At 38.4% G+C, this 72,089-nt stretch overlaps 1 protein-coding gene across 1 annotated transcript; it reads left to right on the top strand.

The window, feature by feature from the left end:
* Positions 1-20,122: 20,122 nt before the first annotated feature.
* Positions 20,123-61,863, top strand: TACR3 (tachykinin receptor 3). Its single transcript, XM_010561053.1, has 5 exons — positions 20,123-20,574; positions 37,492-37,680; positions 39,130-39,280; positions 58,593-58,789; positions 61,548-61,863. Exons 1-5 carry the CDS (start codon positions 20,123-20,125, stop codon positions 61,861-61,863), a joined length of 1,305 nt encoding a protein of 434 aa, XP_010559355.1.
* The last annotated feature ends 10,226 nt before the right edge of the window (positions 61,864-72,089 follow it).

Below are 72,089 nucleotides of genomic sequence, written 5' to 3'. Positions count from 1 at the left end.
TCTCTCAGTCTAGTTTCACAGATAGTGTGCTAACCAGCAAATGCTCTATATAGACCTTAGAATTAGAAGTTTGGGATCCGTGTGTTTTTCAAGACTTAACATCATAGGACTGAAGAAGGGATTCCCACTGGACCAATTGCTCAGTGAAGTCAATGGTAAATATAGACAAGCTTTAAAAAATACATGTATGTAGTGGCACCTTTCCATGGGATTTGGGGCTAGTGTTGCTAACGATTTATAATGATAAAATACATTCTAGACCTATCTAAGAGTATATGATTCCACCATAGACAAAAGATGCAGAGTACATACAGCAGAAAAGATTATTTCAGTTTTCTGTGATGGGAGTTAGCTGGGTTAGCTGATTAATTGCATTAGCAAAGTGTCTTGCAAAAATAAAGCCTGTGGGATGCAGAACATTCTGACAGGAAAGAGCTTGGCATAAAGGTGACAACATGCATTGATTAGCATATCAATATGAATTTGTCAGTCATATAAACCTGGAATGCCAGGTTGCACTTCACTTTAGAAAAGTACAATTTGCTCTTCTCAAATAAGAAGTGACAGCAGAGAAAAACACAGTTGATTGCTGCAGATTGATGGCAGTTGGGGTAAGGGAGGTACAACTGGATAGAGAAAAGCTTTAAGTGAAACATACTATTTTCTGTCCACAGTATCAAACCACTATTTTCTGATCTTAAGGCTTTGGGCTGCCTGTAAAGAGATGCCAGGAGCTGGATAGTATGCAAAAACCCCAGCCTCCAGTGTACAGCCACGAGAAATTTCAATATGTATTTTGGTCCTGAATCAAGACAAAAACATCAACATAGAGTTTGAGGTTTGGTTTTTTCCCCAAGTGGAAATTCTCAAAAGTTTATATTTAAAAAACAAACAAACAAACCCCCACACAAAAGAAATTATTTCCACAGTCTGCAAGTCAAATTTGACGATTGGACACATGAGAAGCATCTACACTGTGGGGTAGTGGAGACTGAATAAAACCCTGCCAATGAAAGACAGGGGTCTAAACGAAGCTGCTCTGTGTTGACAGATGAAACCAATGTTTTTAGGTCTCACTATGGATGCTTGACAAAACATATCATTATACAAGTGTTAATATAATCACAGACAAAGACAGTGTGTTTTTCAGACTTTCCTCCTCCCTCCCCCTCCGCCGAAACAATTTGGTTCAACTTCCAATTATCTTCAGTGCTCTCTTTCCAATCTCCTGTTTCCCTGCTATTTATTGATTTGGTTTTTACCCTTTTGTCCTTCCTTTGGATTTTTTCTCTCCAGTTTTCTGTCTTTTTGTTCTGAATGGAAGTTGGTTTTAATGGCTGTCATTGTCCACTGCCCCAGCTAGAGACTCCAGTTACCCTTTGCTTTGCCTTCTTGGGCATCCCACTCACTACCTCAGCAAGAAACAAGAACATGAGGCAAAAAAAATGCTTAGCAGCAGGGAGCATTTATTCATCATTCTGGGATAGCAGTGTTTCATTAGGGCAATGCACCCAAAGTACATATGCCAGCCCAGGATTTCCCTATCGCTATCATCCATAAAAGAAAATGTGTGCTCTATAGCAAGAATGATGAAGAGCCCTTTCTCTGACAGATTAACCTGGAAATAAATCCATTAGATAACACTCTGAACACATGAAGTCAGACACAAGAAATTAGTTTCTTCAGCCTACAAATGCTACCTCTACACATATTCCTACTACTACAAATCCTACTTGACAAAATTAAATTATCTGAACAATTTAGTGAGACAACAAATATTTTATCAACACCCACCATCTGTATTGGTTTTAAAAGAGCAAAAGATTTATAAAACATCTTCAATCCCAAGTGCTTGCTACATGTATGAGAACAAATTATTTTCAGACAAAAGCCTGAAGGGAATACAGGAGATTTAATCAAAAGATTTTTTTTTTCTTCTGCCTACCTCAGGAAAGCTAAGGAAGACTCACATTTTAATTTTAAAAATCCCAGATCTCTGGACTCTTTTTATAGTCCTTTTTGTAGCTACTCTCTTATAAGAGCCGTTGCACTGGGGAAAGGTAGTTGCCTCTGTTTTTTTTTTTTTTATAGTAAGGCTTAGTTTGTAAGTTCATAATACCATAGAACTCATTTTCATTTGTCACTTGTTGAAGTAATGATTCAACTACAAGGTACAAAAATTGACTTTAGGACATCCATGTTTGTATCTGTTTACATCTTTGAACTGGGCGGGGGGCTGGGGCGGGGGGGGCAGCAGTGAAAAAATTCAGGCTGTGAGCCCTTTCCTTTGTTGTTTACATAGACAGGAAAGGGTTTTCACCTTTATTTTTAAAAAGTCCAGTAAAGCTAGAAGGCATTTTTAGCACGAGATTGCTACCTGGTGCCAACCCTAAATGAATGGTATCCTTTAAAGAGAACAATGCTGTTGACAGACTAATATGGTCAGAGAAATTGCCAGATGACCAACTGTCATCATTGTGGATGCAATAACACATTATGGATGTAGATACAGTGTCCATCCACCTGCCTTTGTGGCCAGAAAAGGAGTAGCAGTGCTATCTACTAATTTCTTTATAATTTCTACGTAAAAGTTGTTTTCTTGTTCCAAAAACAGCAACAAAGATCAGAAGTGGCTTATCAGTTGCAAATTATGGAGCTGTCATAGCTCCTTTATCATTAAACTTGCCACAGTGTCTCAGTTTTGCTTCTGACTACACTCTGTCCTAGGAAAACCAAGCTATCCAACAAATAGTTTGGTCATAAGGCCAACTTAAGCCTACAAAAGTTGAAGTCAATTAGTTAAGGGAACTTAAATTATTGCAACCTGCAATTGGGGGAAAACATCTCTAGGCCTGTGGCAATGGAAAAAATGATCTTGCATCAATTTACTGATTAATAAACTTGTTAAACTCCCAATTAACTGTAAATTTCTGAAGATGTCTGGGATTTTAGGGCACATCTCTGTTTTCAACATCAGTCTCAGAGCAGAGATAGCCCTCATATGAAAAAAACCCTCTTGTCTGAAATCTACTTTTCTTGGCAGTCGAATATTAAACCATATTAAAATATGGTTTCTATGATTTTTCCATTTTCAAAAAATACAGCATCTTTCTTTACTACTCATTTGAACTGTACAGAATGGGAATATTTTAAGCATTTATTTGAAAACCTCCTTCCTGGATAAGTTTCTTTTCAAAAGACAACTGACATACTTGTTCTTTATAAAGAAATAAAAAAACCAAACCCTTTTCATAGCACTATTTGAAACATTAAAAAAAAAGATAGTGACGTTAATTTTCACAACCTGTTTTCTGGGGGAGTGGCATCACTTCTGATAGCAAGACACAAGAAGTCAGGTGTGTGTTGGAGAGGAAGGATTGACAGATACTCTACTTTTTTGCAACTCATGCTTTCTTGTGGTCAAGAAAGTAGCAGCAGGCGTCTTTTCTTGCCAAGAACAAGCTTTTTACAATTGCTATCCCCATTATCATCAGAGAATGAAAGGACATATAATTTTATCTTCACATATTTTATTTCAAAAGAAAGAGAACCCCCCTTCCCATCTTTCTTAAAATGTATCATCTAACTTTCTAGTCTTTTTAACACAGAGAGCTATTGACAGTGGTTAGAATATCTTCTTCATATAGCTACCAAGGTAACTACTCATACTACAATATCAGACAGAAAGCAGTAAAAGTAGTATTATTGGGTGTCCCAAGATGCTTTTTAGTGAAACCTAAACACCCTTACTGAAAACTGGATCTTTTTATTGAAAATTAAACTCCTCTGACTAAATACATTCAAAGTGCATAAAACTCAGATCACTGCTGAATTAGTTGTAATTTTTTTCAGATAAACAGGAATGAGGAGTTTGTCAAAGCAGCAAGAAAGAAAAACATCATATCATAATGGGGAATTCCTCCAAATTTGGATTTCCCACTTCATTGGCTGTCTAGAGCTTGCCTAATCCCCTGCTTGCTTAGTTTAAAGAATCAGTGACAAAACCAATCAATAATTGAATTACATTTAGGGAAAACATTTTGGGAATGCACAGAAATGCAACAATGAAAATTTTCAGGGTCTTGACCATCTGTCTTGGTATTCAAATTCTACCCAGTTGCTCAGATCATTTGCTACCCAGCTATTTGTAAGCCATTTTGAGGAGGAATAAGAGAAATAAAGTGAGAACTTTAGAGAAACATGCACCTTTATATCGTAGTATTAAATGGATGGTAACATCTCCAAAATTTTATTTTCATCTTGAAAACCAGAAGATATTCTGGAGACATTTCCAAACCTACCCAAGAGATTTACTCCCATTGGGTTTTGATTGCCTGACTCCCATGGTCAGTGTTTTGAAACTCCTGCTTTCTGTTTGTCACAGATGAGAGATTTGGATCATTTAAAGAATCACCGTCAAAGGTATTATTAGCAAAACCGATTTTACTGTGAATTTGTAAAAGTGTAACTTAATAAGGTTTGATGGTAAGGTTCACTATTACTTACTACATGGAAGAAACATACAAAGGAAAATCGACTTAGAATTGATTTAAAATTATTTACACAGAGACCAGAGACACAAAAGGGAAAGGGGGACCATCTCATTGAGTCACAAGGTTCAGAGCGGACCCCCTCGCTTTCTAAACTCCTAATGGAGCTTAGTTGCGGCTAGATCCAAACTTAGTCCCAGACTTGGTCAATGGTTTATGTCTAATGGAAGGGATACAAAGGGTAAGGAAAACCTACCGTTGAATTACTATGCCAATTTGTTGGGGAATGAATGATTATGGATCCTACATGACTTTGAGGTAGCAGCAATTTGAGATTTATTAACACTTACGGTAAATCACAAGATTAGTTTATATGATTTTTAACAATACTTAATCATCAGCCAATAATCAGAGTGATTTAATAAAGTTTGTTATCAGCACTACAAAGTTTCCTAAATTAAATCGCAGACACGCAAACACACACACACACACACACAAATACAGAGTTTAACCTATGATCAAGATTTTTTCTCTCTTTGCCAACTGTAATACATTATTGGTACCAAATGATCTTTGAAACTTCACAAAGTCTGATTGTAGTGAATTACTCACTATTCTCCTTCGTCAGCATTGGTCAGCAGATGATCTTTGGCCTCTTCTTCATCAGCATCTATCAGCGGACAATCTTGGAAATCCTCACAAAATCTACTATTTAATATCCTCACGAAATCCACTCTTTGAAATCCTCATGACATCTACCCTGAGAGGCGTCCCAAGTCAGGGGAGGTACTGGGTCACAGCCTGCTGCGATCTCGGAGAGCTCAAAGGGTGTCACTTAGGATCACTATTTATAGGATCACAAGATGATTGACTTTGGTCAGTATACTTCCATTCTGGCCACAATTCTTGTCAGGTAATTCTGGCACCTTCCAGGGCGGGCCATAATCCAGGCACCTGGAGTTTCAGGTGCAGTTAGGGAGTGCGTAATCATCTTAACTCACTGTACCGTGGCTGGGACAAGAAAGTATCAGATTGTCCCAACCCACTGCACTTGTAGCCAAAACAAGAACACAATCTTGACTGGTCCTGACATCACAATGTGGCTCAGGGGGTCTGCACCACCACACTGTTAGAATTATTGTTTATCTCTTGCAAACTTGTGTGTCCTTTCTTCATCTAAGGACATGGAAATGAAACATCTCAGTGAAAAAATTCCTCACCTGTGATTGAGTTAAGAGACTTCCAAAAGGACTGTGAAATTGTGTATCTATGAATGTAAGTAAGTCCTACCTTGGAAAAACGTATGCAAAAAAACCCTCGCATGGGAGGATATTAAAAAAATATAATTGTAAGATCCTGTAGATAGAGCTCTGTACTGGTTTTGGCTGAGGTAGAGTTAAATTTCTTCCTAGTAGCTTGTATGGGGCTACATTTTGGATTAGTGATGAAAACAGTCTTGATAACACAGGGATGTTTTAGTTATTGGTGAGCAGTGCTTACACAGCACCAAAGCCTTTTCTGCTTCTCAGACTGTCCTGCCATTGAGGAGGCTGGGGGTGTACAAGAAGTTGGGAGACCACACAGCTGGGACAGCTGACACCAACCCCAATATCCCAAAGGGATACTCCATACATACCATATGACTCAGCAATAAAAGCTGGCGGAAAAAAAGGAAGGGGGGGCATGCAGAGTTACAGAATTTGTTTTCCCAAGTAACCATTACCATGATGGAGCCCTGCTTTCCTGGAGATGGCTGAACATCTGCCTGCTGATGGGAAACAGTGAAGGAATTCCTTATTTTGCCTTGCTTGCTTGCACGGCTTTTGCTTTACCTATTAATCTGTCTTTATTTCAACCCATGAGTTTTCTCTCATTTTTTACTTCCAGTTCTGTCCCCCATCCCACTGGGTGGCAGTGAGTGGGCACCTGTGTGGTGCTTAGCTGCCTACAGGGCTTAAACCATGACAAGCTCATAACAGGATGCTTATAAGGATCAGGTAACCTAGAGGAAAGAATAAATGCCAAGTATCCTTATGAAAAATTGCAATACATCTTATCCAGGAATTCATGTAAAAAAAAATGAAAAGGCAAGCATGAAAATCTCTCTCAGCTGATGGACAACAAATAGCAGACAAATGAGAGAACTGAGGCATTGCTACTTGAGTAGTATGCAAGGAGTGGCAAGGCACAGGCAGCTCTACAGACTGGAATGTGATACCCTGCAAGAGCTGCCTTAGTAGCCGATCACCACCGTCCTTCCTCAGATGAACCCTTCCACCTAAACACATTATACAACTTTCCTACCAATAGTATATTCAATTAGTGTTCTATCTGTACGTGTATAACATTTATTACACACATACATGAACACACAAGAATTATGACAGAATGCTATTCTGTTATGCCCTAAAGTCAGGCACTACAGAAGTGAGAAACTAGGAGCAAGGTAGAGTTGACTACATATTTTTAATCCTTGTGGGGAATTGTAACTGAAACAGAAGAGCAAATATTTTAAGGCCACTTACCACCCTATGCTGTCCCAAGAGCAACAGAAAAGTTGATGTTCTGAGGGGATCCAGCTTAGTATCTGAGAGTCTTTCCTTGAATTCTTGCTAATAGTCTAAAGCGAGTGAAATCTTTAAGGTAAGAATCTCTAGGTCCTAGCCTGGTACATCAATAAATTGGTAGCAGCTTCTTAGGTGAGTTAATCCATCAGCTATGAGCATAACTGTTCAAGTTCCTTAAAGATTTAAGAAATCTGCTTTAACAGGAGGGTAGATCAGAGTCCACCTATGATATGTGTGAGCCCATTCACTGAAAAATACATATAAACAATTAAACATTTGTGCACTTCAACAGTGTAGCTGAATTAATAAGCAATAGAAACTCTGTTACTATAAAAGATCAGTCAAAATATTAGTCTGAGACAGTTTTTGACAGAAATAGACATTCTAAGTGAGCAAATTTCATGCTTTCGTGCAAAATTTATACTGAAAATTTCAACTTTTTTCTAAGAAAAATTTCAATTTTCAAGGTTTTTTTAGAAAATGAAGAGCAAAAAAAATAAAGGCAATTTGTATAAAGGCAGGTTTTCCACAGGAAAAAAAAATCTTCCTATTAAAAATTGTCTGATCAAATCATGCTCACACTCATGAAATTAACACAAGAAAGCATTTTCCATGCAGTTTCTACTTTGCATTCTAATTTATGGCTACAAGCCCAGCCACTGAACATCAGTCAGTAAGCTGGACAGGATAAATGGAGAAATCAACTGCTGATTAAGCAATATGGTAATAACACCTCTCATAAATGAAAGATGATTGTCCCTTTAGAAAGAGTATACAAGGAAAGTAATTTTGCCATCAGCTCTTGTCAATATTAACTATAGTATAGTACTGTACAGTACAGCATAGTTTAGTATAGTATAGTACAGCAGAGCATAGCACAGCTAAAGAGTATGCAAGATCTGTCTTCACATACAGTAAACTGAGATTGAGTCTAAATCAGAAAACAATATATGCCATATTGTTACTTGAGAATTAATTTAAAAAAAAAAAAGACACGATGATTAAAATCTAAGTACCTTCCACAAAGTTCCAGAATAATTAGTCACCAAGTGTGAACACTAATATTTGGAACTTGTCTAAATAAATAAGATGCATTCTTTACAAATTACATTTAGTTTCGACTGTTTGCTTTCATGCCTTTTCCTCCCTCTTTGCTACTGCTTGTTCAAAACTCATCCGGTGATATATGTTGTATCCACAAAAAATAAATTAGTCTAAATCATTTCACCTCAGAAAATTAATTGCCTTCCTCTCTGTTGTCTTCTCAATGCCTCTGGAACATGCTGAATTATTGAGATAGGTCAGCTCATTTGCAACAAGATTCTTTCTCTGCCAAATGAGCCTGTCTGACACTAGAAATAGGAGAAAGGTTTTGTGATTCAGTACATAAAAAAGCAATCTGATATTTCACAAGGAGTGGGCATACAAAGAAAAGCTTGTGACAAAATTACTGACATTTCGTTTCCAACCTTAACAGCAATGCTTTGTTGCCGTAACTGGTAATCTCAGAGCACTTTACAAAGCAGATTAGGCAGGTGGGAATTTTCAAGTTGAGAGAGGAACTGATTTCTCCAAACTGGGTTGTGCCACAGCCAAACTAGAATGCGGGTATCCACAAACCAACTTCAATGCTCTTAACACTCAGCAACCAATCATCTTTTGCCTGCCACTGCTCTAGGAAAAAGCATAAGATTAACTAAGAATATACTTTTCCTTACTTAATTTTTCAAGTAAATATAGCTCATTCCACATGTTCAAAACCAAAACTGCTGGTTTTAAGCAGTGTCAAGAATACTGAATTGGGCTGATGTAGCACAAAAACATGTAGCAGCCAGGTGACTGAATAGGTCAGCTCAATTAAAAGAAAAGGCAATAGGAACACTATCCCATGCTAAGACAAAACTAATGCAACTTAGCTCTCTTTTCTACGGTTTACAGAATGTATCATCTGAAGAATCTGTGGCACTGCAGATCAACCACAGAGTAAGCAGTACCAGGATCCTTAAAATACTGTGTGCTAAAAGAAGCCAAAAGTGATAAATGCCCTTACTCTTCACTCTCCTCCTCTCCACAGCACAACTAAGGCTTATACAAAGCTGAAAAAATTAAATATTTTCACCAAAAGCCCAAACCAAAAACCTCAGGAAATAGTTTTGAAAATAATTTCTAATTAGAAGTTACTTTTAGTCAACCTTCTACTTATTAGTTGCCATGTTAGAAGCACAGAAGCTAGTAAGAAAACTCTTTCTTGAACTCTGTTAATTCTCTAGTAATACTTCACAAATGAGAGAATAATATAGCCCAGAAATACTTTTCTCTAGCATAAAGGAAGAGAAATCACTGAGAATAAGTGTTCGATGGATCAGATTCCCATAAGGGAGCTAGCACATCTTATTACATAAGATGATCAAAGCAAGCAAATACATTCAGCACTACAAATTATTCCTAGAAATATGATGAACACAGAAATCCTGGCCTGATTTGTATCTAAATCATATCTGCTTTTCCTGGATTATCTCCACTATAACTCATTTTGGGGGGGAACTTTTAAGTATTTTAAATGATGGCTAAGAAAAAAAGAGAAACTAAAACCTTGCTTTTGGATGCAGAGTTAAAAGCTGACTTTGCTCTTTAGTTAGAAAGGCAGAAATTTAGAGCAATTCCCAGAAATCAGAGTAATTCTGGATCAACACCAGTGTAAGTGAGATCGGAAACTGTCAAGAATACCTAACCTAGCATCAGCATGTCCCATCATTCTTCCTTAGACTAACTTCTGTGAAGAATTTAGACTGTACCCCTTTTTTAAGTAAATATATTTTCTGTAATAATCCACTGTGCTATAGTACTTTTTAGTTTTATTTTTACTACTACTTGCAATGTTCAATTCTTCCTGATTCCTTAATCTGCTCTGGTTAATCTGTTTGTTTCACAGAGGTTATGGATATTAAATGTGATTATTTACTTTTTCTAAAGCCCTCAAAATGCAATTATTCTGCTTTTCCTTAAACTCTAAGCAATATGGAAAAATGAGTGTAGCAGGAATCTTCTTTGGCCTTGTGAATAAAGCTAGAATGTTTTAAAAACAGAATTTACTGAGCAGGCAGAGATGGAGTAGAAATTTACAGAACCATTTGCAGCAAAACTGTGGGAAAAAATATTTGTTGTCTGGAAGGTAGGAAATTACATAAAGTACATATTTCTAGAAAATCTTCCATTAGAAAAACTGACAAAATTACCCTCTTCATTGCTCATCCTCTTTTTTTGCTTTTACTATCATGGCTTTTTGGGGGTCATAATGACCTAAAAATCTTCAAGTCAATTTGTAGTCAATCATATTTTCTCACATTTTTTGGACTGTAATGCAGCTTGCCGAACATCAGCCAAATATGTGATCTTCAGCAGTCAATAAACAATTGGCCAGTCAACTTCAGAGTGTCATCCCTTGAGCTGGCCGCAGGAATGAGTCCTCTCATGCTGAAAAATTCCAATTCTGAATGATGAAAGGCAAATGCCAAGTACTCTTGTTCTTACATAAATAATCTTCTTTCAACATGAATATAGGAAATCAAATTAATAGGAACTCTTTTGTAAATATATATCATGGCAGAAATAAGATGGTCCAATGGTTACAGAAGAGGCACAAGAAATTGACTGACTTGAAGCCACAAATTGAATTTCACTGACATGGTCACAGTTGTTTTTCCTTTCATTCTAATTCCAAAGGAAGGAGAAAGATCACAAAGCAGAGAAACACAAACTGAGCATTAGGGAGAAGAGACAGGAAAAGAAAAAGATTGGTAACAGTGATTAACTTTCATTGAAAAATAATAGTTCTTAAGACATGATTATTTCAACAATATGTTCCATAAAACTCTACATAGGTAGATCATATTCTGGAATTTTGGAAAAAGAAATTCAATTATTATTTCTGCTGAAAACCAACTAACTAGCAGATCTTTTGGCTTAAGAAAGTCTATAGTTTAGAAATAGAATGTTTGTGAGAAAATGTCATAAGAATACAATGATCCTTACGCATCAGTTCTGACAGTTGTTTCTTTTCCACTGACAGACACATAAGCAAACGCGCAAAACATGACAAGACATTGTCAGCATGAAGGCCACGACAGTGGTTAAGGATGCAGAAAAGCCAAGTTCAGATCCCCTCTCCACCTGCACCTGAAGTATCTCAGATGAAAAACTCGATTCTGAAGCAGGCAGGGCACAAATCTTAGATTCCAAAATGCAGAACAGGAGAAAGCAAATGCTCTCCCACATTTGAGAGAGTAGCTAAGAATGTTTTCTTTTTATCCTTTATTTTCAATGTAAAAAGATACATTTCAAGACACAGAAATTTCTGTGTTGCCAAAAGGCTCCCTCCTATATTTGCCACACAATTTGCAGATACAGCTTTTCTACTAAGTTGTCATATGCTTCCCACATAAGCAATTACAAAATTCACTTGACTCTGATCCTGCTCTAGCACTTAGATTTTAAAATAATTTTTGGACAAAAGTCATAATATCATGTGTATATTTATAACCTTTTTTTTTTTCCCTTGTACAACAAAGACAAGAGTACAAACTTTTTCTATGCTGTCAGAATATGGTCTCATATGAACATTCCAATCAGACAGTCTTCTAAAATGGATGAGATTATACTATTTTTTTTAGAAATACTTTGTACACAGTATTCTAAATCTGTTAATTGCCTGCAATGCTTTATGAAGAACAATCCATAACAATTCTTTTTTAATGAAGGCAGCAAGTAACTTTTAATATTCTCTTGATATGACAGTGATAGTAAGGTAATAAGGAAACTGCTCGTCAGATCAAGTTTGAAATTTTCATTCATTCTTTAAAATGAACACCAGTAATACCTATTAAAGGCAAATTGATTCAGATGGCTCTCAAAAATCAGCATTATATAACTAAGTAGCTGTATCTAAGTCTTATGAAATTTCTACTTATCCTTTGTTTTTTTCAAAATATTATTTCATATTTTAATAGATTTATGCTTTACCAAAATTCAGGAATGAAAAGGCAACTTTAGAGACACCTATATACATACATCCCTGTTACAACTGTACCCAGAGCACCACAGCTAGACAATTGAAATAAAAATAACCCTTGATGCTAAATACTCTATGATTTAGCAGATTCATGTGATTTCATTCTTTACATATAGAAATGATCCTTACACTTTCTGATGCCATAGTGAAACTGTAGATTTTTCTGTTGGTGTCTATGGACCTATGATAATAGTCAGCAGCATCTCCTGTTATTAAAGAGCAAAGTCAAGAAGCCACCTTGTTTTACTTTTCAGGTAACAGTGAAACACAGATGTGTCACCGATGCTCTATGAATAATGTGGATAAATTTACCTGAAAATCTTATTTCCTGATTTTACTCAGCACTGAGTTACTATGTGTATTGGCTTTGCGTGGCAAGGTTTTGGTAGCGGGGGCGGGGTTACAGGGGTGGCTTCTGTAAGAAGCTGCTGGAAGCTTCCCCTGTGTCCAGCAGAGCCAATACCAGTCGGCTCTGAGACGGCCCCGCCACCGGCCAAGGCCAAGCCAATCAGCGATAGTGGTAACGCCTCTGTGATAACATTTTTAAGAAGGAAAAAAAAGTTGGGACAGACAGAAACGGCAGGCACAGAGAGGAGTGAGAACATGTAAGAGAAACAACCCTGCAGACACCAAGGTCAGTGAAGAAGGAGGGGGAGGAGATGCTCCAGGTGCCAGAGCGGAGATTCCTCTGCAGCCCGTGGTGAAGACCATGGTGAGGCAGGCTGTCCCCCTGCAGTCCATGGAGGTCCACGGTGGGGCAGATATCCACCTGCACCCTGTGGAGGACCCCACGCTGGAGCAGGTGGGTTCCCGAAGGAGGCTGTGACCCCATGGGAACCCCGCGCTGGAGCAGGCTCCTGGCAGGACCTGCAGATCTGTGGAGAGAGGAGCCCATGGAGCAGGTTTTCTGGCAGGACTTGTGACCCCATGGGGGACCCATGCTGGAGCAGTGTACTCCTGAAGGACTGCATGCCGTGGAAAAGACCCATGCTGGAGCAGTTCGTGAAGAACTGCAGCCCGTGGGAAGGACCCACGTTGGAGAAGTTCATGGAGGACTGTCTCCTGTGGGAGGGACCCCACGCTGGAGCAGGGGAAGAGTGTGATGAGTCCTGCCCCTGAGGAGGATGAAGCAGCAGAAAATAACGTGTGATGAAATGACCGTAAACCTCATTCCCCATCCCCCTGTGCCGCTGGGGGAGGGTTGGTAGAGAATCCAGGAGTGAAGTTGTGCCCGGGAAAAAGGGGCACAGGAGGGAAGTGGAGGGAAGGTGTTCTGAGGTTTGGTTCTATTTCTCATTACCCTACTCTGGTTGATTTGTAATAAATTGAGTTAGTTTTCCCCAAGCTGAGTCTGTTTTGCCCATGACAGTAATTGGTGAGTGATCTCTCCTGTCCTTATCTTGACCCACAAGTTGTTATATTTTCTCTCCCCTGTCCAGCCGAGGAGGGGGAGTGATAGAACGGCTTTGGTGGGCACCTGGCGTCCAGCCAGGGTCAACCCAACACACTATGATTCCATTCATGCCTCCTCAAGACCTTAAAATATGCATTTTATTATGTATGAATATGTATCTACATTTTATTATATATAACATATATTCAGTAACTCCAGGAGACAGAAAAGTCACCAATAAAATCCCCCTTAATTTGAATGTTTTGAAGGAAACAAATCACTGGAAAGACCCCGTAGGAGACAGAGGAAATTGTATTGCCAGTAGGTGTCTTTTCTATTGACTTTAGTGGGGTTACAAACAGGCCTGCAGGAATTTCAGGTGGCAACAGCAGCTACCCATTAGTTTCAATACTGTGGGTTCAGAACCTGCAGGGTCTAATAAAACACATTCTTTTCATCTCTGATTTATTTGACCTTGCAATTCTGTTGTTAAATGTAACTTAAAAAAAAAACAAACAAACACAAACCACACCCAACAAAAAGAATCATTAAAGCAATTTAAAAGAAAAGAAGAATATGGGGAAACATGTATGAGTGCACACATATATGTAAGTTGCTAGTTCACCTCACCTATGACATTAGAGAGGTACCTGAGCAGATGGAGGAAGATGAAAAGGCAGAGGTGCCTGGAATTACAATTGCAAATTATTTGTCTTCCACTGGAGAAAATAAAGAACGTACAGTGGTTAGAAGACTACCATCGTAATTCAGTGAGGATTTCACACTAATTTGTGTCAGGGACTGCAACAAAGAATATAAAGAGGAAAAGAATAATAGCAGGAAAGAAGACTAACCACAATAGCCCAAGAAAATGTTTATTACATCACGTCCCATTTCACTCTGCCTTTCCCTCCTCTCCAGATATACTGCTGTCAGGGAGAAGAACCACTTGAGTCAATCCACTTAATTTTTTCAAAAAAATTGCTAGTATCACACATTGTATAATGTATTCTTCTCTCAAAGCCCCAGCTGACCAGGAAAGCAAATGAATAAGAATTATTTCTCACAGAACAACTGTGCCCTACAAATTACGTTTTGACACAGGCACCTCACTGTACCAGCTATTCAGCCCTTTCAGTTATATCCTATGTGTGGCAGTTAAAAACCGGAGGACTAAGCTAAGCTGGTGACAATGGAAACCAAGTGTATTTAGCCTTTCAGGAGGATAGGAAGATCAAACTCTCAATGGCTGAAGAAATCCTGCTGGATCTTTCTTCATCAAAGAAGAATAAAAGTTTTCTCATATGAAATAATTTGTGAAAACTATCATCATTCAGAATAGTCTTCATTTCCAATTAGCATTAGTTAATTTCCAATAACTCATCCATAGACCTGCTGCGTTTTACTTTATTCTAGAAGTTGTTTCAGTGAAGTTGTACCGCAGCATCATATTCCAGAAGAAAACTTGTCTCTAACCATTTCTTTGGCTCTGACCGTCCCCACCCTTCCAGCCCCCTCTAGCTATGATGAAGAGCCACATGTAATACATCTGGTTTTGGCCTACCCCTTTGCTGCAACATCCTTACTCATGCGCTTGTGAAGTTGCCTGATGTCCTACCGAGTCATTTTCAGTCGGTGCCAGGAAGAAGACTTTTGCATTCATAAGCAATAATCAGAAACCAAGTTCAAACTGAGTTTTCCAGCTGTGTTTTAAGCTACACAAATAAAAGCAAACTGTTCAAAAGCCAGGTAGGCTGACATTGTCATGACAGCAGCACAATGCTAACAAGCAGCCATAATAAATAGGACAGTGTTGAGCATCCTTAAGTTGCAAAAATTCTCCTGCCATAGCTAAAGCTTTGCATGATGAACAGGACATATCAAAGCTGAAGAAAAAATTTGAACCACCAAAGCTGCTGCTGAAGGATCATCCCTTCCAGCTGGGGGCTGGAAGAAGGAGGCAGGGAACAAGATCATTAGGCTAAGCCTAATGAAGAAAGCAAATCCAAACACAAAAGCAAACTTAGCAATGCCCTTAGTGCTATATACAAGAGAAAGGAACCACAGAGGACAGGTCTTGTGAAAAAGAGCTACTGTGATTAACAATGATGCAGTTAGCACGCATGCTAAATAGATATGCTGTGCCAGCTGCTGTTCTGCTACAAATCCCTACTTGTGCACTACTGCTGATATTGTCTGGCTCTCTTTCCCACAGCACACAGATGAATTTAGTGGAAGAGTGACTTCAGATTAAAACTTCAAGTACACCAGAAGACCTGTAGAAGAATAAATCATGGTGTCATAAATAGCAAAGAATAGACTAATTTCTAAATCTACTTTGTAGTCGAGATGCTAAGTCAAGATCTTATCTTCCACTCTGGGCTCAGTAGGAAAGGTTTTGCTGGAACTGTGAAAAAATAGCTTTGAGATATATAACACAAAGGAAGAACTATAAACAATCACAGCTACTTTCCTGATCACACTAGCAAGACAGGTGCCAAACGGCAGGTCAACCTATTTCTTTGCTGTAGTCTTTTGGATGTCGGAGGACCTGGTTTTGCTTCAATGGATTGTACCAGTTTACTCCTGTAGGGTTTCAATAAGAACAAAAGCTGGAGCACAGATGAATTTATTCTGGCAAATTTTTAGTCATCCCCAAAAGGAATCGTAAATGTTCCCCATAGGAGGCTGATCCAGTTGCCCGACATCTGCCCTGTGCTGTTCAGTGTTCAATTTCTCAAAAACGAAACAGCTCCAGGTACTCAGCCACCTCTTCTGCCAGATTTCGATACCTGCTGCAACACAACAGGTAACATCCAGCTTACTGAGCAAGCAACTAATGAAAAATCTAGGTTGTCCATTATGGAACTGTGTTAATGGTACCACACAGGTTCTCTCCTCCTCATGCGTCAAGGAGAGGGGAGGGGGAAGGACACAGTATATAAGAAGGTCCCTACAGGAGTGGAATATTTCCTCAGTTTCCTCAGGGTACCCCTGAAAAGGAAGACGGGAATCAATGATACTTTCATTGCTGCACTGCAAAGCTGACACTTTTGTTCACATACTGTGTTGGTGGTCTGGCTGACATTTCACAAACACAGAATACAAAAAGCTTCCTGATTTTTGTTTAAAGTAAGTCTCAAGGACTCAATGTACTGATAGCTTTGCTTGCATAATGAGGTGTTGACTTGTACTAACTTTTCACACTGTGACTAGGAATGTATTGAAGAGAACAATTTCCCCTGGGGGCACTGTAGAGGATTAGTGAAACACATATGAGAACGGTCACTCCAGAACACACTGTATGCAATGGCAAGCAATTTTCCAAGACAGAGAGCTAGAACAAGCTTCATTCCTGTGAGAAAAGAGGAACAAGAAATTAGAGTCCTGCTCTCAAAGTCAAAATACAGCCCCTAGTTTGCAGCATCGGTGCAGAACTACTGCATATTGCACTTTTTTTAGGGGAATTCACCACTGAGACAGAATTTGCACACAAGACCAGAATGCGACTCCATGAACTAAGCAGAACAAATAGTTCAAATGCAAATTCTTTACGTTTCCATACAGGGGAAGTTTCTGCAAGTGCTATACTGTATGCTGTTCTTATAGGTTTGCACTCTGCTGAATCTCTAGCGGTACTGTGTGCAAGAAGTAAGGTCCCTGTGTCTCTGCTGAAAGTGAGGAAAAGGAGTAATAAGCTGAGGTTGCGAGAGCTGAGTGGCAGCAACAGAAGCACACGGGACACAGGGAGGGACTGGGGCAGCTGGTGTGGGAATGTGGAAAACACATCAGCTTAGTAAAAGTCTGCAATTCCTAGTTTGGGCATAAAGGTGGGAAGGTACAGGGCACAGGGCTGCGTTTGCGCTCTCTCGCTCATAGCTATATGAAAATCTTGAGTGAAGCTTCTAGAGTCAACAGTTGAGTGTCCAAGTCTCTGTTATAACTAGTCAGGCCAGTATTGCTCACTCATTGGAACTACTATTTGAATTCTTTCCACACTGAGACTCACAGAAATTTTCTTTACCACAATTAATTCAATTTCTTACTTGGATTTTGCCTGTGACTTAGATCATTTATTACAAGTCGGATTTCTTTGCCCAGGTATGGGATTCTCTCAGTCTATTCCACTGGCCTATTTTGGACAATATGATACAACAAGGAGCCCTACCTACTAACCCTCTGTCCAGCACCTCACTGATTCTACCAGGAGAGTGCACCTGAGTTACTCAACTGCTTGTTCTTCACTGCCTTCCCAAAGTCCCCTCTATACATGCCCAAAAGGCAGAGAAATGTATCCTACAGTTTGCTGTAGTTTAAGATAACTTAAAGAGTGCTTAACCCACTCAGCACTATTACAGTCTCTGCTGACTCTGTGCTTCTTGCTATAGGATCTCTTGAGAACACGGCACAAAGCCTATTGGGCAAACGGTGTGTGAACCACTATTCCCTTCTTCAGACTCACCTCCAGGGAGAGGATGAAAGACAACGCAGATGGAAGATGTGGGACTCAAAAAGGAACTGTGAGATTAACTCCAGTGGTTTTGCTGTGACACGGACCTGCAGTGTATGAGTAGGTTCTAGACATGCTCCCACTGCTCTGATACAGTTGAAATCTCTGCTGATGACAAGTAGTAGCTATAAACTGTTGAAGCATGGAGCAGATCAGCACTAAAACACATTTTCTCCCTAAAGACTGCAGCCTATTGAATAACAAAGGTTTGTTAGTTGAATTTCCTTGCAGTCAACCCTTGCACAAAGCATGCATTCTCAATGCCAGCTGTTGTTGACATATGTCATGGTTTAACCCCAGCTGGTAACTAAGCACCACGCAGCTGCTCACTCACTTCCCCCCCACCCAGTGGGAAGGGGGAGAGAATTGGGAAAAGAAGTAAAACTCCTGGGTTGAGATAAGAACAGTTTAATAGAACAGAAAGGAAGAAACTAATAATGATAATCTATAACAATAATAAAATGACAATAGTAATAATGAAAGGATTGGAATATACATATGATGTACAATGCAATTGCTCACCACTCACCGACAGATGCCCAGTTAGTTCCCGAGCAGGGATCCACCACCCTCCCGGCCAACTCCCCGCAGCTTATACACTGGGCATGACATTATGTGGTATGGAATACCCCTTTGGCCAGTTTGGGTCAGCTGCCCTGGCTGTGTCCCCTCCCAACTTCTTGTGCCCCTCCAGCCTTCTTGCTGGAAGAGACAGCATGGAAGAGGCCAGCTGGAAGAGGCTGGGCATGAGAAGCTGAAAAATCCTTGACCTAGTCTAAACACTACTTGGCAACAACTGAAAACATCAGTGTGTTATCAAGATTCTTCTCATACTAAATTCAAAACACAACACCATATCAGCTACTAGAAAGACAATTAACTCTATCCCAGCCAAAACCAGGACAACATACTAACAAAAAACCTGATTTCTTGTATGTTAAATTTTCTCATTTACCCTTTTCTACCAGTATAGAAATCACTGCATATAAAAATATTGTTTGCTCAAAATAATAATAGCACTAAGTGTGGAATAAATGCAAATAAGCAAAAAGAACTAAAAAAAATTTTTCTCAAAGCTACAAATAAAACAAACCCCTACTATTTTACCCATATTTAAGGACACCTATGTTTAGGGCTGCATGGTGTTCGCAAAAAAAAAATCAGTGTCTGCTGAACATGCAAATGGCTTTATCGGCAACAAAGTTAATGCTGTAAGAAAAAGATAGTCACATTTTAATTTTATAAATGTTTCTTGATGTCAGTAACATATTACAGATTGAAAAGTGAAATTAAAGAGCAGCAGGATGTATTTCTTTATTTAAAAGAGGTCACTATTCCAAATCTGTAGTTAACAGAATGGTTAAAAGTGAAGTGTGTACTAAATGAAAAAAACGGCAGCAAAAAAGCAGATCTGAATTCGTCTGGAATAAATTCATGAATTCACCTGGAAACAGCATTAATAAAAAGCAGTCTCAGTCCTGGGATGTTCAACTAAGCCAGCTAATTAGCCCTGCAAAGACAGGGCAAAAAGACTATTTAAAAAGGAAGCACAATAATGAAACGTAAAGAAAGGCAATATAAAACAAATCTCTGAACAAAAACAAGCCGAGAAATCATTTTCCCCATGGCTCTCTCCACAGCTCCTGGAAGTGCCTGCTGCTGGTAATGAATGAAATAAAAGGGGAGGAGGGAGAACAGAGAGAAAGAGGTGTTATCTTACCCGCTGACGGAGCTTATCGCTCCGCTCCCTTCATGACGCTGGGAACTCACAAGCCTATAAAATGTGCTTTGCCTCCCAGTCCCCTTCTCCTTCAGCAAAACCAAAAGCGAGAGGTGGCCGTACAGAGGAGGAATGGGATGCTGTTCCACCTGGAGGTAGCTCTCCTGACTCAGCTGGTACAGCATTTCTAACAGTTTGAACAGTGTAGCCAAAGCTTTTTCTGACAGATCTCTCCTTCCCAGTACCTGCTGTGCTGCCTTACTTCCCTTTTTCTTTCTTTTCTCTTCTTATCTGTTGGTGGGGAATTTAGAGGGTTAGGAGAGGCAGGTGAGAGAGGCGCATCATTCCTGGAAGAGAGGAGAGGAACATCCAAGATGACTTCTGTCCCCACAGCCAACTGGAACGTGAGCCTTGCTGCCACGGGCGATCCCTGGGGACAGGCGCTGGGAGCGCCAGCTGGAAACACTTCTCCCCCTGTAGCATCCTCAGCAGCCAACTTCTCCAATCAGTTTGTGCAGCCCTCTTGGCGCATTGCCCTGTGGTCGCTGGCTTATGGTGGTGTGGTGGCAGTGGCCGTTTTTGGAAATCTCATTGTCATCTGGATCATCCTGGCTCACAAGCGCATGAGGACGGTGACCAATTACTTCCTGGTGAACCTGGCCTTCTCCGATGCCTCCATGGCTGCTTTCAATACTCTCATCAACTTCATCTACGCGCTGCACAGTGAGTGGTACTTTGGAGAGGCTTACTGCCGCTTCCACAACTTCTTCCCAATCACAGCTGTCTTCGCCAGCATCTACTCCATGACAGCGATAGCCGTGGACAGGTGAGAAAAGAGAGGAGAAGTTTAGGGGCGAGAGATTGAGATCAGATTCTCTGTTGAAATAAAAATACAGAGATAACAATCATGAAGTGATGAGAGGCAGAGCCCTCAATAGTTCATCGATTGTGCTCCTCTGTACTTCTTTACGATCTCTCTCCCTAACACACTGTTTTTCTCCCTGTCTTTGGTCTTTCTCCTTCAGCCTTTCATTGGTTTTACTGTCTCGCTTTCTTTTACAACAAACACTTCCTCTCTCTGACTTCAGCTGGTCTCTATGCTCCACCCTTTTAATACTAATTCTGTAACAGCAGCGATTGCTCAGGGTTTTGCTTCCCCCCTTGTGAAAACAGTATCTGTCCCTCAAAGTCATCTAATTCATACTGTTAAGGAGTTGTAGAGATTGTGTGTGAAGGGAAAGGATTTCAAATTTCCCTCCTCTGTATTTCTGCAGCTGGCAGAGGCTGAGCCTCCTCCTCAGAAATCACTTCAGACTCTGTTTTTAATAGCTCTTCTCACAGACAGCTCTGAGCTGCTTGGTTCCTCCTGATTTTAACTAATGAGACTATTTACATTGCCATTTGTAGATATCCAGAGGTCTGGTAAGAACATGGTTTTAAAGTGCTTGATTTTTTTTCTGATTACTTGCAGCAAAACAAGCCTTTGTGACTGTGAAAGAAAACAGGATGGGGGAAAACTTTACCTTTGTGCTCTTGACAATAATGGAATAGGACAGCTGTAGTCTCCATAGAGTAAAGGGGAGATGTAGTTGTCAGATTTCTGACAGAGATGCTTTGATGGACCATCGTTCTCAGAAGGTGCTGTGAGTCTCCCCTAGGAAATATTCCTTTCTTTATGATCATTTTCACATTTGCTGTACTGGAGAGATAACTTACCCCATGCTTTGGAAATCCAATAAATTCCTGAATTTTCATTCAGAAAAACAGATCGCTTTGTGCTTCAGTTCTTTTATTCCTTTTAGCAATGCACTGAAATTACCCACAAAACTCCTTTCTACATATTCGAATCACGTTATGCATCTTGCCTGAATTGACTTGGAAGAACTACAGCACTTTCAGATGATGGTAGTTAGGATTTTATATTGTTCAATCCATCTTCTGAAATGTTATTTCTCATTTCCAGGTACAAAGATTGGGAAACATGTTGTTGTACCTTTTTTCTGTGCCGTGGACAAGTTCATAATAATGCTTTTCTGTTGGCCCTACTAATTGCAAATTTTAGGTGGCATTCTCAGCCAGACACATTTCTGTTCTGTAAAGCTAAAAATGAAAGAGAAAATGAGATTCTTAGCAACTCTTCTACCTCTCTGCTCTGGGGATGGGTGAAGACAGGAGGAAATCAGTACACTTTCCTCCCGCCAGTGATTTATTTTGTTCCCAACTGTTACTGCCCACTAATAACGGAGGAGGTAGTGTAAAGCCAGTGATACTATCTAAACAGGCAAAGATTTCTTCCATTGTCAATTTGGGTTTAGCTTAAGATTCTCATCTAGCTTGAGATTTTTCAGAAAGATAAAAGTTTTGTAGTTGATGCTGGGGATTTAATTGTTATTGCTGCAGATCATGTCATTAGCTGAGCAGTTACTAGGATGCTCTGAGTAAGGTTTTTTCATTTTTCTGACAAAAACATCTGCAGAGGTGTAGTACTTACTGCCTTGAAAGTTCCTAAATTTATGCTAGGAAACTGGAAATGAATGTGAATACAGTTCCTTGGGAATCCAAAGGCTGACCTTCTAGAGTGAGAGAAGAATACCTCTGCTCCACACTGACTGAAGTGCAATGGTCAGAATCAAATATATTGGAAATGTTTTCCTTGGTTTAGCAATGTGAGACACTGGTGCTAAGTTGACTCAGAAGTGAGTCAATTAGTACTGTTATTCACTGATCTATTTCTTGTCTGAAAATCCCCTGAATAAATCACAATTTCCACCCCACCACATCTTCCAAGTTCACCTGCCCCCCAAAACAAATCAAAATCTTCCCTTGGGGAGAGCACAGTGAAAGATACCACAGCTGTGTTTAGGTGAGCTCTCCGTAGCACCAAGGAGCATCATGTAAAACAAACAGAAGAGCAGTCTATCCCTCCTTCCCTATTCACACTGCTATTCATTTTCCTTTTATACCAAATCACACCTGATGCATTCAGTACCTTTAACCATTTCCCGGCTACCTCTGCAGAACACTTCTGCAGAGTCAAGAGGAAAACTGAGGGTCAAAATGAATCCCAAGGAATGTCCTTGGATGTACAGACTGCCCTATTCCAGGGCACAGATCTGCTGGGTGGACATTTTTTAAAACTTTGGGTCCCATTTGCCTTCTGTAAAAGTTCAGCCAGTGCTTCAGACAGGACACGCTGCTTTAGTTTTGACCCAGTAAACTCATTCTTAAATATTCATGTTAATTTAAAAATTAAAAAAAGAAAAGCTACAAATTAGGTTAAAGCTACTGAGGGAACTAAAACGATCAGATGAGTTTCTAGTAGAAATTGTTAGCATCCCAAAATACTGAAAGATGTTGGCTTGCAACTGACTAAAATGTATGTCGTGATATGCTCCATTGATCATTTTAGAACATCCAGATGTTCACAGAGTATGAATGAGTCATTGCAATTCTAGACATCACTGAGCACAGTGATGTACAGGCAGTACATGTTTCCTTTCACATGTGATTCTGTAGGCCATGTTGTCTCAGTTGTGTGCACTGTGAAATTACTGGAATGACACAGGTTTCTGTGGAGTAGGCAGCTCCTGCAGTGGGGTGTGCTGCATCCGGAGCTGACGATGGAAGTATCCAAGACTGCTGTATGACCACCTGGTCACTGAACACAGACTCAAATTTATGTGGGTTTATTCACATTTCTGACCACCCTTTCCTGGTGGTCTTTTTCCCCTGCTTCTTTTCCAACAGGCTGTTTGCAGTCTGCTGCAGAGATGCCACAGGTAGCTTGAACTAAGCCAGCTCAGGTATCAGAAGCAGCACAGATTTTACGCTGTACTGCTTCATAGGCATTCATTCATTCGTTCTTCTGTAGCTCATGCTGCACAGTACAGTAACATTGCTTCCAGTGCAATAGTTCCTTTGGCTGTCTTATGGGGATAAAATTTTAAAATAGCCTAAGATAAACTGAATAGGGGATAGTTCTGGAGCTGATGTGCCCTTGCCACTGGCCAGCGCATGATCCTAAAGGGTGACATGTCTTAACTCCATCTGTGACTACTGGCTGTGGTACAGTTCTTGGACATATTAAAGACAGCAACTTAGGCAGAATTTAAGCCATCTGGCCCTGGCCATCGAAGACCCACTGTCCCTTCCTACTAGTCCCTAGCATGCAAAAGAGGTGGTTCATGTAGGCTGGCAATTAATTTCCAGTCCCAAGATTGCCTCGTTATACAACCAGTTTTGTGTGTAGGCCTAGAAATTCTATACAGATATCTGATGGTTAAAGCGGAAGTTTGGAGATGTAGTAATATAGCATAAAATAACATGCCTTCAGTAGAGAACTTAGTATATTTTTATGCATTTTTTCCTGTTATTAGCACATCTACAGTATGACTTTCTCAGTTACTGTTCTCTCAGCAATTCTGTAATGATTTCCTCCTATCAACAAGTTTAACTCTTTGTAAAAGCAACTGCTTTGGAATTAAACAAGGTATTCTAACAGTGATGGTGAATAGTTGCTGATCCTATGCATATCTTACCACTTCTTTTCTTCCTAGCATGCAAGCAAACTTTTGGTCTTTGAAGAGCTATTACATATATATTAGATTTCCTTATATGCAAAAGTAATTGAAAAGAATGACATATATATGCCAGTATTTCATACAAATGCAAATAAATTTACATTTACGATACACCAATGTTCTGCATTACTGCAAAATGGCCTACAAGTCTTACTGCTGTTCAACATGGGTCAACATAATAGCATCCAAAAGACCTATGTAAGTTTTTTTAAACAAATTATTATGAAAGAGAAAAACAATGGGTTTGACCTAATCCTTTCTAAAGATCAGATTCTGCCAAACGTTACCCATCTATCCTAGCCCTATATTCCGCAAAAATCCCAGCCCACTTTTCAGTTCAGCTACTTGCAGAGTCAAAGGTATTGCAGTAGAAGAATGACAAAAGAAAGTCCAGTGTTAAAGAGAATTCCATTTTCATGCACTTTTTTTTAATCACAAAACTTTCTTCACATGTTGTGCTGATATAAACTCTGAAGCTGTTACAGTTTCCTGCCCCAGTGAGCCATTAATAATGAAAGTCCAATAATTAACTTCAAATCAGGAGATTGTCAAAGTAAATCACCACTTTTAAAAATTAAAACTTGATCATGTCCTAAAGTCCCATTATGATTTCAACAATAACTTCATCTTTTACCCCTTTTTTTGGTCCTTCTGATGGAATGAAATGCCCTTTTTTTGACCTACAGGCAGATACAGAAGTTTATATTTGTCCAGTCCAACAGAGCTCTTATGAAACTTCCGATTTGTATTTATTCCACAGAACTGTGTCTGTGACTCTATTTTTAGAAGGAATAAGGCTATTAAAATTAGAGCTCAAAGACAGGTATATTAGCACTCTTACTTCTGGTACCCCAGACAGCTCACTTAAGTATGACTACACAGCATCGTGTTGTTGACATGGATAACATGTTGACATAAGGATGGATGTTTTTAAAAATTTGATTGAAAAATCAAATAATCAAACAATTTGCAGCAGAATGAGAATCAGAATCCAAGAGGCATGGGCCCAGGTTTCTCCTTCCCAACACCCCTACATTCACTTTGCTGAACACCAGACTCAAAATCAAATTAACCTTCAGTAATGAAAGATTAGATAATTAGAGAATCTCCATGTTTCAGAATATGATCGATTCTTGTTATTAGCAGTCTCTGTTTCCTTTTGGTTGCCCTTCTCATTTCTTTTTAGTAAGCTTCCTCAAGTTTTTATAGTTCCCCCTTTTTTAAATGAAACACTATCATAGCAGCTTTGGGGGGCTTTTATTGTTTCTGCAGAGATGTTAAAACCAGCCATACTCTAGATGCTATTCAAAGAATAATAACATTTAAGCCTGACCATAGACACTGTTCAGGACCAACTCAAGAGCTTCTTGGTTACTTTGGGCTTCTCCTCATAGATGCTCCATAGAGCAGTCATTAATGTTGACCAAGAATATATTTTATGTCTGCACAGAAGTCACTGATATCTTCTATTATCATTGCATTACCTGCTATCACAGCCTTTCTAATTTCTTTTGGCATGTCACCTTTATTACTGTGAATTAGTTGAGTGTATAATTCTGAAGTTTATTTTTTCAGTCATGCTTGGAGTTTCAAACCATAAAATTCTATATTATTCATGAATACATTTGGTTTACTTGACTTGATTTTAAACTGTATTTAACATTCAGTTTTGTTTCTCCTCTTGCACAATCTCCTCTCTTTTTTATGAAACTTAGTATTACAGTGTTACATTCCTCCTACCTAGTTTTTCGTATGCCTATTACACCAACAAGGATCCTTATTCAAAACTTGTCATTCTAGTTTCCCACCTTATTTCTTAGACTTCTAATATGTCTACAGAAGCACACATATACTGGGTCAGTTTTCTATTTTTCTGTGACTTTGTTCAGTTACTGGTGGCTGTTAATAATCCCTCTATACACTCCAGCATAAGTAATATGATACGAGCTTGTAACAGAAGACAGTTATGAGGCATAAACATGATTCAATTTATCAAATGAAACCTAAATTCATCATGTGTACACACTCAGATCCTCAAAATATCACTTAGGCTCTTCATTCTCTTCAAGTGTATGCTATAAGAGCAGTTATTATTGTCACAAAGTAGTACCACAAGCCCTATAAATGAATCTGTTACTGAAATTCTGAAGTAGGCAGTAGGTGCCTTGAAAAATGTATTATCTTTCCCATAGAATACATTTTGGTATCTGTCTCTGCATGAGTTCCTATTCCTGGGACAAAATGCTCAAGGCCTTCGTGTGCCATAAACATTTTGAACTGATACTCCTGCCAAACTATACGTGACCATCTTTGATGTAGAATAACATTATCTGAATTGGGAGTTAAGTATTTGTTACCTGTCCTGTGTGCTCAGAAACACTGAAGTATAGGGAAATGAGTATGTGAAAAAATTATCTCAGATATGTCTAACAGGTTAGGATATGGAGTGCAGAGGGCATGACTCTATGTTGTGGTTGTATGGTAGTAGCATCAGCAAAAGATGCACACCAGGAAGACGTATACTGGTATTTGCATTCTTGTACATGTCCTTGGCACCAAGTGTTCTGTGCTTGGCTCACCAGTGAATAGAGGAGGTTGAAGCAGTGGCAGGCAGGAAACCTGCATTTCCCAGCCAGCTGCCATCCCCTGCACAGAGTTCAGCCCAAATAGAACTGCAGCCTTTGGCCCCTCTCTCACTCCCCTTCCCTCAAACTCTTGTCTCAAAGTAAATGGTTTCCATGCAAAAGAAGAGAGAATTTGCACTGAAGACCAGGGAGAGATGAACACAGGAACAAGAAAAACAAAGAGCTAGATTGATTCCTTTTCTGGTTTCTTGTGCTTTACAGGCTGTTTTCCCCAGAGAGATCTCCCCTTCATATCCGAGAATATTTTCATCTGAAGAAATGGGTGAAGGGAGTTTCTGTAAACTCACTGTTCTGTTTTTTCCACAAGGTGCCATTTTATTGTTAGTTAAATTTACCTGCCTCTGGTGTCACATAACTACACAAAACACTACCTCCCCTACTCCCAAACTAAAGTTCAATACAGCTTTTTTTCCAATCTAATGGATGACTTCATAATCATGACTTCATGAATCAGCCCTCGTCACTGCATATCATGAAGGGAAAAATGCAAGATATGCTTTTAAAATTATCACTATTATTACTTTGCCAGTCAAGCTATAGAATTCAAACAGGACATCCTTTCCCTGTTTCTCTGTATTTCTCAATTTGTATTTTAAGTTAGAGCACATCATATTTCTGCATTCCAGTATCCAGGCTGCCCTCTGAAAAGTATGAGTTCTCAGAACTGGAGAGAAAAAGTTGAACAGGAGAACATTAAGGGTTCAAAAATCAAGAGGTGAAACATAAAGGACTCTTTATGACTTGGGGGCCTGAAATGATTTTCTGGGTTTGACAAATTCTCTTTCTTTCTGAGAAAAGAGGTGAAATAGTTTCTACAAAACATCCTGGTGCAATGGCTACAAGATTCAGACTCTCAGAGACATAGGAAAAATAATCCATTCCTTGTTATGGTACAAACTCATAATGATCAGGCAAAAAGACAGCATCTTTTTGGTTTTGGGTCAAAAGTCATGTCAGAGTTATGTTATTTGATAACATACTGAGGAAGTTTGGGAATAAATACAGGCCTAAGCTATTTTTCTTTTTGTGTTGCATTGAGTAACTATTCTATTTAACAAGGTGCTTTCAAAAGATGCAATGAAAAAAATCAGGTGGATACAGCAATATCCTGAGGAGTATAAGCAACATTTACAACAGTGACTAACCCTAAGTCTTCTTGTTCCAGGCAAGAAACAACATCTGACAAGTTTGAACTATATGTTCAAATGAGAAGTTCATTTTAGACAGTCTTAGCCTTAAATACATTTTCTCAGTGCCCTTATTTATAGCTTAATGAAAATTATTAAAAGATGTATCTGTGCTTTACTGTGTAATGTAGCCTGCAGTACTTTTGAAAGATAGCCAAGGGCTGGTGTCACGTCCCAATTTCTCAGGACGATGACTCAGGTTTGCTGATTGCCAGGTCAGGATTAAGGTAAAATGAGACCAGGGATCCTTTAACTCACAAAACTCACCTTTTATTCGCTCACAACAAGAACTCGCATGCTGACCACCAAAACTGGGATGCTCACAACAAAAATTGGCATGAAACTATGCCAGTAAACTGTGTAACATGTGCTAACCATACATCACCAAATGTATACTACAGGCCTTGCCTATCTGGGAATCAGTTCAGGCAAGACAATAAGGAGATCCCTCCCATTGAGTCCCGAGGTTCAGAGCAGACCCCCTTGCTTTCTAGACTCCTTCTCAGAGAGGAGCCTAGGGGCAGCTGGACCCGCTCTTAGTCCCAGACTTGGTCAATGGTTTATGTCTAAAGGGATGAGGTGCAGGGATTATGGATGAGGAAAAGGAGAGGGAGAGGAGAAAGATGTCACCGGTCCTGGGTCCAGCATTGGTTCAGTCAGCCAAGGGGTCTGGTTCCGGTGGGCGTGCGCACCCGGGGCTTCAGTTTGTGTCCTTTTATCATCCCTGCCCCTCCTTCGGGCGAGCATTGGGCTAATTAGGTGGTCATGAGCGGTTTGTGAGCCTTTGGGCTTGGGGGTAATTTGGGGAGTAACTTCCCCTTCCCTGCATGGTGAGCTGCCCTGCTCAGCACATCAGAACAAGGTATCAGCACAGGGAGCTGTGCACCCTCCAGCTCGCCCTCCCCTCCTGTTGCTGATGGGCTTCTTTTCACCTCTGGTTCCTTGTTATACAGAATTAGTTGTTAAGTGGAACTTGCCCCACCACAGTGTTTGAGACATTAACTCTTTCAGTCTCTCACAGTTGGGTTGTGGTGGTGTTTTTTTCTTGAATATTATTGCCTATATGCATGTATTTCTGACTGATTTACCAATCAGGAGAGAAATTCACATGTTTACCTAAAATAAAATTATTTCATAATAACTGCAGAAACAAGAAGGACGCCATTCAGATGACAGTGTCAGAAATGTAAGCAGTAATAGAGTGGGTTGTGGTCTGTGCAGATGGAGCTGGTTTTGCCGACTTTGCATTGACATTTGTCCTTGATAGCCCAGGTAGATAGTATTCAAAGAATAGGAGAAACAGAAGCCCTTCTGTCAGGAGAAGTCAGTTAGTCCATCATTTTATGGGACAGGCCAAAGAAAATTGTTATCGCTTTTCTATCAATATGCATAGGTATAGAACACATTGCATAAAATCAATTACATACTTATAGAAATCTAGCCCGTTGTCAACTACCAAAATGGTTCTCAAGTAGAAAGCATTGCACTGTTTATGAGAACTCAGCTATACTGAAGAATTCCAATATTCCTGTTTTAATGTTTCTGTTAAGAAGGACACAAAAACAAGGCATTGGATGCCAGTCCTGATTTCAGCAAAACTGCAGTGTTACCCCCTGCTCAAAGCACGACAGCCATTCACCAAGAGCAGCGCATGTGCCTCTGAGTAAATCGAGGCCAAGTTATCCCTCTGGGATATTGCCCACTGATCTCTCAAATGTACAGTGTGTTTGTTTATCTACCATGCTGTCATACACTCTTTCTTTATGCTGTTAGCTTTAAGGTGATCACTGTGTAACAGTAACATCGTTCACTGCAGATCCTTCTGGCCACCAAACCCAGTCTTGTTCAACAGTCCTAGTCCCACAAAAATGCCCATAGCCACTCTCCTGCAGAGAAAGTCACTCTCCATGAATGAATACAGACCACTCCCACATGAAAAGATGGAGCCTTGCACTAGTAGGTAGAAGATAAAGATTAAAGAATGCAAAGGTTAAAGGTTTGGTTTTCATTATACAAAAAATACCTCTAAAATCTCACAGTTCATTCCATCCTCTTCAGTCTACTGTAGCTACCTGACAGAGACCTTTTTTCTAGGATTTTCCACAACAATGCTTTAAATCAGGGCAGGGAATCATGGCAATTTCCCTACCTAAGTTTCTTAATTACCAGTTGATTCCAAATACAAAGTTTCAAAACCAGCTCCTGTTTTGAGGGAGTAACAGCATCTGTGCATTCACGAAGGAATTGAATTCTGCTGTCTGCCATTGACAAGCCACTTATATGCGAGAATTATGATTTTCTTTCAGTCTCTTCCTTTGTCAAGTCCCAATTTCCTGTTACAATTTGGGGCTGAAATGATTACTTTTTCCCCCATTTGAGTTTATAAACATACTGTAAACAGGTAAAACAAATCACTTAGGATGATTAAGGGGTTCCAACTGTGTCTCCGGATGGGCATTTGTAGGATCCAATTTTGAACATCATTTTGGTTTAAAACATCTTATGTATTTTTGCTACAATTTTCCAAATAATGTGTTAAAGAGGGAAGATTTTCCTGCCTGTATTAGTCAGTGTATGCTGTTTTACTAAAAGAAAAATTAGGATTTTTTTTTTATCTTTTCCACAGTCAAGACCATAATACACAAACTTCAGAAGCTTTTATAGTACTTACCAGCTATTTGTATCTTATGTTATTTGCAGACTGTAAGAGAGCCACATAATTATGCTGTCATTATAACCCCTAGCTTACAGAGTTTATCAATGTTATTCAAATGAGGACTGTCTCTATTATCGTTTCAGAGAAAACAGATTTTCTTGATTTGATGAACCCAAGAAACAAGTACCAAACAGTAGATTGTAGACTCCAGCCAAACTGAGCAGTTCTGAAGGAAACTAGATCTATTCTGACCCCAGCAGATAAGAAAACAGTCTTGAAGAGTGCTGCAGCAAGCACACCATGATGCACCAGCCATTATATCTTGCAGCCTGACTGACTTCTCATTAAGTTCAATGGAAAGACTCTTGCTGACTTCGGTAGTAATTAGTTAGGGACAAAGACTAACACAAGCCAAAGCTGGAAGAAAATTGATGACAGTGGGATATAGCATGATCACAGCAAACAAAATCATGTGCTAATGATTCTAGTGATGAAACCGAAGTGCTACCTAAAAATGCTTCAGAGTAATACATAGAACATGGTGCAGGTGTTGAATAATCCACATTCTTGCAAGCGTTGGCTTGAGTTTCTACCTGCACATATTTACATCCCTAAATTTCTAAATATGCATATTCCATCTTGCAATTATCTTCCAAGTGTTAGTGTTTATGTTGGATGGAGTAATACTGGTTTCTGCTTGTCGTCATAAATGAGCATAGTGACTTAATTCTTTCCAGTTGATATGTACTTTAGATTCAGCATCCCCACTTTATTGTGTGGAACAAGCTATCTGTGGCATTATCAGCAGCTCCCACTGGAGTGAGAAAGCATTGGAAGTCCGATCCTGAAATCAAACAACCTCTGTGAGAGTTCAGAGCCCTTTCTTTGGCAAGGGGTCCCATTGCTCCAGCCTGGTGACTGACTAAACAGTAAATGTCCAAAGACTGCAAAGCAAATTGGCACAGCACCCCACTGAATAATGTTTGTGTGGCTACAGAACACTTTTCAGGGGTGTAACAAGTCTTTAGTTGCTTGTAGCCATTATAAATCCTCCTTCAGCTCAAATGCCTACCACCTTTTATTGTCCTTATAGACAGAGGTATGGGGAGGACCAATGCCTGTGTAGAAATATCACAGAACACGGTAGACCTATGAGGGCTTCAGCACTCGCCACTTTGACTTCAGAAGGACTGCATAAGTTCAGGCCACTTGAAAGAACCGTGGAGAAGCAGAACGGTCATTAAGACGGATGACACTGGAGCATCAGAGAAGTCCATCTGTTCCCCTTGCATGCAGTTTATGATTGGCTGATGACAGAGAGAACAGCTCTTTGGGATTTCTCTCCCATATACCTGCAGAGGCAAAAGGGCTTGCCACCACAGAGCCCTACTGTCAAAACATTGTGTTTTCTACTTACCTTGGAATCTCTGGTCCCGTAGCGCTGGGTTTTCTCCTATGTCTTTTGCCTTTACATTACCCAGTTTTCTTTCTTATTCTCTCCTCTCTCAACCCAATTTCTGTCTGCTATTATTCTATAATTCCCCTTTCTTTGCTTCTCCTCCTATTAGTTTCTCATTATTCTTGTTTTGCTTCTATTCCTATTTTTGCACTCAGCAAACTGTTCCTTCATCTCAGTTCTTTTGCTTTTGCTCCAGATCCTGTATCTCATCATTCTCCCTTTCATTCGTGGCCTACTCACACAATCCTCTTTTTTCTACACCGTGTTCAGCACCATTCAGTGCACAATTCACACAGCATGTCTGCTGCTCCCCCTTGTAACTGGCACTTTGCAATACAAAATATATGTAAGGATATCAAACAGCGTAAGGAAATGAGCCCTAATGACTGAGCTACACCATGAAAGATTACAGTTTTCAGCCATGGGTAATTGGGATATATAGGGGCAATATCCTGCATCATACATACACATTATCCCATACTTAGCCTCCTCACCTCACTAATTTTCTGAGCTACACCTAAGCGTGGAACCTCTAGCCTGTGCTAGCAGGAGCTTTCATTCCTGATGGAAACACCCTGGCCAAAATGGACAGAGATCAAAGGCAAGGTCCAACTGAAAAATTAGCAACTGCTCCTTCAGGTTGAAGCTAAAGAGATAGACAAACAAGTTACCACCCTTAGGTACCAGTAATGGCAAGATAACATTTCCAGCAAAGAAAATCATAAGCAGGAGTGGCTAAGCCTCCTTTGCAAATGACAGCTAACAGTGCAGGAAGGACTCAGTTCTCTTCTGGGCTTCTTTTGGCTACAGAGATTAACATCCAGAGACAGCTTGACTATGGAGGTGTTTTTTAACCTGCAACTGACAGTCATTCCACATTTTCCCCTATCCTTAATTATGGCTTCTCTAGGAAAATGCTACCAAACTTACATGACAAATTTGAGTGAGTGTAACAATTGCAGCTATAAAGCCATATCTCACTATGTTAATTAAGCAATTTTTTTTCTAAGAAAAGCCTCTTAGGGAACAAGTTAGATACTTCACTGTAATTGTTAGTGTACTGGCAAATTAGAATAAATTAGATTTGTTATCAAAGGCTCAGTAGTAGAGAGCTGTCAATACTCTCTGGTCAGCTAAGTAATTCCTGCACAAAGTCATTATTGAGGGAATGGTCAAGGCTCCTCCACCTCCTCCCCATCTTGTTTGTTATAATGACTGCCTGCTACCTTTTTGTAATCTATCTTGTGCAAAAGCTAGGCTGTTGGCTTACCACTCAAATTTCAACAAGACAAGTAGCCTGCTTTTCATCTGATCCTTGTCCTTTGACTTACCTCACTCAGCCAACCAACAGTTAAAATTTCCATCAGTACAGCTGAATGAGTCATTTCACACAAACAATCCACATCTTTAAAGGGCAGTCACCAGACAGGGAGATAAAACAACATAATTTTACCTTAGCCAAAGAGAATTACTGCTGATACCTACTGGGAATATGAATAATATAACTGGGAATAAGAATAATCTGAATGTAATAGAAATCTGACAATAGCATATAAAATAATGTCAATGTGCAATCTGAAGAAAACTAGCAATTGAAAGGAATGATTCCAGGCTATCAGGGGATGCCTTAAGAGTCCCACAAGCATGTGAAAATGGTGACTTGTTTATGGGTTATCACCTACTACAGGTAAAGATCATCAAGCATTTTGGACAGTATCTGGCAGCCCACGCTCAAGCTAGCTCAATTTGAAAGACAGGACTCATGAATAGAAACTTATGCTCATTACCAAGTTGTATTTACTCTTTGGAGGAGAAGGGAACTAGGGGATAGAGGGCAATAATCCAACTGATGTATATTTTCATGAGATCTGCTGCTCTGTCAGGACAAGACACTCAGCACTCAAATACAGCTATTGCATAGTTAGTATGTAATACCAAAAGCACCAGTTTAGCTGAAAAAAAAACCAAAAAGCAGGTAAAGGAGAGGAGAACTAATTATGCTGTGGGAAAAAATATGTAAGTGCAGTAAAAACAATGCAAAATGAATAGGCTTGAAATTTTAGATATGGAAATTGATGATTCAGAACTGAAATTTAGATCACACTCTGTTTCTGATAGCATTTAAATGTTTTAAGCCTGGGTACCACTATGATGGCAGATGTTGGATTTATCACATATTTGATGGTTAACTATCAATAGAGTTATTTTTGCTAAAACAAATATCTATTCTATAATCACCCATCTCTCAAGTATGAAATTTCCAAGAAGTAGGAATATCTTGAATGAAATTTGTTTGCCATAGCAGGTAAACAGCAATGCAGAAGATTTCTTGCACAAATTCTTAACAGGAGCATTACATTATGAATATTATTATTGTCTTGTAGCTAATGTTTGTACCTAAAAATCTTGGACAAGTCTGCCTAAAACCTAGGTGTGTACTGTAAAAATTAGGACATGTCGCACCTTCCTTCATTTTAAATGAGTGATACTCTTCTAATTGCAGAAGAACAGAATTTATGCATCCAAAAGAGGATTGATTCAAATCAATGGCAGCTTATCCATTGATTTCAATGGGTTTCAATTCAAATCCTGCCTGAATTTGGAAGCACAGACCCAGGCTGTCACCTAACCGTATAAGAAATGTTGTCACAATCTAAAGCCAAGGCAGAAGACGAGATGCAAAAAGTAAACATCATGAGTGGCTTTGGAATTTTTTTATCTATAAATGTCAAAAGGACAAACATACTCAAGAAAAATAACAATAATCGCATATTAGTGTCACTTTGGAATAGGACCTACTAATTTATGCTTTCTCCCCTACAAAATAATTCATCCTCTGTGAGTGTAAAGTAACTGATTTTATAAATTCTAAGCCCACAGCAACACCTAAAGTCTCAAGAATAGCACAAAATCTACAAATGCTGATGAGACAAAGTGATTTTTTTTCCAGTCCTGCCATGCAATGCCTATTATTGCCTATGTAATTTTCCATACAGAAAATAGTCTCTGAATCTATCCCAATCCATCTTTACATGAGGTAGAACTGTAGAGAAAGAGTAGATGAAAAGCCATAGTACATCTTTTACTTATTGCAATTCCTTTAGAAGGCATAAATGACGCAAGGAGGAAAGCAATACTGGAAAGTTCTGAAAATATTTTTTCTACACATGTAGGCTGGAATAGGTGTGGTTTGACTTTGTAGCTGTATTTAAAACCGGAAACAGACAAGGACAAGGGTAGTTACCAGGCATGAAGGCTGGAGACCTACCATGGAAACAAAGAGAACCTTTAGGAAATCACTGATATACTCCAATAATCTTGTCAAAGATGATCAGATAACTGGACATGTGTACTGTGAAAGAGAGTAAAAAGTATATGGGCCATAATTATTCTTTGGCAATGAGTTTGCTTCTTCCAGAATTAGTACTAATCCTTGATGACAAACTGTTGAAACTGATCCAGACATTCTCCTAGAAATTTGGAAAACTCTCATTGGTAAAATATTCAGGCTGGTTTTCATATTCATCCCAGTTTCCTATCTGCTTCAGGTGTTTTCACATAATATGAAAATAAAAAACCACAAGGAAACACAGAAAAGAATATTTTAATTTTGTTAGTTTCCTTTTGACTTGCCCTGGTTATTCCTGAGGAACTTGTAATCATTGCTATTCTAATTCTGATTTCAGAAAAGCAGTGGTTTGGGAAACACAGTGTAGAATGTCAATGCTACCAATGACGGCACAAGGGCAGATCTTTCGTTTCCTGAATAAGCACAGATACACTGAATACTTCCATGGAAATTTCTTGATTTAAATTGCTGATCCGTTAACTCCTACATTAACTCACAAACAGCATTGTGTTTCAATCATGAATAAAAGGATTTTTTAATATACTTTGAGAAACCTCTGGATCTGAAGAAAATATTAATGTAGAAAACATTTTCTTGTGTTGTTTTGGAAGACATTAGGATGTCAGATTAAAGGACATGTAATTAGTTATTCAGCATGCTATATTGGTAAGACAATAGAGACATACATATAACCAGTATCATCTCCCTGGTTTTACAGAAGTACAAAGATTTCTTTAAATGTGATTCTGCCTTATATGTATCAGCATTCCCCCTAATAGTGGAAGAAATTTTGAATAGTGTTCCTACTTAATTAATATGATTAATGATTTTGCAAGTCATTATTTGGTCAATGTTAAATGAGACAAAATAGTGTGATCAAGGAAGTTGGTGGAAAATACGTTAATTCAGGGTTTAGCCCAGAAATCAAAGCAGTAGTCATGCTAAGAAAAAGGTGGAAAACTCATGAAGTATGTGATATGGAGTATATAAAATACAAAATTTCTGTCTCCCTTGTTCCTTGCATCTATAACAGAGATCAAAAGACAGAAAACCAGACTTGTTTTTCTTTTACTGTCTGTCTTGATGCCTTCCTGTTGCTCTTTTCTCCTAAGCTTTTAAATTGTAATTACTTAGAGTAAACTTTTTAATGATTTTTTGCATGTTCTTCTAAAGTTATCAGCATACATGGATTGCCAATACAATTATAGGCCAGCAAGAAGAATGCTATCCTACCTGCAACACAGGAACTGAGAAAGCAAATGAGATATTTTCATGCTTTATGCATCCATTTCTCTCAGTGCTTTTAGTGCTTCTACATTGCCTGAGGAAATGGTCATTATGGCTCTTCTCTCAGTCTCTGTATGAACCAGCTGCAGTCTGGGGTTCTTTGGCAGACGATCTGAAGTCAATCTATGTCTACTGAAATAAATGGATGTGGACTTATTAGGTTCCTGTAGCTTTTGGACAGATGACTAATAATCCTGACAGCTTGGCTGTTAATTTTTTAATTAGCGATAAACCCTGTATTATGTAGCGGAGTAACAGAGGATCCAGCTGTATTGCTGCTTTTCAATCAGGTTGTGCAGTAACAGGATTAACTAACTCTTTGAGAAATACTTGCTCTACTGGTATACATATGGTTAGCCAGGTGTCCCACAGCTTTAAAATAATATTCAATGAACCTTCTCTTTTTTGCAGCACTGCCTTCATGGGGGCTGAACCACCCAAAGAGAAGAATGCCATCAGAACTCCAGGAAGACAAATATCTCTGCTTTTATCTTTCTCCCAGCCCTAAGCTTTGGTTGATTCTAGATAAATCCTAATCTCTGAAGGTTTCTTATGCACAGGTTTTTGCTTTCTTTTACAGATACATGGCCATTATTGATCCCTTGAAACCTAGGCTCTCTGCAACTGCTACCAAGGTGGTCATTGGGAGCATATGGATTTTGGCTTTCCTGTTGGCCTTTCCCCAGTGCCTATACTCCATAACCAAGGTGATGCCTGGAAGAACTCTTTGCTATGTAGCGTGGCCAGGTGGTCCAAAACAGCATTTTACGTAAGCTTTTGTTCTTCTAAACTTGTGCGTGGTGGTGTCTACACTTGCAATGGACTTGGCAAAAGCTGTTGAATATCATGCCGATACTCTACATGCAGAATAACTAACAAACAGCATTGATCACTGAGAAACGTAAAGCAGGTTTTCTAAGCTAGGAGGATAGAACATTTTAAGTGATAAGTGGAACACATTTATTCTTTTCCACTTCTATGAGTGTTCTCTATCCCATGCTGCATGTTTACCTTCCTTGCTTCACTTAAGGTGGCTACTTCTACACAGACAGAGATGGTCAAAAATGGAGACAGAACATGCAATTCAAAGAAAGCTTCCTTTTCATCCTAACCAGGAAAAGAAGTATTTCCAGCCTCTCCTTGTCCTAATCAGATTTTTTTCTCTGGATCTCTTCATGAGAGTGTTGGATTTTCCCACTTCATTCTATTACACTATCACAATTACTAATCTTGGATATCAGTCCAAATAAGAAAACTGTAAAACCTCTAACTGGTTCCAGTTTCTGAAAGTGTAGAATAACAGTCATCTGAATTGAATATATCCTATTTGTCCCTCTGGCAGAATTAGGAAGAAGTGGTTACCTAGCCATAGGAACATTATCTGTCCTTTCACGTCTTCATTGGCATTTAAGATGAACCCTGTGTTCAAGGCTGAAAACCCGAGTAACAACCCAGGATTAAATTTGGCATTTTGCGCTCTTTCAGGCAGCTGAAAGAGGCCCTGGTCATATATAATTTTTATCACTTTAGGAGACATGCACAGATATTTCTCTTTAGGGGAGTAAGGTCACTCTCAGAGATGGCTGGGAATTCTTCACTGATCATTCACTGGGTTTTTATCTGAAGACAGCATTTAACCAGGAACTAACAGGAGGCAGAAGAAGTTATCTTTTTTTTCCCAGTACTTACATCAGCAGCAGTGACTATGTTGCACACAGGCAACAGGTCTGCGTTGCCTATGTGCAACCAATCTGCCATATGAAGTACATTGGGTAACACAGGACACTCATCAGAGCCTTTGTATAAATATACCATTTAAATACTTATTTTCCTCTTTCATTTATGGTCCAGACTAGAGATCAAAATGCCTAGCTTGCCCTTAGGATACTTGGCTGTGCAATAATTAAATCAGTTCAGCTAGTTATGGACAAACATACCTTATTCTGCAGTGACTAATCGTAACTATAGAGTCATTCTTAATTTATGTTAGTGCAAGTTCAGAATCAGAACTAGAAACCCCATAAAGCACTTGCACTAAAATGTAAATAAATTTGTAGTGCAATTCAAGGCTTTCAAAAAGACAGTGAAAATACCAAGGACTAGCCAGTAAAGATAAAACACACTTTGTGCTAAAGTAGCACTCTTGACTTCTAGCAGCTCATTCCATTGGTATAGCTCCTCTGAAAGCACTTAATAGCTTAATGCTTTTTCACTGCAGGTATCATGTCATTGTGATTGTGCTGGTCTACTGCTTTCCGCTGCTTGTCATGGGCATCACTTATTCCATAGTGGGAATTAGTCTCTGGGGAGGAGAAATACCAGGCGACACGTCCGACAAATATCACGAGCAGCTCAAAGCTAAGAGAAAGGTACTGTTCCATTAAATCTCACTATGTGAATCCTGATAACATCATCTGCAATTATGTTGCAAAGTATCACAGTGTGTATCGCAGTTCAGAAACACCAAGTCACTTGAAATATCAGTAATGAGAGATCTACTTCAACAAAAAGTTTGAAAAGTTTGACAAGTTGTCTTCTATGTTCACTAGCTGTTCTTTTTGTAACTTTACTGTTCATCATTAAATAAAGATAACATTTGGATTTTAACTTCTTACTCTACATGTAGCAGCATATAGTGTGCCTGATACATGGAAACTAAGCCCAAATGTTTAGCCTTTACAGAGCTAAAATACTGAGTTTTGAACAATGGGCTAGCGAAATGTTAGCTCCTCTTAGGCTGGATCCTCATCCTACTGAAAGAAAAGTGAATCCTGCTGTAATTTCCAGGAGATTAAGGCCCATGCATCTTTGAGATGAGTGCTGATCAGCCTGTTCGTGTTGAACAATTTAGGTTTTAAATCAGTAACATTTGGTGAGAAGTACAAACTATTTTTTTCCCAGTTATTTTCTTTCAATCTTTTTCACTGTAAGTATTGCCTAATCTAACAAGACTGTGGACTGCTTATGAACTGATTATTTAACTAGTTATAGTTATTTCCAGTTCAGTTTTCATGATGTTGCAGTGCCATGAAGATTTCTTTCTTACAACATTCTTTTTTCTTAACCTAACTTGTCTTCCTTAATAAGGCAACCCTTCTGCTTTTTATTTCTTACATTTTTTTTCATACTAAAATGCTTTTAGCCTTTTGGATTTGAAAAAATGGTACCCAAACATGGACTTCTAACTCGCAATGATGAGCACATTTTCAATTGCTCAGTTTGCTTTTGATACTGTGAATATGTTTGAACAACGGTATATGCTACCATGCTGTAGCAATAGCAGAGTGCAGCATATTGGGTCCTGAGACAATTGAAGATCTTCTGCAAATACTGGAGAACACTGATGTTTCCACTTCATTCAGGACACTGCCAGGCATATGAAAGTGTTTTTTCCCCACATACTACACGGAAAAAGTTGTTATGGCAGAGGATATATGAAAGGAAAGATTAGGATCATTTTCTCATTCAGGCGCATGAGAGACAAGTGCAAATCTTTCTATGGCAAATTTCAGTTGTCAGAATGGTAGACATGCCTAGACAGCTTTCTGGTATGATGTGCAATGCCTCCTATGAAACCAAAGGTGTTATTTATTTTTGCTTTTACATAGCTTTTTTAAGAGGCCAAAATGCTAGCTTCTCTTAAGGAAGCAAAATGCAGTTTGACTAGTATTATCACTGCCTTGTAACAGTTCAAAGATTATTTGGAATGTGAACAGAGAGAAAATGATGAAGAATCATCATGGGAAACTAACGACTATGTTTTGCATATTTGCCCCAAAGTGAAATTATTGGACTAATTTCCAGAAATGCTGAAAGCATTTTAAAAGATCAGCATTTCCCTCTTTAACATTATCCATAGAAGTCCAACATTACCATTACAGTCTTTGCCATGCATGTTGTCATTTACCCAAATGTGTATTTTCAAAGTTATGAAATTACCTTTCCTACAGAGCATAAGCAGAAAAAGATTTCACTGGTCAATTAACTGTGCTATTACCAATACTGCCCTTTCAGCTAGTGAAAAAAAGGGCACTTCACTCAGTGAAGTGTGCCCGGGGTTTGATTGTAAAGACAAACCAAGGAATCACTTTCTGTAATAGACATGGTTTGCAAAAGCAAGTGTGGAAAGAAAATTTTTAAAAGCTAACTTGAAGAACCAGGAGATCCCAGAACTTCAGCACCTGTTATCATAATGACTAAGTAAAATAAACATCTTATGTCATAAAAACTAAAGGTCTCTGAAGATAAAATCTGACTTTTGCTATACGCTATCAAGGGTCCAATTAAATCCCTTGAATACTTTAAAAACAGCACCTCTTTAGAACTCTAAATATATGCAAGAGACAAGAAGTAGCATCCTTAATTAGAGGATTTTATATGTGAGAGTACTGGAATGCATGCCTTCAACACATGCAACAAGGGGATTAAATTATGTGCAGATATATTGTAGCTGCATCAGTGACTTTATTGGCAGAGTTCCATGACAGCTCTTCAGTTCCACTGCTGTGCTCTCCGGCAGGATTTATGAAATAACTGGTATTTGGAAAGATGAATCATAATTGATCATTCATGGAGATGAACTAATAGACTGGAATCCAAATAAAGCTATCACTCAGCCTGCCTCTGAGAACAGAGCTATTGCTTTTCCCTTATTCAAACAAAGAAATCATCTGTTTTTGTTGCTATTTAGCGTGCAGATATCTAGACATATGGGAAGTCTGTGCACTTGTAATGAGGGCGAAATATAAAATAGCTGACTGCGTGTTTCATATTATGCAATGATACAGTGCAAAGGATGTTTGATTAGGATTGTTTGAAAGAGTATGTAATGTTAAGAAGGTAGTGAACAGTTCATGTAAGGACTTTAAAAGAAACTATGTTTGCCAAGAAAAGATTTGAAGCTTGAGAAAGTTGTTAGTAGTTTGATAGATAGTCTCATCACTTCGTATGTGTGACTTTGCAATGCACCCTGAATTCTTCTGAAAGCAACATCAAAGAACAAAGGATTCAAAGAATTTCACAGTATGCACTACAGGTTGGGCAACACAAAGTCATACTTAGTATCTTTGAGGGTCAAAGACTTGAAATTTTTAGAAATTCAGGACTGCATGAGACTACTACCACTACTTTTTTTTTTTTTTTGTCAGATCAAATGTCTCAGGGGCTGACCCATTTAAATTTGCCTGACATCAGTCTTTTGAATTTCTGAACATTCACTACATGTGGGGACTTTACAGCCATTACCCCTTCTTCTTAAAGCTCCTGGCATGAGACTGACTGATGTTCAGCTGAACATAATTTATTCTCCTGCAGTTCCCATTTTCACAAGACAGAATTATAGCTTCAATACTGTCATACATAACTGAAGTTTATGTAGGTGGCTTATAATGTTACTACCAGTTTTACTAGGCCAAAGTGTTCTTTATATTCAATGCAAATACTTAGAGACTTGCTCTCAGATGTTGTCTCCACACCCTGTTTTTTCTATCTATCTAACCTGTTCCAATCCCTCTTCCAACTTTACTTAACCTGTAAGAGGGGATAATCATGTACTGTAAACAAAATCAGTTAGTGTTGTCTTTGTCAAGAGATGCAGTTCTGATACAACTGTCTGAAAAAAATAGTGTTTCTCTCATCAGAAGATGCCACTGCCTTGTCCCAATAGGAAGAATAGAGAAGAACAGAAAATATTCTCCTTAACTTTTATATCTTTTCTTTACAGTTGCCCTTACCTCTAACTACTAACTTTATGATAATATGTCCCTGTGCATCTTTTCCAGCAATTTTCATGATTCCTCAATACTTATGCCTCTGCCTGTATTCTTTGCTTCTCCTAACACAGCTTCAGGTGTCATCTCAACTTCTTACTGCAATGAAGAATGATTAAAAGCCACATTTGTCCAATATCAAAACTTGCAAATTTGCACGTAAAACCAGAAGAAAACTCCATATGTTTGCTAGTGACTCACAGTATTACAGGAATCAATAAAATGATGGTCAGGCTTACCAGCCTAACTACATAAGAAAATTTTCAAAGTTATATAGATACATATATTTTGACAGCGAAAGTAGGCATCCCATATTAATTTACAGTCAAATACATCTATTTAATTAGTTACTACACTATATGCAACACATTGGAGGAGACAATGAAAAAGTAGGAAACTTAAGGCTCGGGTCTGAAAAGAAAAGACTATTCAAACCAATGTGGGACTGTTGGAAGAATGATGTCATGAGAACCACTTCTGAATATGAATTTGAAATATTACATAGTGTGAGGAGCCAAATCAAGTAAGACAGCAGGACACATTTTTCCAAGTCAGAATCAGAACGGTTACATGTAAATTCAAAAATCACTCAAAATTACCGTATGAAAAGCTTTTACTAGATAAACAGATGATTATCCAGGTGAAGTCTTAAAAGACTACAAGTAAATATTACAAAAAAGCATGCCAACAACTTTAAATAATTTTCTTAAATACTTGCATGAAATATTTCCCTCTTTCATAGACTACGGAAGTAAGCAACAGGACAGGATCTGAACAAATGGTCTTTGTAAGATCTACTGCATGAACACTTCACACGTAGCCACTTGCACGTATTATGTATTTCTCTGTTTTGCTCTTTTTTTTTTTTTTTTTAATGGATTTAGAGGAAGTCCAAAGAAGGGCAACTAAAATGATCAAAGGTCTTATGAAGAGATTAAAATGGCCTGGACTTCTCAGTTGGGAAAGAAGGAGGCCAAGGGATGAGATGATCAAGGTTTACAGAATCACAAAGGTGGTAGATAAAGTGACTGAAGAACTGTTGTCACCAAATCCTGATATACAAGAACTAATAGGATAGCAGTTTAAAGCAGGTAGAAGAAAGAGAACTTTAAGAGAGGGTAATTTAGTGTTGGTAGAGCTTCTGAGAGTCTCTCCTGTCAGATGCTATGATCTCAGAAGGTTCAGAAAGGGATTAGGCAAATTAACAGGCAATAAATTCATAAATAGATACTGAAAGGATGAATCAGGAATGCACCCCTCTCTAATACAATTTTGGATGCTGGAGCAGTATTAGGAAAATAGAAGATGGAAAATGGCCAGGTTAGGGGGATCTCCCTAAACAGCACCTCCTACTGCCACTGTCAGAAACAGAATAGTAGGACAGATGGACAACTGTCTGACCCAGGAGGAATTGTCCTATGTCCTTATGTTCCTTTTTTACATAGCAGTACAGATGTAAAAATATAGTTCAGCATGCTATTCCTGACATCTCACTGACTTTCAGTGCAACTAAAAAGGCAGATTTTCCTTTTTTCTTTTGTTTTTTTTTTAACCACATATGAATACATGACATGAAATCAAATTAATATACATTTTATACTACATCGCACAAAATAAGAAAAGCACTAGTTAGAAATAATGATACTTTTGCTGGCATTAATGGTAGCTGACCAGGTCAGGATGAAAGAAAGAAGCTGAAATGTTTCACTGTGGAGTAGTTTATTAAGGGGCAGATTTTGTTAAATTGGGGGGGGGGAGCAAGAGAGTCAAAGCCCAAAACATTACAGTGTAGCACCAAAACTTGTGAAACACTGAATTCTTTATGAGCATCCACAAAGGCTGACAACGACTTGTAAAAACAAGACCATACTCATAATATAAAGCTTATTCATCAAAAATAGGTGATGAGAATATTACACTATGAACTCACATGTCACTTGGTAAGTAATTCTGAAATCAACGATCCTTATTCTTAACAAGCAACCACTAAGTCTAGACAGACAGACTAGTTAGATACTGCCCCATTCATGAAACCTCATGTCAAAGTTTGCATCCAGCCATAAGAAACAAAAGGTTTTGACACTCTGGGTCCAAGGATTTGTCTTGCATGTGACTTCCTATTTCCTGCCAACACCATCTTGAAACTCCACTTTTATCCTAGACATTTGTTCAGACTTCTTCAAGGTTGGAAAATAATTGCTACCCCAGGGGACTGCACAAAGACATGGTAAGTTTAATATCATCCCAGTTATTTAAGCAATCCATCTTCTATTAGCTTTTCCCAGCATGAGGACCAGAATTCCCGTCTCCAATAATTTATATGTTATATTCCATTTTCAAAGTGGCATAAGGGAGTCAAGCAGCTTAATATGACAGAAAGTCAATATAACTTGATTATCTTAAATTCCATTAAAAACACCAGCTGCAATCAACTACTCTACACAGCTTTGTACTACAGACTTCAAGGGGTAGCCAAATCTTCACAGCTGACACCCTGGTCTATACTGAATCATCACCTAAGAATGTTTTTTAAAAGTCAGATAGTAATAACCACAGATTTTTTTGGCCTTTATTCAGGTAATGGTCTACCAAGGCTGCACGTATGTCTAAATATTCACTTCTCCATGTTATGTATGCAAAGAGAACCAAGTCCTGGAGCACACAGATACAGGGGGAAGGCATCTTGATTACAGCTCATCCAATTGGCCATGTAACAGCAGACTGTGGAAGAGACTTACATTGCCATCGTGCCTTTCCCACCACTTATTGATTCATGGGCATGAATGTTTCCACCTTGTAGATTGATTTGTGCTTGTGCTTCATGGACAAAAATGACTGCCATGGTGATGTAGGAGCACTTTGCTTACATACTGACAAGGTGCCCACTCCAGAACTGTGCAAACATACACAAAGGGGCACATGCGCTTCCCCCCTGGGAAGGTACCCTTTCCCTTTGGTTGATTTTACATTTCTGAGAGTGGTAAGTGGAACAACCCATTCTGTCGTGGGGGTACTGAGGTGCAGAAATTCAATTTGTTAGGAATAATATATATCTTCTGCCAAAAATAGGTGCCTGTGTAATTTTTTGGTCCATCAGTAATCCTCTTCTGTAAACGGGTCTACTTTTTGACTTTGCAGAGATTGACAATAAAAATAAAATGGAGAAAAAATATAGGGGCACAGAAACAACACAGAAGAGGAAGCTGAAGAATTAAACCCTGTTTGAAGAACAGCTGGTCTCACTAATCTAACAGTCACAGCACTATGACTTATATTGCATGGATGGCTATATTGCTTGACTATCTGAAATTTCGTACAGCTACAGTTAAATTACCATTTATCCAAAATGCTGATGCATTATGAGTGCCTTGTAGGCCAAAGTTTTATTGTGGTGGAAAACCATAGCTGTACTTCCATGCAGCCATTCACAAATTTAGCAAGCATTGTTCAGCACATTCAAGAAGCAAAAAGACTACGTAATATCAGGTTGAAGGACAATTTACCTCAGCTAGCACCAGTTCTGTACATTCCACTGCTTTATTGTCAGTCAAGAACTGAAAAAAACAGAGATGCTTTTTAATGACTCCAGTCCTTACATGGAAATATCCACTGATTTATTCCTTAGGCAGCTGAAGGTGTGACAAAAATACCACCCAAAGTGGCAGCTTGTTAGGGTCATACAATGTCTTTCCTCTACATGAAATACAAAAAATTGAACTAAAAGTTTCTGAAGTCATTAGCTCTGAATCTGTCTTTGTTTTCCCTATCATAAAACTAGTCTAACTTTATGATCTCATACTTTTAAGTCAGTCTCCTCTGAGGTTAGATTCACCTAGTCATATATCTTAGACTTTGTGAAATGACTCTAGAAATTAAATCCATTTGAAGATTTTCATATCAATGAGACACAGCAAGTTTTAAACACCAGTTTAAAACTTTAAACACAGTTTAAACACAACTGTAGTTGTGTTTCACATTGTCACACTTCTTGCTTAAAGTAAAGAAAAAGCAAACCAGAAAGAAGAAATTCTCAGGATCTTTGAAAGGCTCCTCCAAAAGCAAACTCGTCCCTTGTTTGCCAGACACTGGAAGATGTTGAACTGTGCCCAGAGCTTTGTCCACTTACTCCTTGAGTGTCAGTTTGTCTCTTTCAATATTAAAATGTTAAATGAGAACAGGACAGGAACCAGCCTCAGGGCCCAAGACCTGTCATCACAGGCAACCCTAACAGAATTCCCCCGATATCATCTTAAATCTCCATCTTAAAACCATTTTTCTTTCTGGATTGCTACATCTAGTGGAAAGTGTTCTAAAAATCTCACCACTCCAAGAGTTCCAGTTTCCAGGCCAAATTTATTTATGGACAGCTCTATTTATGCTGTTATTTTCTGTTAGCTTAATTAATTACTTCTTATCCCTCAGTGGTGCCACCTCTAGAGATGTTTTTATAGCCATATCCTCTCTCAGCCTTTAATTACATTTGTTACACAAATGAAACAAATGCTTCTGGTCTTCTTTTAATATAACAACATCTGAATGCAACAAGTGACAAAAACCAGACAAGGAATGCTGGCAATGAAGTCTCACCATGGTCCTGCATAGTGGTAATAACACTTTCCTGATTCCACTGAAAATGCCTCATCTGGAACTTCCTCATATCTCATTTATTCTTTTCATTAAACTCACGACCTGGTTGTGCTGTAATGAATCAATACATCTGTCTCCTCATTTGTTCACAACATTTAATTCCACAATTCACAGCAGAAAAATTTTATTAGTCCTTAATCCAGCAAATCCCAGAATTTTTCTGAGTATGACCCTACCTATGGAAGAACAGTGTAAAACAATCCCCAAAACTAGCACAGTACCAGTCCAGCAGTTTCCATCTCCTCTGTGGTATCTGTCACTGCCATGACCCCACTTAGAGACACAATCACTACAGGTACCACACGAAGTATATGATTAGCACTTTGAAGTTGCATTTCTGCTCCTGCAGTTCTTCAACATCCAAGTTCTTCTTCTGTAGCAGCAAAGCTGTACAAAAGTTTGTTTTCACCAAATTTATTTGGCATGCTCTTATTCTTCTGTACTAAACTCCTCAGTAAATACATTAAATGCAGCTGATCTCAAGACTGACACCTACAGAATATATCCTGGTTTGGAGGGAGGTTAGTATTAAATACTTTCTCATAAAACCTGTTTCTCTCTAATACCTTTCCAGTGAAAGTGTTTCCCAAGTCATGCTCAGTAGTGAAATGCAACAGGTAAAAGTTACTTGCAAAAATTAATAACTAAAGATGGGTTTCCTCTGATTCTGCTTCAGGGCATCTCTTACTATGATATCCTTAACTCTGGCAATTTATGGGAAGTATGAAATATCCTTGTTAACATGGTAAATGCAAACCAATCCTAATGAAGCTAGAGCCTGACTTGTTACACATGCCTAAAACCAATTTTGTAACATTGTAGATGAAGTTACACAAAGGGATGTAGCACGGCTTCTTAGCATGCTTCCTATGAAGCACTGATGGTAATTCTGTCTGTTGTTCTTCTCTATGGCTCTGCATGGGTGAGTCAGCACTGGTCATGAAGTAGATTATTGGACCAGACTGCAAATATTAGTGTTCCACTAATGTTTTGAGCATAACATTTTTGTCCCATACCTATAAAGACAGATACCCTGCCAGACTCACCAGATTGCTGTTAACACAGTAGTAAAAGTCACCACTTGCAAGTAATTGCTATTACAGTCAAAAGCTTGCAGAATAGGGATTTTTTTTTAACCTTTTTTTCCCACAAGCTTAACAAAAGCTTCTAAAGGGTAATAGCGGCCAGAATATCATATGAATATCTGTCTGGTGAAAATACTAGCAGAAGAAGATTTCTTTTCCTATTTTGATCAGTAATACATTCTCATAGCTATTAAAATTCTCAGCAAGAATACAAATAGAATATTGACAGGAAAACTTGATTTGGGCATTTTTCTTTACCATTAATTAAATTCTCAAATTTTTGCAACATCAACACATTAATGACAATGTATGACCCCCTCCTTAAACACATGCACACAGAGAGGCTTTTTTCCAGAAGTACAAGGCAACATAACCAATACTCTGAGAAAACTTTTTTTTTAAGTTTTAAAAAGTTCTGTCAAACCCTTTCCATTACTGAGTATATGGATGGAATACCTACTGAAAATATAGGCAATGAGCAAAGTAATTCTTAATGTTGTGCATCATAATTTTCATTTTATTGTCTCACTCTTCACATGCTTAGCAGTTGCCTAGGGAAAGACTGGAACATGAGGTACTGGGGAATTATTTTGATTGCATGTTAAAACCAAAATATTTTTTACAGAGCTATTTTATGGGCTTAGAACTCTGGAAATCCAGGATTCATCCTTTCTCCTTCCCATGATTTTTTTTTTTTTTCTGGGAATTTGTTCTATTTTTAATAATTTGCCCACATTTTGATCAAGTTTTCCTACTGAGGAAAAATAAAGTCAGACCTTCTGATAATTTTCTGAACAGCATTAAAACAGTGATATATAATGAAATTACTGGAAGCTGCCCTGCTCTGCTTTCTATCTACCAAATAGCTACAGCACACTCAGCAGCAGTACCAGCTTCCATCCGTCGGCTCAAGTTTTCCTAAAACTCAGCTATGAACTGTGAACACATCACTCCACACTCGTCATCCATGCTTCCAGCAGCAATCACAGGGGAGTAAAAGAACAGTAAATTCTAAAAATGGCTTTATACTGTGCATAATCCTTGCACAGTGTAACTATTTACTGACAGACTGATGCAAGTTTTCTGGTTAAAACTTTCTTATAGAACAGCTGGCAACAGCTCCACTTCAGGGGCAGAGTTAACAGACTGGTTCTGCATGGTCAGTGATTAGGCTCAGGACTGTGCACTTAGAATTTCTGTGATGCTTCTCCTCTGTATTGCTATATTTCTGATCACTTGTGGCAGAAAATTCATGTGAAATATTTAGTCACAGTCCTAGGGCAAAAATTTCTGTTTAGTAATGCCTCATATTTTTAAGAATGGAAGTAGCACTGGATTAAACAGGTCAAAAATTTCAACAAACCACTCTAATGTTAGTGAACTCAGTGTCATTTTAAATGCATTGCTGAATTGAACTATACACGTTCCTTAATAATAAAACCAAGATTCCTACCGGAAAGACAAGTGAAAACCAAATCTGTCTCTTTTTCAAAATTCAGACTTTGAGCATGGAGATGATGATCTCAATGTTTTAAACTATGGAGTTGGTTTTTTTTAGACAGCCCTCATTTCCTCTGTGTACTTCTCCCCATGTTCAAGTCTGGGACCTGGCCCTCCAGACAGATAACCTTAATATCCCACATTCAGGACAAAGTATGTTCTTTAAGTTCTAAGCAAATTCTTTCACCAGCATACAAACAAACCTTGAAAACCTCAAATCTCTTTTGTTGTCTCTGAATGTGTCTCATCTAATCTGCAGTCAAAGTTATCCCATTACATATATTAAATTGCAACCACATGTATAGCCCTGCGTACATACATATATATATACAGGTAAGAGAGAGCTCATAAGAAGCCCCTTCCTCATTAAGTCCCTGTAGGGAAGTCGTGAACAAATTAGAGCATGAGTTTTGAGTCTGTTGAGCTTTCTGGAATGGTGCCCAGCACCTGTGTGGTGAAAATTCTGGGAAACCTGACACAAATCAGTCATTTTGGAGTACTACAGGGCCAAGAGCTGTATGTTCAGCTGAGCAGAACTGCAGTTCCAGTATTGCACTTATACACTTCACTTTTACATTCATTACATGTTGCTATTTGTGTAAAAAGAAAACATAATTCCAGCACGTCCTTTCCTGAGTTAAAGCAGAAGGCTATGGGACTACTTCCTCAAGACTTAGCGTGAGAGACCTCACTAAACTTCTGCTACAGCATAAACTTACAAAGAGGAAACCAGATGAAACAGCCCAGAGACATCGCAAATGGTGGCAGGAGCTGAACTGCAGAGAGCCTTCAATATTCCGAATGTGCTTTTTAGAAGCAGGACAAAATTATCACCTAGACACAGAGGGATGTCTGTGTTATGTCTATTGATACCTTCACCTAACAAATTTAATCGTTTAACTTAAGTACTTCATGCTTTAGAAGTTTCTGTACTGCTACATTGTAAACAACCTATTCAAAGCACCTTTATGTCATTACTTATTTTCTGGGGTGGATAGAAAGAGTTTCTTTGATTTCTACAGGCTGTGGAGCAGGTTTCCTAGGAAACAGTTTCAGCCATCCTGGCATGGGTCAGCTTATACCTTATACCACAGGAGTGTCAAACCAGTGCAGTAGTGATCGGTGTGTTGACCATTATGGCCAAGTAGTGGGGATACTTTAACACTTGAAGCAATGCTAAAATGTCTGTACAAAAGCAGAAAGAGCAGATGCTGTCAGGACAATGACACTACTGATACTTTTTAGCAAGAATAATTGATCAGAGCATATACCACCTTTTTACTGACCAAATATTTCCAAAATGTTCTGTATGTGAGTTACAAGTCTACTTCTCCTAATAAATTCATAACCTTGTACAGTCATTTGTGGAGTCACAAAAATAAACTAAGTGCATCAAATACAAAATATAAAACTCAAGCATCACTGACACTAACAGTTTCCTTTCAACTCAATTTAAATGAAAATAGACTGGGGGACATTATTAATTTTTTTTTTATTTTTTCTTAGGAGGCAATAAACACTTTTGCTTCAAACTTTAAAAGGGAAGTTGTTACTACTGTTGCAAATGCATAATTATGATGGCAATAAAATTATAGCTTTAACCATGGGTTTTTTTCTGAGCAGAATTTTGCCATGCATTTTTAAAAAGTACAGTCCAGGAATAATTAATTTCATCTTCAGGCAACACAATTTTATTCCTATCAACAGAAAAGAGAAGAAGGAGGTTTTCCAAACTACGTATTAAATAATCTTTCCCATGATGTTCTTATGCTAAATTATAGAGAAATATGGTAAACATTAAAATGGTTCCTAATTATATAAATCATTTATTTAATTGCCCTAGGTGAATAAGCTGAAAATAAAACAATCCAAAAGACCGTAGGCTTTCTATATGAAATAAGAGCCTGTGCTCCTATTTTGAAGATAACCAAAGGTAACCATGTCATTTTAGGTTCAAGAGGACAGTTTCCATTGATAGGAGTCCACATAAAGCAAACCACGTGTAGGGATGCTTTTGCATAATTCATTGGCATAATTCAGCATAGCCTTATTGGTTTATTGCACTGTTCAATATAAGGTCTAGTTTCCAAGAGAAAAAAATGACATGTGCCAATCCCTCTGAAGTCTTATATGGAAAATTCAACATTGGCAAGGTTCTGGGAGAGCCTTCAATGAGGATTAAATGTCCCAGAACATTTTCAGAATTGTGGCAGAAAGTAGACTTAAGAACCAACTACTCCTATTAGGAAAACAAAAGCAGATATGATTACTTTGTTTCCCCCATGCCAAATCTCATCTCTGCTTGGAAGCATGGAAGTGAAGTGTGCCCTATCACTCATTTCAGGTCAGGAAGGAAACTATTGTAAAATAAGTGATGGTGTGAATTTTAAGTACAAAAGCACTAGATCAGCTTTTCACTTTTTTTCAGAACTAGATCTCAGGTGGATAACCATATCCAGTAATGCTGATCTCACAACAGCCACTCAGAGTCATTTTCTAAAGAACATAATCTTCTTATGTTACTCCATGCTGAAGACCAAGGCAATGCTACAAAGCCATCTACTTTTACTTGTCATCTAGGTTACAGAAAAAAACTCTTTTAGTTTGAGCAGCAGACATTAACATATTGTCTAATATCTAACAATCTCTTGTGAGAAATTGAGACATCTCCTTCAGATAAAGTAACATAAGACTTGTGGCAACTTTTCCTCTCCACCCCCAATCAGATGCTTGTAAAGTCATGTCTTCTCAAGCAAAAAAGCCTGAGCAAAAGATTTACCCCTTTTCTTCAATGGAACAGATATTTCTTGACATGTTGAAAGAACCTTAAAGTCACACTCAAAGCTGTGTTCCATTAGAAACAACACAACATTAGAAGCAACATTAGAAAAGCATCATTTAAAATGGTAGTAGCTAAGACCATTCATGAAAAATGTCAAAATTGCTTTGATTTGGTGGGTGGACCCCACATTTTAGCATTTGTAAGACAGCAATCTGATTCAAAGTACTTCATACTAGAACAGAATAACTTCTTCAACTTTACAGTTTAAATAACAAAGTAAGTGATTGTGAATTCTGTCCGCAGCAAGGGTTTATGCAAGTTGAAATGAAAGGTAGTTTCTTTATTTCAAGCAACTGAGAAAAAATGGATGGAAAGTATAAGTCAGAAGAATAAAATGATTTGTTAAGCACTAGAATTGACAAGTACCTTACCTGACTGAAAGAATTCCAAGCTCTCTGATTCTTTCTCCTTCTAAATGTGCATCTCCTTCAGCTATAAAGAATCTATCCTTTCTATAGGCTAAAAGAGCACAGAAAATCCCTGAGTTTGTCAAAATTATATGAAAACCCACAGCACTTGGCATCTCAGAAATCAGTCCTATCTTTGTACTAATACCAGTAGCTTACCTTTGAATCCTAATTTTCTTGCAAAAGATAGATGGTTTACTCCAACTAAGCATTGTGGAGAAGCAAAAGACATAATGGTGTTCCTTTCTCTGGTGCTTGTGCTTAGTACACAAGTACCATGTATGTCCCCAGGATTGGGAAGTGGATCTATTGATTGCATCCTAACACGTTGGGAGAAATACTTTGTGCGATGTTAGTTTGGTATTTTACTTCTTCCAAAAGAGCACAGGGCAGAAAGAGAAACACATTACAACTCCCAGAGATCATCTGTGAACTGTGTTTAAGTTGTATTCATGGACAAAAAATATCCATGGGTGGCTAAACAAAGACATTCTTACACTGTATGTGTTCTTAAAGTATTTGCTCTGCTTCTCATTTACATCTGCGTAACACCTAGGGGTAAAAGTTCTGAAACTAATGAAATTATAGTGTGCGATATTGGTGCAAATTAAATCAGAAACCAAATTCCTGACCTTGTAGAAGCAGCAATATCAAAGATGACTTAGAAAGGAAATAAGGAGTTACAGAGCAGATTGAAAAGGAAATGATTCTGTGGCCTAAGTCTTGGGTGTTGATGGCAAATCAATGCCTTGCAATGCGAATTGCTATAGCCCCCCAGCAGCAACTGAGTCTCTCAGAAAAGTGTATTTTATTCCTAGTCTTTCAAGAGCTGTTCTCAATGCTACATCTAAATCAGACTCATTTTTCTAGCTATTTTTCATGCAAAATAAAAACAGGCGGAAAAAAAAATTTATTTGCTGCTCTTTCCAAGCGCAGCAGAATCTGTTAGCTCCTTTTCACTTTTACTGCTTCAAATGTTTCACAACAAAAGCAAACCTGCAAACTCAAATTCCAATGAACTTATGCCTGGTTTGTTCTTTTAAATATATCTTTTTCTCATTACATATCATTCATTAATGAAAGAATGCTTCTTACTCAGAAAGGAAGTATTTAAAGGAACAGGCAAGACTACATAGCACATAAATTAACTTTTTTTATAGACATAGTTTTTCTTAGACATAGGCAGAAGTGCAACAATTTCAGCAGAACATGTCAATGAAAATCACAATATAAAATACTTTGATTTTTCATCATATTGCAAATCTAGCCTCCAGACTTGCCTGAGGTTGCACAACTGAGAGACTCGGTACAACTAATTTTAACAAAAGTCCTGGAACAGAAAAAAAAAAACTTTCCTCCAGCCATGCTGCCCACAATACAGAAAGAGATTGAACAGAAGACCAGGGGAAAACAGTGCCACTGGGACACAGGTTGGTGGTGTTCACTGCAATCACACATTTTGGAAAGCTCCGTGGTGAAATGGTGGCAGGAACAGAGCTAGAGATTAAGCACAACAGAATTCAGTAATTTTCTGGTTTCCTTGCTTTAGAAACGTTTCCTAATGCACAAGAGCAAACCCTTATTAATGAATTCTATGCAACACAGAACCGAGGAGAAAGCAGTTGAAAAATCGTAATATCCCCCCCAAAATAAAGCAGAACAGGCATATTAAAAAGAAACAAAATAAAAGAACTTTGTATTGTCAGAGCCACAGGTCTAAGTACTCCAAAAAAATAAAATCATTGAGGCTCTTTATACTCTGCAGTTGAACCTGCAAAGTGTCATTGGAGATTTTTTAGTGAAACATCACAGTGTAGTGGGAAAAGACAATCAGGCTTTTGCAGCAAATTCATACTTTGCCTGTTTCCCTTATTTTCCCTGTGCCCTAATTGAGCTTAACAGTTTACTGGCACTCATTCTTCAGGATTTAAACCAAGTAAAATCAAGTGCTCCGGGTTTACAGACCCTGAAGGCAGTTTCTGTTCATAGTTATTGATATCATCAGGAAATGTAACTTGAACACTGGAAAGACTAAGGGGATGGACAAGAACTACAGCCATAAACTGTAAGCTATGGCCTTGCACAGTGTGTATGTGCCTGTCTCTGAAAGAGGAAAGGAAATTGGGAATAATCTCCCTCCTTTTCAGCTTCCTTTTATTCTTCTTTTTCTCCATTTCTGCCAACACGTACTCATTCTTAGCTGATGAAACAAGGACAGAATAGTGCTTTTTGATTTCTCTCATAACTTTTGTGGTTGACTTCAAATTCAACTGTAACTGCCCTGTGTTTCAAACAACTTTATGCCACACAGACTTATCTTCTTAGGTAATATGTCAATGAGTGCATTGTGCTACATAAATACTCAAAAGAATGACAGTTTAACCTTGACTTTTCTTAAAGGTCCCTTTTTGCTGGAAAAATTAGCACTTTTTTGTTCCAGGAAAAAACACTTTACACATTAATAAGGAAACTTCATTGTGTGCCTCCCTCTAAACATACATATATCAGTATATTACCATTCACCTCAGTGATACTCAGACTGATACAGCCTTATCTGAGAGAAAAATGATACTTTAAATTTTTAGGTAATTTCTGTTATTTACGAAAAACAGCTGCAAACCTGAATGATTAAGAATGTAGTGTGCTTCACTGTCTGTCATTCCAGTGACTTGTTACTTCAGAATTAAATCAAACACTAATTTCCATCTAAAATCATCTTCTGCTTGTTGTCTAGTTTAACTATTTGCTTCAGAAATTTCTGCTGTCAGGATGGTGATGACTTAATATTTAATCATGGATTTCCAGACAGAAACAGCAACAAGAAAATTTTATGCTGATTTCACTGTTTTTAAAGATGAGTGGTTTGTTTTAAACAAAACAGTAACCTTGCAGGAAAAGATGTGATTTTTCTAGGGGTGATTTGGCATTTTTCGTTTCAAAACTTGGGGGGGGGTGGGGGGTTAAAACATTTAAAATAAGAATTGAATCGCCTGAAATTGTGACAAAAGATCTTTAGTAGCGGATTTTATTTAGGTCGTAGTGTAAATAGTTATTTTGGGATTTCTGTTTCTCTGAAGAAAACCTGAAATACTATATTTGGGTTAAGCCAAAACTTAATTCATTTTGTGCTAATTTATGACTGCAGCAGTTGAAATCAAGAAGCTATTATTTGCACAGGCTGTGAAGTTTTACTAGCTTTAGGAGACCTTTAAGTAGACTCTTGAAGTGCTGCTTGCCTTGCCGTTCAATATAACACAGAAAACTGGCCAATAAGAATTTGGAAGTAAGAAAAAAGACAAACAACTTTCTTTTGAAATTGTTGTTAATACAATTTAGTAGGCCAAACTGGCAACCTGCACTCTTACTGTGATTTCTAGCAGCTCTGGGGCATCAGTGACACAGGGTTCAACCAGATTAAACGACATATATTGCTGGAAAGCTCTACTGTTTCAGTTCTCAAGCACTGCACAGGTGAAATGTTCAGTATAAATACGGATTAGCCTGATTACACTTTGAAAACTTGTAGACAAAAATCCTTCCATTTAGTACCTATGATATTCCATTTATAAATAATTCTAGGAATAATTTCATATGCACAGCTGGTACTGCAAGACTTGCTAATTAAATATCAAGGCAAGTAATTGGACTTTCAAGAGTTCTGAAATTACAGAAATCCTGAATGGTGTTGAATACTTATCATTCCTGGCAGGTATAAAATCACAGCATAAGCAAAGTGCAACTGCAAATCAATGGACAGAAAGCTTAAGTATTGTGGTGAAACAATGGAGTTGAGTCTTCTACCTGTACAATGTGTGCAAGGCACAGGTGTAAATCCCCAGCAGAAGAATAGTGGAAGTTATGCCCAAAAGAGTACAAAAGACATGCCATTTAATGAGAGACTGTGATTTCACAACTTATTTTTATGGCATCATTTCAGATACATAATTTAGTCCAGAAATGTCTATTCACATACAGTCACAACTTCTTCCCTCCCCCAAAAGACATCTCACATATAGTCCCATATACATCTATACATGTCTAGCTATAGATATACAGATGGACACTTACCAAAGGTGAAAGTGATACTATGTTTTGGTGTGTTGCCTTCCCTTATAATAATACTGATCTTCCTTCTGCAATGGTTTACAGTTAACTGATGAAAAGTGCTTTAGAAGAACCAAATATTATTAATGTTGTTGTATGTGTGGACAGATGCCCTTTTTGTATCTTTAAGTGATGGCTGGTATATGTATCAGTAATAATAAGTATTCTCATAAGCAAAATCATGTACAGTACAGTCCCAGCCAGCAGGAAAGCTTGTAAACTGGTGCCAGATATTAAATGAAAAATTGCTTTATCTTTCCCACAGGAAGATGTAATACGAGTTATGGATGGCACCATGACATTTATATGTAAAATGATTCAATTAAGTTAGCTGAAATGTTATAAAAATATCAACCTAAGATGTGTAGGTATGGGAAATTTCAGTTTTGGTTGGTTTTTTTTTCCTGGCAACACTACAAACAGTAGGAAATGGCAGCTTGTACAGAGAAATGAAAGTAACTGTTGATAGCGATCCCTATTATTCCTCAGTATTCACAGTACAAATGAACAAGAGACCTCCCAGCACAGATCTATCACGTTTGGTTTCATTTTACCTACAGAAAGAAACTCTGTTGTGTAAATGTGTGACACACTGTGTTGACAATGGTAGCTGGCTAGTATTTGGCATAGCTGAAGAGGGGAAGACAGGAGTGAAGATTTTACATGACTCTCAACTTTTCTTCTTGTATTTCAAGTGCAAAACAGAGCTCCTCTTCATTTGTGCTTAATGGAAACTATGGTAGCTAACAGATGTTACAATGCCTGCAAAAAACAACAAATAATGATAAACCAGCCAAGGAAACTGTTAGCCTCTGAAATTACACAGGATATTGCAGTTGCTCATTTCCTACAACCTAGTGTTTACTCAAATCTAATGATTGAGGACAAGGAACATTCTTGCTGACCACAGCCAAAAAAGACACTAGGGTCAATAAAGGCCAAAATGAGGTCTCCAGATAAAACACCCTGTAACCTTATTCCATGATTAGCTGCATAGAAAAAAGTAATATTTTAGATAGCTAAATATAAGTAAGCAAATGTATTACTTGGAAGAATCAATACAAATAAAGCTAGAGATGATTTGCATGTTATTTTCCTTAGGAAAAGGAGGATCTCCAGCCAAGGAAAAAAAAAAAGAAAGAAAGAAAATAAACAGAAATTTAGGAAAGGCAGATTATAAGGAAAATTGTATGAAAGCATATTCACCTTTGCTTTGACTAACTTTAACAATCAAATGCAAGAAAATTATTAATGGATGTTGAAATGCTAGTCCAAATAAAAAAGGCTAATGTATATTGTAAAATAGCATTATTACTTCCTTCTTTCAGGTGGTAAAAATGATGATTGTGGTTGTGCTGACATTTGCCATCTGCTGGCTGCCCTACCACATTTACTTCATGGTTACTGGGATCTATCAACAATTGAATCGGTGGAAATACATTCAGCAAATCTATTTGGCCAGCTTTTGGCTTGCCATGAGCTCCACAATGTACAATCCCATTATCTACTGCTGTCTTAATAAGAGGTAAGAATTGGTTATGAAACAGTTGGCATGCATAGCTTCAATGGGAATATAAATGGTTTAAATGGGATAAAAGACAAAGAATTTTCACTTGAATAGTTTTCAGTTAGTGGGAAAGAAAACAAAACAGAAACTTCCTTTAGGTTTGTACTTAAAATGAATCCTAAAAAACCAAATGCACACTTCCAGTAAATACTTCAGTCTACTGAAAATTTCAGAGCAAAATTCAGTATTCAGAAACCAACCCTTCCCGTTTCCATATACAAAATTTAAAATCTAAAGCAGTTTAATATTTTTTGGCTTGCAAAACATTAAATAAAGAAGTAAAGAAAGTCATTAGTGATATACAGTGCAATCTGTATGTTCACTAACTAATTGTAGCCACAAATTTGTTTTCAGTGCTGGAAGGATATCATATAAAATGTGATTTATTGTGTATTTTATACCTCACCATTAGATTTCTACTGGGCTCTGAGGTCTGTAACAGGCTAATAAAACAAATATTTATATTCTCATTACTCAACACTAAATTACAGTATTGTTTGATAGCAAGGCATTATGCTCTGAATTTCAGAGGCACTGCATTTGTTGAGTTTGGCGAGATTTTATGGATATTTGGCAGTTTGAAACTACTGGATTGCAGAATGAACTCATGTTTTTCATTTCAGCTTGTAGGACCAGGATCTAAACAAACATCATCCTGGCCATCCTATTTTTCAGTATTTCTTCTAGTATTATTGGATACAGACCACCAAGAACAATGAATCAGTTCACAAACTCAGTCAGTATGAATCAGTATTGAATAAGTAATCTGAAATATTATTTGAAATCTCTTTTGAATGAGCAGCTAGTGTCAAGTTTAATTGCTGGCAAGCTTTATACCAATTTTGTTAAATATTTATAAAACCCCACTAAAGATCATGCAACACTTGTCAAAAGCAGTCTAATCAAAAATGAAGTGACCAAATCCTGCCGAGTTTTTATTGGTGTAAAAACACTGGAGTCTGCCTCCTTGATGTGGATAGCTTATGATGCTTAACATTCACAGCCTTTTAAAATATCAAGGTAATGCCTGATTTCATACAGCCTTCTGCCCCTTTTGATCATTTACAACTGTTTAAAGAACAGGTAAAGTTTTAGTATGCCAGAACAAAATCCTAACTCAAATAGCGAATTTCCCATTAATTTCAAGAGAAAGCAGATCTCACTGGGTGTCCAGTGTCTACAACATCACAGGCGAGGAAGAACTACACCTCATATTTTCTCAATTGCTACCATAAAACCTCTAAAACATTGCCATTTTCTTCAAAAACTTTTTATGGCAGAGTTACAAAAGATGTTATTCATAAAAAATCAGTCTCTCTGATGTGGCTTATGTTGACACTCGTACAGTGCAAAATTAAACATCTGGATTAAAGAATATGAATCAACAAAAATTTCATAATTTTGAGACACACTAAAGGTCACCTTGTTCAGAATTTAATGGAAGAATGAAATACTGGTGAAAGTTTTCTTATAATTAAATTCCATATTGAAATCAAGAAGCCAGAACATCTGCTTCCTTTTCATGCAGTAGGAAAATACAGCCTCTTGCTGGGAGTCAGATCAATTCATGCAGTATTGTTACATCTGCTGGATCTAGTATCAGAGTTATAACACCTATTCCCAGCCTCATCTTCCAGGCTAATTAGGATATTACTTACGTATCCAGATAAAAAGAGCATTATTTCAAGATGAAGAAAAAACATGCCCTGAATGAGAAAGAGGATAGAAGGTGAGACAAAAAAATACAGTCTAAAGATGTTTAGGTTTTACAGCTTCCTTCACTAAATCTATTTCTATCAGAGGTTCTTCCAATATTTTTTCATAATGTGGACTGCTGAACCATTGCTCCAAAAAGCTTACAGACACAATAAACAACACAGCTGATTGTTGAAACAAAAACAAGAGAAGCAAGACAAGTGAGAAGGTCTGATAAGTTTTAGGTCTAGGTGAAAAGGTGTTTTTTTCAGGTTACAGATAATTGTTTTTCTAATATATTTAACTTCTATTCTGGAAATGCATGCACACAAAAAGCAACAAGTCTTTATAGTAAATCTCTGCCTCTGAATTGAAATAAAATAACACTGTATGAATATTGCAAGCACTAATGTGCTAAAGCCTCAAAATTCCCATTTGTACATTGTTCACATTCAGTTTTCAACTTTCTAGGAACTTCTTTAATTATTACAAATTATTTCCAAATATTTTATGTGAACAATTATTAGTCATTACATCACTTCCATTTAAGCACCTCTGTTAGAGAGGGAAACACAGAAAGGATATTGGAATCTGGAAACTGGGATGGTATTTTAGAGAAAAGAATGCTACAAATTTTCTCGCCGAGAGAAGATGAAAATATGGGTGCAGATTTCATCATAGGTCAAATCAAAACAATTTCTGTGAAGACAGTGCTATGAAAGCTGGTGTTTGTTTATTCAGGCATGGGCAAAGGAAGGGAAATCGAGCATCAGGAAAATACCAATGTTAAAATGCAGGGAAAGTATATAGAAAATCAGAAACAGAAATGAGCTGTTACCACTGTCATTTTTACCCTACTCAGACTTTAGTCAAGCAAGATCCCACTGACTCACCACAAACAGGATTAGGGGCAAGATAATTAGCCGAGTCAGTGTCCTCTCAGCGTGGTGTATGTTTTCAGATGAAGGCCCGCGGTGGGCTCTCACAAGCACAGGCTTTTGCCGCGCATTTCTCCTCCCAGGTTCCGAGCTGGCTTCAAGCGAGCTTTCCGCTGGTGTCCCTTCATTGAGGTGTCCAGCTATGACGAGCTAGAGCTCAAGGCAGCCAGGTTTCATCCCACCCGGCAAAGTAGCCTATATGCTGTGTCCAGAATGGAGTCCAGCATGACAGTGGTGTTCGACACGAACGATGGAGACAACACCCACGCCAGCCGTAAGAAAAGAGCAGCTCCGAGGGACACAAGTTTCAATGGCTGTTCACGGAGGAATTCCAAGACCATCTCCACAGCCTCAAGTCTCATCAGTTCACTGCACACATCAGCAGATGATTATTCCTAAGCATTTCATGGTGCCAGTTGCTAGAAGGGCAGCACTGGACAATGCTCTCCTGCTTTGGGACTAGATAGTCATACCACAGGAAAGCAAACATAATTCCACTGACGAACCCTAGCTATAAATATCATGAGACTTTTAGGCATCACTTACTTTTCTGCTTTAGAAAGAAAGAGGAACTTGAAGACATATGTATGCACCAGTCTGAAAGCACAGTCCCACCTTATATACAGCAATGTTTGTAGGGATTATCCAAAATAAGCTAACGGCATAAAAAACATGTTTCAGCTTTATCTGACCTGTGGCATTTATGTTTTACTTACTGAACTGTAACAGGCTCCTTTACTTACTGAAGCTGAAATGTACGATGCTTTTCTATTATAAGTGTATTAATTCTAGAGTAACGAAATTACATAACATCTGATAAAAAAATTCTTTATAATGAAGACCTAATGAGCCCAAAGTCTATTCAATTGTTTTACAATTTAGCCCTATTCCCAGGCAAATAGACAAAATAACGTTCAGGTGAATGAAGTTCAGCTCTGTCTGCAACAGTAGAATCTTTCAAATATATATGAAAAATGTTTTTTTAAAAAGGAGAAAATCTCCAAGAGACTAAATTAAACTCTACCAAAGTTTCTGTATTAGTGAACATTAGATTCCAATGGAATGTATACTTCCAGGAGGGTGTATTGCTTAGATTAACGTCCCATAGCTTTCTGTCTTGGTGCTAAGGGTAAGATCTTCCTTCTTCAGCTCCTAACAGGAGCTTTGTGATTGACTTTAGAAAGGTCAAAAGATTTTAAACTGGAGATTCACAAGTAAGAAAAATACCACTGTGGCAATGAACACTTCTCTGCAGAAGATACAGTAACATGTTTCACTATGAAATACCTTCACCAGAAAAAAAAATATTTGGGCTATTTTCCCAAATTTTCCATAGCTAGATGCATGTAAAAATACACCTCTGTCTGCATCTGAAAACATGTTAGGCATTATTACACAGACGCTTTCCCGCCCAATTCAATCAAAATCCACTGACCATCACTGTTGCAAAGAAAGCTGAACTTAATACAAAAGGGACCAGAGGGCAGCCTTTGTTTTAGATAAATGGCTGTATTAGTTGCCTGGATCAACTGGTTGTATGAATGTTCTCAAACAGTAAATCAGAACTTAAGCAAAAGAGTGTGAATGCCTTCTGAGTTAGCCAGACCAGCACAGGGGAGTGCTCAACCCAACATGGTACCAAAACTAAGCAATTAACAAAGAGAAGTTTGATGGGAGAAAGGCTTGAGCTGGCTTTAGCCCGCATTCCTTCCCAGCGACTGGGGATGCCTGGCATTGTGACAGTGAGCATATCATAAGATACTAGTAATGAGAATCATGTTTGTATTGTGATTCATCCGTATGGTCAATTGCTATATTCTGCTAAGTGTAATTTGTATTTCTACTGTGATTTCAGTGCATTGCTGTATCACTCTGCTAAATCAAAATCCTACATAAGGTGAAACATCCTCAAATAAGTAAATCTGGTGTTTAACATTAAACCCTCCATGTGTGGAATAATTGAAGAACCTGGTCTTAGAGTACTGTACTCTGATAAAAATGTATCACAATTCCAGACTTGCACTTTTCCTATCCAAGGCCTGATCTTAAATCCACTGAATCAAAGAGCTCTGTTCATTAATGGCTTTCCTCTTAAATGACGGTTCATGTTTTTCAATGGTCTGCATTTCTGAAAAAACAGATTTCTTTTCCATCATGCCACAGTTGTACTCTCACTTTTCCTTAAAAAAAAAAGTGTATAGTAATCCAGCAAGTATCATGTAATGCCTATAAAAATATTTTTTCTATTTTTCCCCCTGAAATACTCCATTTTAAGAATTTAAAATCTTCACAGGTGTTTAACAGCTCTGCTGAGAAGATTCAGGATAGCTGCATACACAAAAAAAAATGAACCTAACCATATTAACCTGATGGTGACAAACACATGCTGTAAAGTCCTCTGTCTGCTCATGTACAACTGCTGAAGAACATGCATACAGAAAATGTATAGCTGTTAAATAAAGTGTCTTTTGTAACTATGGCAATTACAAATTCAGTATTGATAAACATCAATACATGAATGCAAGTTTGAACAATATGGTTGTAGTGAGATTAACTTATTGTTTTTAAATGTAGAGTATAAATCTTAGAAAGCCATATATAAAAATACAGCATCACAAATGTACAAAACATCATCCTCATATAACTTTTATGATCCTTGGCTGACAAATATTGAGGAAGCAATGGTGGCTTCCTCACAGCTGTGTCTTAGCAAAACAATTTCATTGCACTAAGTGTTTTAGGATATGACCTCCTGGACAAGTAATCCATTGATAAGCTCACTATATTTTGGTAGGGTAGGGGTATCAAAAACACCCTCACCATTCCTGTAGTTCTCCTCTGAAGTTACAGGACATTCCTGTACAACAGATGAAGAAATCCATGCTCTTAATCACAGCATTGCTTTAACAAAACATTACAATGATACATGGTGCAAATCCTTCTCTCTTATCTCAGCCTCAAAAAACATGAAGGGTTACACAGTGAAACAAGTTGCACAGAAAAAGCTGCAACTGACAGCAGGTTGCATTTGAATGACTACTTCTGAACAAACATTTCGGTAAGTGTCCTGGTCACTATAAAATTCATTATAGGCCTCTTGACATTCCTCACTGAAGGTAGAGGAAATCAGATCATCCTCAGTTTGTGCCAATAAGATTGCTCAAAGTAGTAGCCTGTATGCAGTGCACATGCTTCTGTGTGACAATTCCTGGTGCAGCACTGTAGCACTCTCACGGCTGCGCTGCAACCCTCAATCCACGTTCTTCACTTTTGCTGAGAGGTGAGTTCAGGAAAATAGGCAGATACAGAGATAGCTTCCTACTGAGAGGGGCAAATACTCAAAACCAGCTACAATTCAACAGCATCAGGAAAGATCTTCTGAATCCTTCTCATGTATAAGAGTTCTTACTACTTCAGCCCAGGCTCCTACTGGAGTCTGTCTCTAAAATGTTTATGTGATGAAAAGACTCCATTGCTCCCTGAACTGCCATTTTGCAGTGAGGTTCCCTTAGCATAGGACAGGTTTAACTTTCACATCTCCAGAGACCATATGTTCAGCATCAGTTTTCTCTGTCATTCCCCTGACACCGGCTAAACTTGTGTTTAAAAAAAAAAAAAAAAAAAAGCCAGAGTGAAAAAAAGCTAAACATGACTACATTTAAACACAGATCTTCAAACTCATTTCATAAATAGAGATTTATAATACCCTTGTCTCAAGTCTTCCACATAAAAGCATGATGTTGAGAGGAAAAATGAACTCTGAGTAAACTGAGGGTACTCATACACGATGCATTCAGTAGATTGCAGCCTGTAGCTACTTGGCAGGAATCCCTTGACAGCCTCCCTTCCAGTCTGCTTAAGTCTTATTGTCAAGGTTGGGAGGCATTGGCAGAACTGCATGGCATGAGCTATTTGCAGCATGTTTACATCTGGTAACTAAATGTGTCCATTGAGGAAGGTCATTGACCAATACTAATATACATTTTCAGAAATAACATACAAAAGGAGCTAGTATAGAAAAGGAGAACAAAACACAAGTTTTAGAAGCTGCCTTTTTTTTTAACTAGATAAAAACATTCAGGTGTTTTGGACTTGGATGTTTCTCCTTTAATACCAATGAATTTCTTTTGCAGCAGTAAACAAGAACCTCCTATTTCACTAATATAAATTTCAAAACCTTTCAGGGTGTTGTCTCCAGGAAATACAAAGTTTATAGAAACACTTGTTCCTGTTGCATTTATTTCAAGACTTTTGAAGTTGCCCCAGCTCAGGTAGAAACTTAAATCTGCTGTACTGCTTCCTCTAGTTCAAGATGAGCTTTAAATTAGAGTCCCAATTACTGTGTGCTGGTTGTTAATGAAGACCTCCACATATTGCTACAAAAGATGCAGGAGCTACTGCTTAGAATACATCACCGTTTACAAATGTTGTGTGAGTTCCTTGTATTAAATAACACATTCAGTTCAATTTAAGTCTTCCTGTTCATGAGCAGATTCAAGTGGTTCTATGTTTGTAATTCAAAATGATTTCTTGAGTGCAGTCAAAGACAATTCTTTATCAGTCCATGAGCAGTTGCGGTGGGTATTTAAATTCAGATTGTTACAGATGGGTTCATATATCACATGGTATACGGGTTTTGGCTAATTGGATTGCCTCTCTCCTATCTACAAGACTGAAACATGCATATTGGATTACAACTGGAATCAGATTTCCCAAAGCAAATGGTTACATTTACAAATACCAAACTTGCCTGTTATGAGTACTCTGTAACATAGCCTCTGGAATCACTATTTCCAAGTTTCCCAGCAATAAGTTTTTGACTGCAATATTTGTGATGCAAACAAAAAGGGAGACCAGCACCAGTCACATGAATTGTATTTCCAAAGCACGCTCACTTCAAAAATTCATGTTGCCCAGCCTGCTTGGATTTACATGGTTTAGATTATTAAAAACCCTAACCATTTAATCAATAGGCATTCACCAACTGAATGCTACAAATCTGTTAACACTTGAAATACTCAGCAGCTCTTCTATAACATTGCCCACAAATTCATATGCAAATGAGAGTAACAAGAGATCAAGTCTGTCGATGCTATACACACCAAGACTTCAGGCAAGCTTCTTCCTGAATGCAATTGTGCAGAGCATCTCCAGATTGGCAGAGATTCTGCCAGATGAGGTCTGACAAGTCGAGGACAGGGAAAGGTTCCAGTGCCAAAGGACTTCACAGAGCAGCCCAGCCAGCAGCTCTTCTCCCATCTGCAATACTGAAACCTACCTCTTGGACGTTAACTGAAAAACTTAAGGCAGCCAGCAACACCTCAAAGATCAAAGGTACTGCTTTTCCTTGGCTCTACTCAGTAGGGCCTTACACTAGAGAAAGGAAGCTTTGCATTCAGAAGTGTGTTCCAATATGTTCACAGTGTTCATTCATTTTGTTTGACTTTGGAACCTTAAAAACTTTTAAGCAAGTGTATCACCAAGAAGTGATGAGCCAGGTGAGGCTACCCACTTGGAGCAGTTCTCCTGGGGCTTGGTGACTTCAGCAAGGCAGAAAGGAAGCGAGCTTCACTGCGCTCCCTATGCCCTGCACCCCAGCACTCGCGGGGCTACTAACCAATGCCATTGCTGCCACCTAACCAGCTAACATGTATGGGGAAGCAGGACCAGTACTGGCAGAGGAAAGAGACAGCAAGTCTGGGTCCCTGGGTCCAAAAACTACTTTTCATAGCTTGTTAGGCATGTAATTCCCCTAAAACTAACAGGATGTAAAGAGACTTTGGAGCTAGCAGCAGATGAGCTTAGGTACAAAAAGTAGCGCAGACATGTCAACATAGAGCTCTGTGAAGGCTAAAATTTACCTTGAAATTACCAAACTACCAAATTACCATGGGTAAACTTGCCCATGCTGCCAAGGCTGGACCATTTCTAGTATTCTTAATCACACACACCCCCTCTCATAGTACGTGTAGCTACCTCCACATTACAAAACATTTATTGTCCTAGTGTATACTAAGGAAAAACATCAGTGTAACCACCCACCATGCTCTCAAAAACTTCCAACATTTCTCCCTAGTACTGTCTTAGCAAACATCCCTCTCACACAATGCCTTCTCTCAGATTTCTCCTTAAGTGAAATGCTTCCTCTTTCACTGTGTTCAGGTCATCCTGCGCCCAGGAAGGTTCATACAAAGAGCACCACAGCAGTATGGTCTCCAGGTGAACATGGCAAGCCAAATGAACAAGTGAACCCTCAAACCCGCTTTTTCAAGCACAGATAAATAGCTTCTCCTTGTCTGAGCAACTTGAATAATCAGGGAAAGCCTTGGGTATAGTTTCATCTAATTACTGGGAAGTTGTACCACATAAAACAGACATATTTCTCCTCACAGCAGACATTTATAAGCCTTCGTTTTTTCCCCACCATATCCTGTGGTTCCTCAATAGTTTTCCCATATTAACCTAAGATGCCAGCTCCTAGTCCCTTCCTTCTGGTTTGATCCTGAGGCAAAACACAGGAGGCACCGAGGCGACTCTTCTTTGAGGGAGCCTCCATTTAGCACAAAATTTAGCCCAGCTTGCTCTATGTCAGTCTCTCACATAGTATGATCAGAGCACTCTGCCTTCTGGCAGTGTTGGATGGTTTCAGGACACTGTAGATGTTCCCTTATCACAAGAGAAGTCAGCCCTCAAAATACTCTGGTGCCACTGCTCAAACATCCTCTTAGCACTTCCTCACAAGCACGAATCAGGCATCACAGAAAGGTGGATTAAGCTTTCACCAAAGAAACTACAGACCATCAGAATCAGAGGATGTTGTGCATTTGACTTCTCAGTCATCATCAAACTGCACCTACGAATGGATAACCGGTGGCAATATCTATGGTCAGTTTGGCTATAGGTTGCAGTGGCATTTACAGCTGCACAACGTTGTCCAAGGAAGAGATCTAACTGCTTTATGTCCCAAAGAAGAAAGAGTAGTATCCCCCACTGGGACTGCAAATATAAGTTCAAAACCAACTATTCAGGTAAATTATTTTAATAGACATAATTTGTAAGTTCAGTTTTGCAGCTTAATGATCTGTTCTGCAATATCTCGTACTAATTGTGCTGGTACCTTCTATACCTTGTACAGTAATTAAAAAATATTATCAAACAGCTTAGGTATATGTATGTGAAGTTTGACTCTTTGGCACTGAAAGGCTAAAAAATGATTGAATAGAAAACCCCCAAAATTAATTTTGTCTTTGGAAAACAATGTCTCTGTCACTCAAGGTAGCCAAAGATGAGTTGAAATGGAACAACCTGAGATTAATAATTGCCTCTTCCAGTAGAAAAGGTTTACAGCAACACTTTTTCAATAGCATTTAAGTAAACAGCATAAAAAACTAATCACAGAGTATCAAGTGAAGTGATTTTTAAGTTGAAATATATCTCATCCTTGGAAAAATCTGTGGAAAAGAAAGCAGCTGAAAAGAAATTTCCTGAAAAAAAAAAAATATCTTATTTGAACATGCCAAATACCTAACAAAATTGTCCAGCTTCGGAGTGCAGATTTAGCAGAGTTGTAAGTGAATTAGACTGATAAACAGAATTTGTCAAAGAGTTCCACTAATATTTTTCCAGATTTGGAATTGTATTATTTGTTACTGAATGCTGAATTCACAAACTACAGAATGCTCTGAATTTGGGCACAAATTATTATATGTCTGAAAGATCAGATCAGAAGCATGTTTCCATGCCCATATTGTGCAACAAAGCACCCATGATGAACATCAAACACTGAATTGTTGAATCAGCTTAAGAATGGTCTGCAAGTATATTACCATATAAGAAACATTTTTAAATATATGCTTTTTAAAAATAAAATAGCATGAACAACTGAAGAAAATATAAAATTATTACCAAACAAATCCAACAGCCTAAAAAAAGCTTCTAATGTATTTCTGTTATCTGTCTTTGAAGGTATCTCGTTTTCAAACAGTCTAAGCACCAGTGCCCTGTATTCCCAAGTATCAGTCTTCCTGATTAGGAACTTATGTTTAATTAAGTGTCTGTAGCAAGGCTTTCTGTCCTACTAAGCTAACATGATTAAGTTAGGCCAGTTTCTGTAGACAGCAGCATGCAAGGAAGACATGTGGCTAGCTTTACACCTGGCCAGCTCCCCTCCCAGATGACACTGTCACCCAATACAACAGTGGGATCAACTGGACGTCTGCTTGTTACAGCTCTATACAAGGCACAAGCTCACATGGCAGCTCAGGAGGATTTAAACAACTTGTTACATAACCTGACTATATGTGCTCAATTATTTATTGTTTTCCTTTTTAAATCTTGGTATAAGTACGTTCCAAAAACAATGAGCATTAGACTATCAATTACCCTACTATTAGAGTCTATATAGGAGGCAGTGGAAATACCAAAATAAGTTATAATTTATTCACTCGCTGAGGATATGCCCATAGGCATGAGTAGAAAGGTTAAGTTGTGAATAACAATACAACGAAAACCAGCAAATGAAAGGGCAGTTATGGTCCACAACAATGTAAGTTATTATTAAACTATTACATTTACATTTAACATTTATATTTCAGAACCTTTTGGCTCTGCCTATTCCAAAGATGGCAAAACCCTTCACACACCCTACTCACCTCCCATCTTCCTGCCATAGCAAGATCTTTGGGCAACCTCTCCTTGTTTCAACTCAAAAGAAGCCTGACCCTGAGGCCACAAGGGAGCTGTGATGCAACCTGACAGGTTTCCCAGCATGGCTGCGCCTCTGCAAGCTCTGACGCAGAGAGCTCTACAACTCTTCTCAATGTAGACCTTGAGACCTGAATGAGGTAGGAGCAATAGGTCCTAATTCTAATCACTTTCTACCAAGCAATTCCATTTGCTTTGCCTGCCACAGTGACATACCAAGGTGGGTGTTACACAGAAAGTCTTTGAAATAGATCAAATCATGCACACACACACACGCACAAGTTCCAGGGAAGGAGACAGACCTTAAATGAAATCTATGAGTTTCATCTGTGGAAAAGAACTATGCAATTTCCCAATGCACCTTGGCTTCCCAGAGGTGGCTCTGGGGCGCATTCACAGAGCTCAGATCCTTGCAAGAATTTTCAAGTGATATAATAAACACCCAACAGGGTTTCAGAAATGAGATGTTGGGACAACCAAATCGCTGGATACTAACTATACCCCCCTTCTCCCACTGGTAGATGAGTATTTCAACAGAAACCCATGGGGATGTGTCAGAGATTGCTATGATAGAGGAAAATGTGCCAATCATATCAGTTTGATGTACAGCTTTGAAGGAATCTAGGTCACCATTTTCCTAATCAATGTAATATGATCTTCAGCCCAAAATGCATGTTCCTGTTCTACTGAATAAGTTTGGCTTGGGGACTAATAATTGCAGAATGGCCTTAATTCTTTTGAGGCCTCTGAGGAGGTGATGAAGGAGCTTGCAGGTCATGCACTGAAACACCCAGGAGCCCTTGGCTTTAGAGGTAATTGAAAACAGAAACAAAATTAAATTCCTCCTACACAGGCCACCATGTGTTTCTAGATATATTGAGACAGGTCTTGATGTTTGGATTGACAAAGCACCATTAACATTACTTCTGCCTTTCCAATCACTGCCAGAGCTATTAGAAATTAAGGTCAAACACTAAATTAACTTTGCTGAGGAGGCAGAGTACATATCAGGGCTGTTAACTCTGCAAGGCCCACAGCTCCTGCCTGAAGGTGAGGGTGGAGAAAAATGGAATAAAATAGATTGGAATAAGAAGCTATCTTTTGCCTGCCAGCCATGAATTTGAACTTTTGGGAAACGTCGCCTCTGGAAAGATGTACACTGGTTGGGGAACACCAAAGGTAGCAATTCTAACATCCCGCTCAGGCCACAGAATGAGGAGCCTGCACACTGGCATGCTGCAGACTGCTAAATCATGAGGTGAGGAGCCAGATTCTGCACCACCTCAGCTGGAGGTACTTGTGACTCCCTGGCAAAGACCCAGCAATCACACTACTCTAGCTGGTGCTCTCAGCTGTAGTAGTGCTACTGATTCTCAAGCCATTCTCCCAGTTTGTACAATGCCTTTTCTCTGGGTTTTTTGACGTCGTATCAATTGTCCCCAGACTAACAGGAAATTTCATCTGCTATCTCTTCATGGGGGATATTTAATCAGACTGAAGAGGAGGCACAGGATTTTGTTGTCTGTGCTGGGATCAGCTCTTATGAAACAGCCAATCCCCAAACAAGTGGCATAACCATACTGAGAGCAGCTGACACTTGTAACAGCTGAGCATCAACTGGATGCTTTTTAAAACCCAGGACTGTGCACACAAATTAAATTAGCATATGTAATTAACTTGTTATCACAAGTTATTGATGCACAGGGTCAGACTTTACCATGATATGAATAATCAAAAGCGTACTTTGCTCTCTTCTTCCACAACTTGGCTGACTGCTTCACAAAATCACACTACTGCAGCGTAAGAAACTGTGAAATTCAATCCCTTGCAAATATCTGAAGTTTCCTCCCTTTCTCCAACAGATGAAATAGTGTTAGAGCCATCAGTTTCATGTTTCTGCCCATATATGTAAATTCCACCTC

This window comes from Haliaeetus leucocephalus, unplaced genomic scaffold (genome assembly GCF_000737465.1).
Source record: "Haliaeetus leucocephalus isolate CR32 unplaced genomic scaffold, Haliaeetus_leucocephalus-4.0 Scaffold140, whole genome shotgun sequence".
Classification (NCBI taxonomy): domain Eukaryota; kingdom Metazoa; phylum Chordata; class Aves; order Accipitriformes; family Accipitridae; genus Haliaeetus; species Haliaeetus leucocephalus.
The sequence above is the reverse complement of the archived record's forward strand: the minus strand, read 5'-3'. Positions and strand labels throughout refer to the sequence as shown.

Bases quoted from the DNA above. Each gene is read 5' to 3' on its own strand.
- TACR3 (XM_010561053.1), top strand. From the start codon at position 20,123: ATGACTTCTGTCCCCACAGCCAACTGGAACGTGAGCCTTGCTGCCACG. The intron at 20,575-37,491 runs GTGAGAAAAGAG...TTTCTTTTACAG, and splicing joins ACAGCGATAGCCGTGGACAG to ATACATGGCCATTATTGATC. The intron at 39,281-58,592 runs GTACTGTTCCAT...TCCTTCTTTCAG, and splicing joins AGCTCAAAGCTAAGAGAAAG to GTGGTAAAAATGATGATTGT.